At 39.4% G+C, this 72,089-nt stretch overlaps 3 protein-coding genes across 7 annotated transcripts in view; all 3 read right to left on the bottom strand.

The window, feature by feature from the left end:
• The window catches only part of SERGEF (secretion regulating guanine nucleotide exchange factor), a 227,839-nt gene extending 220,648 nt beyond the window's left edge, over positions 1 to 7,191 (bottom strand). For 4 of the 5 annotated variants that reach the window (XM_029914558.1, XM_029914560.1, XM_029914559.1 and 1 more), the window contains exons 1-4: positions 7,098 to 7,191; positions 3,574 to 3,709; positions 2,260 to 2,415; positions 267 to 361 (exon numbers count right to left, since the gene is read on the bottom strand). In XM_029914558.1, coding sequence (XP_029770418.1) covers positions 267 to 361; positions 2,260 to 2,415; positions 3,574 to 3,709; positions 7,098 to 7,157 — 447 coding nt within the window. In that variant the 5' untranslated portion in view covers positions 7,158 to 7,191. The remainder of the gene's footprint in view (positions 1 to 266; positions 362 to 2,259; positions 2,416 to 3,573; positions 3,710 to 7,097) is intronic. The other variant, XM_029914561.1, reaches the window with a different exon arrangement.
• A 6,626-nt stretch (positions 7,192 to 13,817) lies between these two features.
• TPH1 (tryptophan hydroxylase 1) lies at positions 13,818 to 32,625 on the bottom strand. The gene is made up of 10 exons (XM_029914899.1): positions 32,494 to 32,625; positions 26,864 to 27,047; positions 24,644 to 24,744; positions 22,658 to 22,725; positions 22,336 to 22,532; positions 19,483 to 19,618; positions 18,656 to 18,782; positions 16,923 to 17,018; positions 15,720 to 15,853; positions 13,818 to 13,992 (listed from the first exon to the last, which is right to left on the bottom strand). The coding sequence occupies exons 1-10, from the start codon at positions 32,608 to 32,610 to the stop codon at positions 13,818 to 13,820; spliced, it is 1,335 nt and encodes a 444-aa protein (XP_029770759.1). The 5' UTR covers positions 32,611 to 32,625.
• Positions 32,626 to 65,790: 33,165 nt separating this feature from the next.
• The window catches only part of SAAL1 (serum amyloid A like 1), a 24,695-nt gene continuing 18,396 nt past the window's right edge, over positions 65,791 to 72,089 (bottom strand). Inside the window, exons 10-12 of the mRNA XM_029915148.1 lie at positions 70,379 to 70,572; positions 68,212 to 68,304; positions 65,791 to 67,537 (exon numbers count right to left, since the gene is read on the bottom strand). Coding sequence (XP_029771008.1) covers positions 67,445 to 67,537; positions 68,212 to 68,304; positions 70,379 to 70,572 — 380 coding nt within the window. The 3' untranslated portion in view covers positions 65,791 to 67,444. The remainder of the gene's footprint in view (positions 67,538 to 68,211; positions 68,305 to 70,378; positions 70,573 to 72,089) is intronic.

Genomic DNA, 72,089 nt, shown 5'->3' with positions numbered 1-72,089 from the left:
TTGTAAACTGTCATTAATGTCTCTGGGACATATATTGCCTTCACTGTTTTATTTTGCAAAAATTTACAATGTGTATGAGGACTAATAGAGGTTTTTCACACACAGCCTCTGTGCCCCCCAACCTAATTCTTCCCAGAAGAACCTAAGTTTTTCAACTTAAATTTTAAGTGGCCCATGGGTTTTCGAGGGCCCAACCTCTTCATCTGGGGCCGGGGGGAATGCCTTAACAGGACGTGGGTCAGCTACATATTAGGTGCCATCCTTACCTCAATGGCCTGGGGAACCACACATCTTCGAGGGCCATGAGGAACTCCTAACTGGCCAAAGGAGTTGGATCCACAAGACAGAACTTGACCATTTTCTGCAAAATTCAAATATTTACATCATAACCTCAGAAGTAAGACATCTGTGGCCACTGGGTAAATGTTGAAGGATGGGAGGAGCAAAGGGAATGAGAGGAGGGCGAGGGGCTTGTGCTTCAGCACATTCAAACCACAGACTCTGCTTTCATTGGTCCTCTAGGAACACAAACGCTAGGCACTGACTGGGCTAAGCACTGTACAGCTTCTCCATCATATTACCTAATTAATGGCAGCTTATCTGTATAAAACATTAGCCTGGTGCTGGGATGGAAGGATACTTACACCCCACTTGTCATGTTTCCATGTGACATAATTTACATTATTGTAACATTCCAGGCCTCTCTGCCTGACCCTTTGCATGCTCACTGCTTTCCAGGGGCAAAGGGGTAACCTAACCAACTGACGAGTTTGGGAGAAGGACCAGCACGTGTGTGGCTTGCCACCCTCTCAGGTACTCTGGACTGACGCATAGTAAGTGTTTCTCCTACTGTTTGCAGAATAAGCCTGGATCAGAGGAGCATTAGCAGAACCACTTGGCCTGACTATTAACCCTGTCCTCCAACTTAGCCTTTGTCATTGAAAAGCCAAGAGTGTGATCTCCAGCTATCTGAATGCTCTCCACCTTCTCACAATAGGTTCCAAAAGTGAGCGGGAAATAAGAGTGTTAGTCACAGACTCCCTACAACCCCAACACGGTCCACAAAAAGCGCTTCAGAAATGATGCCTATTACTCAGAGTTATTGCTACCAAACTCAGCACCTATTACAGAACCCCTCCGCAGAAGAGAGGCTGATGCCTGAGCAGGGTTTTAAAGAAGGGCTACAAGTCACCAGATAGACAAAAGGGGCTGTTCCAGAGAGAGAATAATGTTCTGCTTGGTATTTCTAGAAAGAAAAGTTTGGGGAGTGTGGAGTATAAAAGACAAAGCAACAAGAGGAATAGGTAGGGAACCGTAATGGAAGCTGTGTGTGAAGCCTGGGATCTGAGCTGTGCACATAAGACTCCACAAGGGTGGGGTGGGGGATTTAGTCAGAAGACACCCCCGCCAGAGGACTGTGTCAAAGAGGGAATCCAGTCAGAAACCGCTGGTGGTCTTTTCCATCCAAAATGGCCCTCTAGGGGCGCACGGGTGGCTCAGTCGGTTAAGCCTCCGACTTCAGCTCAGGTCATGATCTCATGTTTATGGGCTCGAGCCCCGTGTCAGGCTCTGCGCTGACAGCTCAGAGCCTGGAGCCTGCTTCCGATTCTGTGCCTCCCTCTCTCGTCCCCTCCCCGCTCATGCTACGTCTCTCTTGGTCTCAAAAATAAATTTAAAAAAATTTTTTAAATGGCACTCTAGACAGGGCTAAACTACTCCTGGGGAGAAGTCAGCTGACAAAGAGTAACTATTGCTAGCTGATTCCAAGAGCATTATCCTCTTAACCCTTTGGCCATATCCTCCTACACCCCTTTCTGCTATCTGGCTTTGCAGAGAGCAAAGAGTTGTGCCCAACCATATATTTTTTTTAACCCTTCAGTGGGGAAAAGCTGCCCTCACTGTTGTGCAACTGCTGATTTCCTCAGGCTTCCCCACCACCTTCCCCCACGAGTAACCCTTCACCAGTACTAACGGCCAGCTAGCTCAGGCACACGGCTACCATGAACTTCTGGGACAGGAAGTAGCCACCAAAGGTGATCTAGTCCCTTCCCTAGTCTCTGGCAAAAGTTTTCCAGTCCAAAATTTTGCTATTCAAACTCTCCTTGCAAAAGGCACCCACAACTTTCCTCAGCAACCAAAGAGAAATTTGTATATGTTTTTACACGTAAAGAGACTTTCACTTAATCAATATCACCACCATTGAGCTCTTCTCACCCAGTGCCTTTGCAGTGATAAAGATCTACCCATGAGTGAACTCACCTGTGAGAATAATGGTAAAATCCCAGCCACAGGCCACCTGTTGGACAGGACAGCCAAGGAGGGATCTGCAGGTGGTAAAATACAGAACGTCTTCTGTGTGACCAAGCCCCAGTTGCCCATCTTTGTTCAGGCCACAAACAAAAAGGCCTCCTTCACCTGCAGAAAGCAAAAGCTTTGGGTGATGGTGTGGAATTACAACTGTCAAAGCGAGCAAAAGGATTTTACCAGTTAGGTGCAGTCACAAACCCAAGAACTTCCTGCCCACCCACATTAATAAGCCATGTATGTTAATGTGCACTGGCCCAAATAGCATAGGGTGAAGGGGCTTAAGTCTAGTATCTACATGGTAACTCCAAGCCCCAGAGCAGTGGCCAATCACCAAATAGAGCATCTACTGTAACAAGAAAAGTCAACATTTATTTAGAACTTAGAATGTGCCAGAACTTAGAATTCTTATAAGAGCTTTATCTGTGGGGCCAATTTATCCTTTAGGCAGAGTGCCTAGGGCCCATAATACTTTCAGAGGCCCACAAAAATGTTTTAATTTTATACTCTTATAAAATGAGGAAAAAAAATAAATGCAATAATAATGAATTATACTAATCTTTATATCAATGCTCTCATAAGATATAATTCTTAATATTTCTTTATGGAAGAAGGGGTCCACAAAGGCAAGAGTGCCAAGGACCCCTGAAAGTCATAATGCAGCCCTGTAACTCACTGATTCTCTTCATCCACCATTATTATCCCCATCTAACAGAGGGGAAAGTGGCACAGAGAAATTAAGTTGCCCAAGGCCACACAGCTAATAATAGAACCAGGATTTGAACCCAGACAATTGATTCCAGAACTCGTGTTCTCCATCAGGATGCAATATGCCCTCCTTTCCAATATCCTGGCACCTATAGTACTTGTTAAGTACTATCATAGGTACGAGGAAGGAAATTAAGGAAAACACAAAGTTCTTGCTCTCAAGGAATATTCAGTGCAAGTGCAAAGACTTCTAACTCACATGTGAAAGTTAACCAGCAATATATCGTATGAAACGTGGTATATGTTGCAACTCTGTCATTAATTTGTCTCGTAACCTTAAGCAACTGGTTTTCCTCTCTGAGCCTCATTTGTATCAATGGGGGTGGAGAGCCTAGATCTCTGAAGGCCTTTCAGCTCTGACCATCTAGAATTCTTTGATGGTAACTTGGCTTTTTCACAAAAATGTTTTCCTCTGCAAAATACAAAAGGATGAAAGATGGCAATAAAATACGCGAGGGGTAAATGTCTAAATAAGAAATGTCTTCTCCAGAAGGATGTTACCTGTGACAATAGCAGAGTGGCCCCCTCCTCCCGTGATCCTCCTGACACATTCAGGTTTCCAGAAGTCATTCAGTTGCTGGGGCAAAAGCACATCTTCCTTGTGACCAAGGCCAAGTTGCCCGTAGCTATTTGCACCCTAGGGGTAAAATAAGGCAAAGATGAAAGAATACAGGAAACACAACTGTCAATGTGCATTTACCTGTCCCTATCTTTCTCATCCTGGCATACCTCCCAGAGCCTCTGACAGATGAGATTTCATAAGCCCATTCTTAAGAGGTTATTATATGCAACTCATACTGAGATAGTGGCCCCATCCCCAGAACAGGGCAATTTCCATGTGAGAGGAGCCCTTAGCATCCACTATGTATCCAAAGATACTCCTCGCCTCTCCTCCCAATGCCCCAGCCAACATGGGTTGCCTGTGAGGGATGGCAGGGGAGTTCCTTCTGACAAAAGCTAATTCTCTAGGGAGGCTAAGAAAAGAAATAAGGAAGCAAAGTGGGTGGGAAATGCACCCGGTGCCCTCACTGAGAAAACTGGCAATGACTTCTCTAATCAAAGTTAGCTTAGGGCTTTGTGTCCTCAAGCAGCTCACCTCATTGTTATTTCATTGTACAGTGAAAGACGTGGCAATGATCTCTAAAGGCCTTTCCAAGTACAATGTTTTGTGACTGGTGAGATTCCTGTAAGGAAACAGACTTCCCCTTTGTGAGCAATATGTCTACTTTTGTGATTATGAAATAAAGGTCCAGAATCCCTAATCCAAAACTCTTGCTGCCAGATGTATTTCCAATTCAGGATTTTATAGACTTAAAAAAAAATAATACTGTATATAAGTCCAGGAGCAGTGCCCCATAAGCAAAATAGTATTATTTCTACAGTAAAAGGTACAAATACTCACATTAACTGGCAAAGAGTATAAGTAGCATTATGTCAGGTCAGTTTGGGTTTTTAGAGTTTTTTTTATATTCAAAACTGAAAATAAAGAATTGTATATCGGCAGGAAAACCTTTTTTTTTTTTTAGGAAAATCTTTAGATTTCAGAAATCCTCATAATTCCTTATAATTACTCCTGGCTGGTTCTTTCTAGAGATAAGTAGTAAAACCTTCCGAATGTGTGTGTTTTTTAAGACATTTGACTGAGGGAAAATAATTTAAAATAACTACCCAAAATAGATACATACATACAAACTCCTGCACCTTATGGTCTATTTCACAGCCACCCTGAGCTGCAAGGACTCCAAGTGGAAAGAGCAAGCCTTGGCAAGGTCCCAGAGGCCTTCAGGGCCAGTATTAGCTGCCAATTACGACTGCTTCTTCAATACTCGGTAGTCACCCTTAATTTCCACAATAACAGAGGAGATGGACATTACCGCTCTCACAAGAAACTAAGGCTCAGAGAGGTTAAGTAACTTTCCACAGTTGGACAGCTGGAAAGGCAAGAAGTCAGATATGCCCTGCTCCTTCCATTAAGCTATACAGTGTCCGTAAGGATAGATGGTGGAATTCAGCCCAGGGCTTCCCTGGAAAGATGCTAACTGTACCGCTGTATCTATAATAGCACCCCATCACTTTATCCCCTTTTTATGCTTGCTTTCTCTTCATTGCACTCCCTGACATTACATTTGCTGGGTTGTTTACCGTCTACCTCCCCTACTACAAAGTAAACTCAATGAGGGCAGGAACTTTGTTTTGTTCACTACCATTTCCCCTCTACCTGAAACTATGCTGACCCAAAGAAAGTGTATATATATTTTAGAATGAATTAGTGAATGAATATAAGATCTGAGGAGGCCCTACCTAGGAAAGATCAAATGAAAGATGTGCACACTGTGGAGTACATATGCGCAGGATGTCTCCATCAGCCCAGGGATCTCTGTGACCACCCCATTACCAGGACTACAAGCTGCTGAACAGAAAGTGAGAGAGACACGGGCACTTGGGGCTCAAATTATGGCACTCAATGTATGGAACACAGCAAGAGGCCCCAAATCCAGCAAAACAAAAGAAAATTAATACAGCATGTTAGCTCTACTTGCCTCCTTTCCTTACAAACACTCCAGACATACTACACACAACACATACACACACAATGCCAAGGAGGTAAATTTCCTTGTTGTGGGCTGAACTGTGTTCCCCTGAAATTAATTTGTTGAAGCCCTAACCTCCAGTACTTCCGAAGGTGACTGTGTTTGGGGACAGGGCCTTTTAAAAGATAATTAAGGTTAAACGAGGTCATAAAGGTATGGCTCTAATCCAACATAGGAAGGAGGAGACACAGGGATGCTCTCAAACACAAAAAAAGCCACATGAGGGCACAGTGGGAAGGGGGCCATCTGCAAGCCAAAGAAGGAGGCCTCAGAAGAAAGTAAACCTGCAGACACCTTGCTCTTGGACTTGTGGCCTCCAGAACTACAAGAAAATAAAATTCCATTTTTTAAGACCGCTGAGTCTGGTATTTCTCTATGGCAGCCCTAGCAAACTAACACACCCCTCCACCCATATAATGCAGCAGGAAGACCACCAGGCCTCCAAGCAGTAGACAAGGCCCTATCTGACACGCAGACCCCAGTCTGCCCCCTGGGAAAGGCCAGCACCAGCACCCACTGCAGGCACACATTGAATCCCCAACTCCGCCCCCAGCACAAGTGCCACCGCAAAGCTAGTACTCAGCCAGCTAGACTACCTTGGACCACACAACGATCTCCCTTCCGCCAGTTTACAGCCTTACACTCAACAAGTGCTGCCTGGTGCTGATCATTACCTTTTTCTGACTAGTCAATAAATGCTGGTTTTAACAGTAAGACAGGTGTTATCCCGCTCCCTCGACGCGAGAGCTGGGTCTTTCAGTTTTGTGTTTTTCCCAAAAGACCAGAACATAGGCATACAAAAGGGTCTCATTCATTCATTAGTCCACAAATATCTGCTAGGCACCATGAACAAGACAGGCACAACACCCACCCTTGTGACGCTTACATTCTAGCCCGAGAGAGTGACATTAAGCAGACACCCACGGCCCCAACACAGGCAAGATCCAGTCACAGACGAAGATCAGCAAATGTGCACGGTCAAATACCGCAGGCCTCGCATCAAAAGGTGCTTCCGCCAGGCTGGGGTGGGGCTAGGAAGGGGCCGGCATCCTCCGGGCAACGAGAGGGTGAGGAGTACAGGTGGCCCTACATGGCTCTGGGACGGGGCGCTACCTCCTCGCCGTCTCTCCGGGCGCTAGCCCGGCCTGAGGGCTCTCACGGAACCACACGATCTGCCCAGGAGGCAGATGCTTCCCGCGGCGCCGCAGCCCCTCGCGTCCGGGCCCCAACAGCCAGCAGGCCCCTATGTCACCCGTGAGGACCTCTGCGTCCCGACCCTCTCCTCCTCAGGCCCCAGCCTAGGGTTCTCCAACCCAGAGCCCGGCCAGGACGTCCGCCACCAAGCCCATGACCGCCCACGCAAAGACCTCCAGCCTCCTCAGCCTCAGCGCCCCTCAGTCCCAGCGGCCCCGGCCCGGGGGCGGAGTCACGTACCCAAGCGAAGAGCGCGGCCTCCGCAGGGGCGGCCTCGGAGGCTCCGGATTCCCGCTCCATGTGGGAACGCTCCGCAGGCGCTTCCGGGAGGGGTCGGGGGTGGAGCCCGCCAGGGGAGGGATTAGTAACTGGGGTGTGGGGCCGACGGGGGAGGGGTCTGTGGTTGGGAGAGGCCGGGGGGAGGAGTCTGCGGTGAGGGCGGGGCCATAGCTGGGAAGGGGTAAACGGTGGGGTTGGGGCAGACCCGCGGAAAGGGCCAGCAGTGGAAGTGCAGCCCGCATCTGGGAGGCGTTCTATAGTGGGCGCGTGGCCGGCCCTGGAAAGGGGGTCTGTAGAGGGGGAGGTGCAATACCTGGGCGTGGTCTGCGGTGGGGGCGGGGCTGGAGCGGAGAGGGCCCCGCGGGAACCTCCAATGCCTATGGAGCCACCTCCCAGTCGCCCCGCCCCGGCGCGCTCTGAGCGACTCCACCTCCCGCTTCCATCCTTGCAGTGCCTCTCTACTCTCTCCATTCCCATGCACTCTATTTTTAGTAATATACGAGGGCACTCCGTTCTTTCACGTTTTTATTAAGTTGGAGTCCCAAGACAGCCTGGAGGGGCCGACAGGGCAGGGATTGTATCACCATTTGACAGGGAAGAAATTGAGCCTGGGAGGGTGGAAAGGGTCCCGTGCAGTCTTAGCGGAGCTGTCTTTGGATCTGCTTTGGTGTGCGTTTGCAAAATCTGAGAAAGCTTTTTGGTAAACGACTGTGCAGGAACTCACACCTCGGGACACTGAACTGAGGAGGCTGGTTCTCATGGATTCCTACCATGGGCAGCCTCTTAACCCTCAGCGCGCAGAGCACCGTCCTGCCCTGATTCCGATCATCAATACTGGATAATTATCACCCAACAAAGGTTTTCATGTAAAATGGATTTTAAGACACCCTTATACACTACTAGTGGGAACTAAGTTAAGTACATTTTCCTGAAGGAAACTGGGGTAATGCAATTTTCCTGAAGGAAAATGGGAATATGAATTTGAAGTAGATAATTACCCAGTAAATTCCACATCTATTAATTTATCAGAAGAAAATATCAGAGCTTTGCACTAAAGCTTAGAATGCAAGTTATTCATTATGGAGTTGTACGTAATAGGAAAGAACTTATTACCTGAAAGTCCAAAGTTAAATTGATTAAATTATTGCATAGCCATACAGTGAGTGGAATACGCGGCTGCCATTTTAAAACTATGTTTTGGAAGATATTAAGTAAAGGAAGCATTCATGATATGTCATAAAAGTATTATAGCAATATAATACCGCAATTCTACACACACACACAAACACATAGACTCAGGGTGGGTGGATTACAGCTGAATTTTATTTTCTTTTTTGTACTTTTTTTGTACATAACCTCCATTTTCCAAGACATACATAATCTTGTGAGTACAAATGGGGTCACACTAAAGATGATAATCCATATTCACTAGTTCTTGACCCCCCTCTGCTGACATAAGCCTCCAGTCCTCATTACCCTTTATTCCTGGACACCCTGGAGTGTATCTCCAGGGAGCTCTGAACACACCTTTCCTGTTCTTTCACTTCAACTGCTCTCTTAGCGTTTCCGCTTGTAAGTCCACTTGAGGGCAGCACCTCACTGTTCCCTCTCCCAGACAGGGGCATCTTGAGAATATCCATGACCATGCTAAGAAAAATACAAATTTCTGAGAGAGGTATCCAGAAACCAGCATATGACTTGCAGTCTGTTAAGAGGTTGGAGAGGCTTAGAGAATTCTGATAGGATATAGGGGGACTGTTGTGAGCCCACTCACTGCTGTGAGTCCCATCCATCTCATGTCTCAGGAAAGGGTGCTTCTGCAGAACCACTTAGAGAGCTTGGTATGTATCCCTCCAGACTGAAGGCGGGGCAAGCTGTAGATTTGTGCTGAGAAATCCAGTGACTTGTGGCCAGATAACTATTCTGATAGTTGAGCAAAGAGAGATTGATGCTTTGGGGATGTCTCTCATGCCCAGAGTATCTCTGAGGGAATGGTCTTAGACCCTGTCTAGGGGAACTTCTGGAGGGGTGAAATAGAGTTAACCACTAGATTCCTAGAGAGTGAGGGAGATGAATTCAACAGCCCAGCCAGAGAGGTAGATTTACCCACATCAAGAGATTCCCAAGAAATAAAAAGATGGGAAGGTCTTCCAAAACACCCACAGAGGATGAGTCAGCTTTAAATACTTACCAAGTACAGAAAGCACTGATGCCAAGTCACGACAGTATCAGACCAAACAGAACTTTCTACTCATTGCCTCTCCTCCCCACCACCATTTCAAACCCTGGAGGAGCCAGAGGCATCCTAGTGAGTGGGCATGAAGGAACAAGAAAGGGAGAAATCAGAAGCTAAGAATTGAAAATGAGCAGAATATTCAAGGCTAGGACCTGAGATTTCACCTGAAGGGGCAAGTAGAACTATCAACAGAGTCAGTTTTAATAGAGGATCGGGAAGGATACAGTTGTCTTCCAATTTAATCCTTGAATGTACATGCATCATACTTCAGTTAACTTACGGTTATATTATTATATCTTTTAATACAATTTCTTGGAAGTGTTGAGATGTTGCCACTATTTCAACGACATACATGATACTTTTCATTAGCTCTTCCCATACAACCTCTTCCCATTAGCAACCTGGTTGAGTTGCAGTTCTTGGATGGGGCTAAATTCTTTGATGATATCACTTTCAAATGCCTTTTTCCCCATAAGAAGAAAGTATACTTTGGGGCCATCCAGACTATATCTATGTACCATGCAAGTTAAGAAATGAATTTAGACTATCTTATTTTGTAGATGAGAAAAAAAACCAAGGCTCAAAGAAGTTAGATGATTTACTCCCAGGTCATATTTCCACTTCTGATACAACGAATTAGCTAGCTGCACATCAAGCCTCTCCCAAAAAGAACTAGAAAAGCTGGGGGATAATATTTTTAAAAATCTATTTCAAGTCATTGGAGAATTAGCAATGCAGTCAGAACTTGAAGGGCCACAATCTGGAAGCTGAGAGATTATATTTGGCACTGCTTTTCCACTTGAAGTGTTTGCTAATTAGAAACTGGGCTGAAAGCTGCAGCTGAGAAGCTGAACTGTACCTTTCGCAAACTTACAGGGGTGAGAATGACAGGAGAAGGGGACAAAAGGAGGAGTCCAGGGCCTCCAAGGAGAAGTCCTTGTACACACCCATAGCTTTCCTTTGGGATCCCTAAAGCACTGCACCGTGAGAGTAGAGATGAACCAGAAATAAACCAGCCCTCACAAAGACTGAAGCTCAGCTTCAAATTAGCTGAATCCCTAACTGGACTAAGAAGATCTTCCCAGGGCATTATATACTGGCTGCTAGAAGCCAAAGTGAATTCCTTCTGGAGGAAGATAAAGTCATCCAGAAGCTATGGGAGATGCTGGATCAGGACAGTGAGTGTATTAATGATTCTTTACATCTGGATAACACATTTCTTTTACAATGTCCTTTTACAACATAATTCCTCCAACTAACTCAATGAAGTAGATTTAGCTAATGATACAGTTAAGAACATGAGATTGAGACTTTATCAACCATTCCAAAAGTAGTTCCTAAGTTCCAAGTGTGTCAGGTTTCCCTTATATCTCATAGTCACAAGCTTTTCAAGAAGTATAAGGATGTTACAGATTTCTTAAGCTTATAAAATTGCTAATATATATTTAAATCTGTTTTTAACATATTTGACAAAAAATAAATGCTTATTAAGAACATGAATTTTGTGTACATTTATATTATCCCATTGAATAACAGACTTGCAAATCATAAATGTATATTACATAGTACAATAAGAACTATACTGAAATGGACCACAGCATCTTTACACATTTCCTAGAAATTAATATATGGACTCTACTATGTGTGCCTTTAAAGAACTTCAGGAATTTTTACTTTTTCAATTTGGAAGCCAACTTACAAATTAAGTATAACTGTGTACATTCTGGTGCACAATTACAATTCTAGAACTCCAAATTACAACATAGGCAGATTAAGAAATATAGGCATTCTGACAACCAGCTTTTAGAGCTTTCTTCAAAAAGTCAGGAAGATACCACCTATGTCTTTAAGTATTAAGTCACTGATTAAGAATTATAAACCAAACTTTCAGTTCAATTCTATTCTCATATTGGAGTAAATATTAACATATTCTTAGATACCATAAAGATACATATTTAAGATATATATTTAAAATTCTAAGACTCTCAGGGCTCCTAATTTACCAAATAAATATCACAAATCTAGAGATTCGAAGAACTAAAATCAATCAATCAATCAAATATTTCCATTATTCTGAAATTATAAGTAATATTGATTGTGCCCTAACACTGATTTTAGAGTACTTTAGTCATAGGGTGATTTTAAATACCATAATCTTAAAATCCAAAAATTGTGATTCTTTACCATGACCAAAGTTATATGAAATACCCAAATGCAATATGTATAATTTGCTATTAATTGTTATCTATCATGGTTTTCTTACAATAGATTCCCTTGCAATCAAAACCACTAGCTATAAACTAGCTAACTAATATTTTAAATGATTTTAGATTAGCTGGTGTAGAACTATTATTATCAAAGTATATTAAGTTATACTTAACTAAAATTATAAGCAATGTAAAAATTTGAAATAGCATAAATTACTCTTCCCATTCTATTTCCCTGTATGACATAAAATAAAAGAAAATTTTAAACATTTTTTATAATTTCTTTTGTGGCCTAAAATGAATTAAAAGATCTAGTGGTCTGTTGAGATAAAATGTGTTAAATAGTATACAATTTGACTATTAATGTGAAAAAAAGTAAAGACAGTTTTTTTTAAGTAGCTGATTTAAGAATGAATAATTGGCTAAAAATATGACCCATACTATATCATTAGCAGAAATGACATCAGTGGGAGAAGAAGCTGATGGGGTGTAATATTCAGGTGATCCTGAGGTTTTTATTTATGGGTTCTTTTTTCTTTCCAGCCTGCTGAGCTTGAGATACCTGGCAGGGTTAGTGTGTTGTACAAACCCGTTTCATTCCATGTGAATGGTGCCACAGGAAGTGGACAACATTGGCCTGATTTATGGGACATCTAGATGGAAAATATCTAGCAGGCAGATGGACTTAAGAGGCAAAAATTCAAGAAAGATCCCAAAGTTAGAATTGCAAATATGGGAGCCATATAAAATAATAATTGAAGTCATGGATGTGGATGACATTTTCCATAAAGAGATGGAAGAGAGAGAAGAAGACCAAAGACATAGGAAACTTGAGGCAGGAAGGATGAGGAAAAAGGAGCAAATTAAACAGACACGGTACATACTCAGGAGTCCAGCTTCACCTGCTTCTATCTGGCCCACCTCCTGTACTATATAGTCAACACGACATAAAAACCAGTCCTTACAACTCTTGCATTATTAGTGTCAGACTTAAATGGTCTTCTTGACCTTCTTACATCCCATTTCCTCACCCTTATACACTCTACCCTTATGCTTCGACTATTTACAGTCTCACCTTAACCCTTGGAAATGAAGTGCCCAGCATCAATTTTCCAACATTAACTTCGTGCCTCTCTCACCTGTCTCAGTTTGAACTCTCCATTGGACAATACCATCTCCTGCTAATCTAAAGACAAATCCCATCGTGATACCCTGCAGGTCTGAGGATAGGGCCTTTGCAAGTCCCCAGCCTCCAAGTTTCTCCTGGGTCCCATGAGTAGAACAGATAATCTAAAACAAAACTGGTAGAGGGCACCTGGGTGGCTCAGTCAGCGTCCAATTTTGGCTCAGGTCATGCTATCACGGTTTGTGGGTTCAAGCCCCCCACTGGGCTCTGTGCTGACAGCTCAGAGCCTGGAGCCTGCTTCAGATTCTGTGCTTCCCTCTCTGCCCCTCCCCTGCTCACATTCTGTCTCTCTGTCTCAAAAATAAAATAGATGTTTAAAAAAAATTTTTTAAACAAAACCAGCGTCATGTAGTACCTTAGAAAACAAAGGGTCTCACTCAAGAAGGATGGTCACTTGGGAAGGGGCTCCCTAGTGCCCACCAAATAAAGTCCCAAATTCATAGGCTGGTCTTGAGGACTATACCCCAATCAACCTATCCAGATTTAGCTACTTCTATTTCCATACAAGATACCACACTTGAAACTAGACTACTTGTTCTTTATGAGGTGTGCTTCATGTGGAAAGGCCTCTATATTTCTGCCCCTGTTAGCAGTGGAGACAGTGGGTCTCCTATTAAATTTAGAGCTGTGAACATGATCAAGCTTGGCAGAAATCCAATGATAAGTAAGATACTTTCGGAATAAAAGGATCTTAGGTAACAATATGGGTCAGCTCCATAATACCCACTAAGGCATTTTAAGTGATCATAAAGGTCATTTTACTCAAGAAAGACTGGGGAAAAGAGAATCAAGCTGGTATTAGGTCTATCTACACTCATCTCTAAAAAATGAGTGGTCAGTGAATTGTATGCTTTGTGAATCATATTTCACTAAAGCTGTTACAAAAAAAAATAGGTATTGGTATAGAGTATCCAGGTACAAATTTCCAAAGAACTAATTAAGGAATAGGAGTAGAGAATATTGTTTGGCTGCTGTCCCTCCGTGACCAGGTCTTCGAGAAAAGCAGGAGCTGGCCCACAGGCCTCTGAAGTGACCCTCAGATGCTCTCAGGATTAGATGCTCAGCTGCTTGCTAACCTTCGCAAGGGCATCGCTGACAACATCGAGATCATGCTGCAGTTCGTTCATGGCACTGGTTATGCTCTTGGTGTCTTTCAGGATCTGGATACTCCGTGTATATGGATTATACTTCACTCCAAATGGGCGCTTAATTGTTTTGGTAAATTCTCTATTTAAGAAAACAAGTAAGAGGCAATCAATTTCTAGGAGGCAGAATGATGAAAACTGAGCAAAAGCAAACCTATTTCACACACTTTTTCAGACAAAAGACAGCCAATTTGACCTACTTCCCCACACCGCCTGTGCAGAGATTCTCTGGAATCCTACACAGGTAGGAAACCTAAAATTGTCAGCCTCAGACACATCCACCCCTGCATTGCTAAGGAAAGATCCTGTGGATGACTGTATTCATGATTTATTCCTTTATATATCTCTTCGCTATGCTAAGGAGACCAACTACAGTAGCTTTATCAGTAGACACTGGTTAGCCCTTGACCGCCTAGTAACAGACCCCCTCAGCTGTGATTTACATAACTATGCATACAGGCACACAAACACACCCGCACATGCACACATGGAAACAGGCCAGGAAGAGTCCTGTCTCCTGCACATGGTCATTCTTTCTGTTTAGAATGTCTTCCTCTAGCCTTCTCTCAAATGACCTAACTTCTACCCTTTCTTCACGTTCAAGTTCTGCCTTCTTTATCAAGCCAACATTTGAGCCTCTCATTTGGCATCCACAACAATTGTGGCAGGACCCCTAGGAATACACCTGAGGACAAGGGCACAAGAGTTAGGGCTGAAATGCAGTTTGCAATCCAACTGGTCTACCCAGAAGGGACCTCTTTTTCTAGTCTGCACTAGGGGTCATATGTGCTAGAGGAAGCCCTGCTAGTATTGTTGTTTGGTTCTGCACGTGGCCCAACTTCTCGAGTAACAGAAAATCCCTGGAAGACAAGGAACATGTCTTAAACCCCCATCTATCCCACAAAGATCTCACAATGTGACCTCATCACCCCTTCCAACACATGTTTTGTTTTCTGCTTCTATGGTCCTACAGTCTTGGCCCAGGCCCTTATTTTCACCTCAAGTGTTACAAAAATCTCCTAAGCAGTTTCTCTGCCCTCAACATCCTCCTTTCTTAACAATGCACTTAGCTGATTAATAAAGCATAGATTGATTGTATCACACTCCTATATGCTTCCACCTCCTTACCTTTTTTTATGCTGTTCCTTAGCCTAAAATTTAACATATCTAAATCCTATTTATCCTTCAACTGCTTTTTTAGATGTCATTAAGCTTTCACTGTTCCCCCATCTGGAACAAATTGCTCCTGAATAAAATGGAGAACAAAGTTTCATCTGTACCTCTCTAAGCTTTCTATGTTGTTACATAGTAATTTGTATATAGTTTATTTTTCCTAATAGATTATAAATGCTGATGGGAAGAACCCACCTTCTCAATGTATCTGATTCATATATGCGATCACCAAACATCACCATAAACAACATACTCTAAATATTTGTTGTGAAAGAGAGATATGTTACAGGTGGAAGGTACCTAGTAGGCTTCTAATTATCCAGATACTTACTTCTGTGATTCGTTACCATTATTGGACCTATATTTTTATTTAATCTTTAATATTATTATTATTATTATTTGAGAGAGAGAGAGAACATGCGAGTGGGGGAGAGAGGCAGAGGGAGGGAGTGAGGGAGTGAGAGAGAGAGAGGTGCTCAGTATGGAGCCTGACACGGGGCTTGATCCCATGACCCTGGGATCATGACCTGAACGAAAATCAAAAGTTGGATGCTCAACCAGTCGACTGAGTCACCCAGGCACCCCTGGACTTATCTTTTGCAGAAGAAAGTTAGGTATGAGGAAGATACACTTTACCTCATCTTCTCTTTTGCATCTTCAAAGCTTTCAGATACAAAGTAGACATCCTGAAAAGTTGTGATGAGACACTCCTGTTTGCAGGTAATCTTGGGATCAAAGGGCTTTACTTTGGCATGTCCAGAAAGTGAATGCTAGAAGATAAAGAGTCAGTGAATCAAAAAATACTGTCTGATTTTATGGATCACATCCTAAACACAACCACCAGAATCAGCACACCTCTGAATGTACTAATGCAATGGCCCCAGCCTCCAATCCCAAACTTATTTCCTACAGCATTATTTAACCCACAATATACTCCAGCAAAACAAATTGCTCTTCCCCATAAATGTCCCAAGATCACCCCATAGCCTCATTCTAACACTGTTTCCATGTAAGAGGCACCCAGTGATCTTTATTTATGTGTTCCTGCATTAGGACAACTACTCTCCATCCTGTACTAGTCATTCCTATACATGACGTGTACCCACCATCAGCTCATAGGCTCTTTGAGATTAAGACAGTACCATGGACAGTATTTCATGCGCGCTCACACACATTACTCAGCAAACATAATTAGTTCATTCCTTTCTTGTATTAACAATAATTCTCAAAGAATTCTCTAGAATTTAGGAGAAATTATTGCTATCACACTAAAAATGATGAGGGAACAGTAAGAGTTTGCAAGCAAAAGCTCTAAAATATTTTTTATTTAAAATATATATCTATAGGGGCGCCTGGATGGCTCAGTCGGTTAAGCATCTGACTTCAGCTCAGGTCATGATCTCACGGTTCGTGGGTTCGAGCCCCGTGTTGAGCTCTGTGCTGACAGCTAGCTCAGAGCCTGGAGCCTGTCTTATCCCTTCTGTATCTCCCTCTCTCTCTCTCTGACCCTCCCCTGTTCATGCTGTCTCTCTCTCTCTCAAAAATAAATAAAAACAGTAAAAAAATTTTTAATAAATAAATAAAATATGTATCTATAGTATGTCAACTATATGCAAAAAAAGAGAAAGAAACTAAGTAATTAAAGTCCACATATAAGCAAAAAAAATTTTAAGATATCTCTATAAACCTGGGAAATAGAGAAAATTGTCTCATAAAGAACATTTATTGCCACCCCAAGTATTTTCCATAGTACACACTTGTTCAAATCCAAAAACTCTGTCTGGTCATATCAATCATATTAAGTGAACGTGACTACGTGGAGAGGTTTACAGCTCTTACTTTAAGTTCGCTGATGGAAGAGAGTAACCCAGCACCAAAGACTCGCAACTGCCCATCTTGTTTACAGAGACCAAACTCCACAGTGAAAAAGTAGCACTGCAAAAGGACATTGATATATTACTTCCACATCCTGAATAACTCAATTTAAAACAAACTGCAACTCTGGGGCACCTGGGTGGCTCAGTTGGTTGGGCGTCTGACTCTGGCTCAGGTCATGATCTCATGTCTCGTGGGTTTGACTGTGCTGACAGCTCAGAGCCTGAACCCTGCTTCAGATTCTGTGTCTCCCTCTCTCTGCCCCTTCCCCACCCCCTCTCAAAAATTAATAAACATTAAAAAAATTTGTTAAAAACAAACTACAACTCTTAGTCATTGACCCAAAGTGCCCTGCAATAAAGTTCAAGACCCCCTGACCAGTTCACAAGTATTTCTATAATCTGGCCTAGTTCTAAGCTAGCCCCTCTCAAACTGCTATTCCTAGGACTCTTACACACTTAAAAATTACTCAGGACCTGAAAGACCTTTTGTTTATGTGGGTTATAGCTCACTATATTTACTACAGTAAAAGTTAAAATGGAAAACATTTACATGTTTACTAATTAATTTTAAAATGTAATAAATCATATATGGTAACATAACAACTTAATACAAAGTGACTTATATTGTACAAAACAAAAAAGAGTCAGTAAAGAGGAATTGTTTTATGCTGTTTCAAATCTTTTTTAATGTCTGGCTAGATATTATTTAATGTCTGGCTGGAAAACAAATGACTTCTCATATCTCCTACTGTATTTAACCTGTTGCTGTATGTTGTTTTGGTTAAAGTATATGAAGAGAATTCAGCCTCACACAGCAAAGTAGTTGGAAGAAGGCTTAATACTGTAATAGCCTTTTCAGATAATTGTGGATATTCTTCTTTGACACAACATCAGAACTCAACAAGTAGTAATTTCTTAGAGTTCAGCTGTCGTGCGGAATGTGAAACTTTATCAGTGATCTCTAGCTCTTTCTTATATTGAAATCCACTTTGGACTCCGAATGGGTCTTTGTCATCTTATGCAAGGGCTTCAGGGACTCTGGGGGTCCCCAAACCACAGTTGGAGAAGCACTGTTCTAATCATCTAGCCTGTGCCACACTACCTCCCCAACCCTAACCCACTCTGCTCCAGCTTCGTGTCATTTCCCCAAACACACCAAGCACCTTTCTTGGCAGGTGAAAACATGACTCATCTTCCCTGGGCTAGTCTCAATGTTCCTCTTCCATGAAACCTTCCCCAAGCAGTGCTCTGCCTTCCCAGAGTGCTCTGCCTGAACTCCGCTGTACAGCTCTTCCCATCCTAACACAATAGCCTCAAGTTGTGTATCAGTTCCTTGAAGGCAGGAGCCAGGCCTTCCTCATCTTTGTATTTCCAGCATGACGTCCTGTACCCAGTGCTCAAAAATATTGTTAGCATTGTCTTTAGAGGACCTATAACTTTTACCTAAGAAAGATCTACAGACTTTTGTTGTTGCACTCTAGTGTTTCTCCGCCATTTTTAAGGCCCCTGTCTCCTTTGATGAACCTTAAAATTTCTACATACTCCTTCAATGTTATTGAAATCATTTAAATTAAATTAAATATGAGCAAAGACAAATCTTCCAATGGTCATTTTGAATCTGCACTTTTAGACCGACACTCACATCCCACCCCAGATAAGAATTACTGATCTACACAGCTATTTTCAGATGTATACCGTTGCCAGTTTTTGAACAGCCTCTTCTGAAGCTCCAAGGGAAGCCAGGCCAATTTCTTGGGAGAATTGAGCAAAACTTGGTTCAGCCAAAAGGGGGACATGACCTAAGAGTTCATGGCAGGTATCTCTGAAAAAGAGGTACAAGTTTGTCACACTGTGATGCTTATGTCACACATAAATGCAAAATCAACAATTCAATCAAACCAAAATCTGACCTTACTTCTATTCAGGTGGTATTACTTTGGAAATAGACCACAAAGGACACTAACAATTTAATAAAGAAGTTATTTTGGTTTAAAACCTGGGCCACTCAGCAACATACACGCATAGGATACCCATAGAATGAGCCCCCCACATCCTCACCAAATCAAGTATCTGCTCAAATTTCACCTTCTCAGTGAGTCCTTGTCTGATCAGCCTTTTCAAGACAGAAGCACTCCACGCATAACACTTTTTTCCTCTTGCTCTGCTTTACTTTTCCCCATGGTACTTAACACCATCAAATGTAATATGTATATTTACTTGTTTATTATCCCTATCCCCCACTGGAACATAAATTCTATGAAGTTAGAAATTTTTGTCTAAGTTTTTTCAATGCTACACTCCCTATGCTTAGAATAGCACTCGGCACCTAACAGGTTGTCAGTTAGGAATAGTAAAGCTGACAACTAACATATACAGAGCACAGAGCATGTATTATGTGCCAGGCATTATTTGAAATGCTTTACATGTGGTCGTTCATTTAATCTTCACACAAAATTCATGAAGTGAGTACCACTATGACAAATAACAATTTGACGAATGAAAGCTGAAGTAGAAGTACTCACGGCTCTGGGGTATAGAGAGGGTCTGAACTGTGTCTCACGTACTGTGTGCAGTGAAAAACTCGAAAGGCTAAACCTGATAAGAAATCTCTCGGTGATAAGTAACCAGCCACAGGACGGACGGAAAAACCTGTGCGCTCTGCAAAGCAAAGGAGAAAATGAAGAAAATCTTCACCCAAACAGACCAGTTACTGCAACACTTTATTACTGCCAGTGCTACCAAGTAACACTTTGAGGGAGAACATGGAAACTAAAATGTGTCACGTGTACACAAAGGTGTGATCACGTGTGTACACGTGTGATCATTATTAAGCACTTACCATGGCCAAGCAAGGAGTTAGACCTTATATATCATACCTCCTTTCATGTTTACAATTTGAGTTAAAGTTTATTCTCCTCATTGTGATGACTGTAAAACTGATGCTCAGAGACTCAATAATGTGTCAGAAGTCCCACAGTAGATAATAAAGGTAGAGAGGGAGCCCAGGTCTCCTTATATAACATCTTACAGTCTCCCTAAAGGGTTTAGAACATCTCTTAGACAATCTTACTTCCTTGTGCAAAAACAAAACAAACAAACAAAGAAGATCTATTAATTGAAATCAGAACCAGTTTTTAATCTATGCCATCTTTAGCCAGTATTACCTCTTGCAAAGTAGTTTCTATATTTTATCTAAACTGGATGGTGCTCTCTATTCTCCAACAGCTATGACGGTATGCCCTCGGTAAAAAGACACCAGCCAGCAGGCCACAGTGGCTCAAGGGACCCCTATAAGCAGTATTTTTGCCGTTCATTTCAAACCCTCACCCTCTCATCTTCCAGTTCCACCCAGTTGCTCTGTACTTGGATTCTCCCACTCTGATGGGTAGACTTCATGGTCCAATGGAGCTCTCCATGATAATGGAAAGGTTCTATATCTATATACCTATTAGGTAGCCACTAACCACATATGGCTATGAAGCACTTGAAATGTGGCTAATGTGAATAGAAAACTAACATTTTGTTACATTAATTTGAATTATTTAAGCAACCACACGTGTCTAGGGACCACCATATTTGACAGTGAAGAGAGCTCCTTTCAACTCACATTTTGTTTGACTCTCATTTAAGTTTGGTTTCCCTCTTTGAGAGTTTTTCTCGAAACACCTTTATCCACATGCTTTGCAGACAGTTCAAGCTCCAGACCCCAAGTGAATAGCTTTCAGTTTTGTACGCATAACAGAATATTTCCTCCAAATCTCAAGCAAATTTAATTTGGTAACTTCTGTAGCATATACTGGTCCGGTTTTTGTAAGACCCACAAGGTCATGTGCATTGGTTCTCTGTCATACTTCATCACTATTTTTAATCTAATTTTATGGGAACCATGTATATAAATTCTTCCCTTATAAAACTATCATGCCTTTTCCTGTTTAGTTCTTAGTTTTGTGCACAGTGGTTGACTAATAAGGATTATGGAGTTGAATAGATACGTAGACTTTTATGACAATCTATGTAAGAAATTCAATGATAGGAATTTCAGACTATGGTGGAAATAAACTAAACCCTTTGAGTGAAAAGCGTAACTTCTACCTGTTCCCTAAGGTTCTAGTCTGCTGAGATCAAAAAGGATATTTATTTTTCTTTCATATTATAGACACTGGAGATTACTGATCATGTTACATCCTACATGAGCTAGAAAAAATAAGGAAACCTGAACCAAATAAGCATGAAGAACTAAAAGGGAAAAAATTAACCTACTCTTTGTTGATGCGTCTACTAGCATGCCTTCTTCCTTGGGAAACTGATAGAGTCTTAATATGGAAAGGAGCTTCAGAGATCATTTACACCAATCCTCCCTAAGGAGCTTGAATCTTTTCTACCATCTCCTGGACAAGCGTGTATAGGCTTCTGCATGAAAACCTCCAGGGATGCAAAAATAACCATCTCATAAGCCTGTTCCATTTCCCAATGGCTCTTTCAACAGGTCTCCATTTTGAGCCAAAAGCTTGTAGTTTCAATCCATCTGTCATTTACTTTAGGGCCACAGAGTAATTCCTCTATTACATAAGATTATCATCTGGTATCTAAGAAAAGCTATAATGTCCCCTAGTTTCCAGGCTAAATATCCTAAGACTCCTTCAGATTTTATTTACATAATATGTTTTCCAACCCCTTATAATTTTACTCACTTCCCTCTATACTTGCTCCAGTTCCCTCTTCAAACTGGGTGTCCAATACTAGATCCAATACTCCAGGGCAGAGTAAGAAAAATTCTGACCTCTCACGTGCTTGACTTTCTTCTACTTCTTCTTTTTAAAATAATTTTTAAAGTTTATTTATTTATTTTAAGAGAGAGCATGTGTGCATGTGGGAGAGGGACAGAGAGAGAGAGAGGGAGAGAAATCCCAAGCTGGCTTTGCACTGTTGGTGCAGAGCCTGATGTGGGCTCAAACCCACAAACCATGAGATCATGACCTGAGCCAAAGTCAGACACTTAACCAACTAAGCCACCCAGGTGCCCTTTGACTTTATTCTTCTATTAAAAATTCTGTCATGGATGAAGAGCCTGGGTGGCTCAGGACGTTTAACTAAACGTCCAACTTTGGCTCAGGTCATGATCTTGCAGTTCATGAGTTTGAGCCCCACATTGGGCTCTGTGCTGACAGCTCAGAGCCTGGAGGCTGCTTCAGATTCTGTGTCTCCCTCGCTCTCTGCTCCTCCCCTGCTCACTCTCTGTCTCTCTCTGTCTCTCTCTCTCTCTCTCTCTCTCTCTCTCTCTCTCTCTCAAAAATAAACATTAATTTTTTTTAAATTCTGTCTTTATCACAACAGAGTTCAATATACCCCTTACAAAAAATTAATTCACTTATTACCTTTTAAGAAGTTTGAGACATCTTCCAGTTGTGGGATATTATCTTCCCGGTATCCACAATATTTAGAAAGCAGAGGTAGGTTTTTGAGATACTCTCTGCAGGCATGGGTTGGGTAAAGTTTGTTGAGCTCTCGGAACACGGTTCCCCAGGTCTTAATCTCCTCTTCCGTGAATTCAACCTTGGGAATGGGGTCTCCACTAATGAGACAGAGATGTTATTTTGAATTAGCATTCAATAAATATAGCACTTACTTTCTATTTACTAAATGAGCATAATTTATTCTATTCATTTATTTTATATATATTATTTATAATATACTTACTATTTATAGTTCATAGCCAAGTCTGCAAAATACTTTCGTCTTTTACGGTAGACATTGTCTTTGAAGCCCTGACAATTAAAGAAAAGTTTAAAAATATCCATCCTAAAAAATACTTGACAAATGATATTTAGGAAACATTTCATTATTACTCGAGCTATGATATTAAGGGGCTTACATAATTGTTATTTTGAGTAAGCATTGTTTACAAATTTATGATCATTTTTATTTTAAAGTCAATGTTACATGAAAGCTTTATGTGATACTGCCTACAAAGATGAAAGATACTCTAGATACAAGATACAAAAATCCTATAGTGGCTACAAAAAAGAAAACAGTCTGAGGAGCAAGAAAAGCTGCATTCTAGTTAAATACACAACTCTTTTCCAAGAGCGAGTATATACAGGGTAGTGATTTTTTAGGACATTCACAGTGTTGTGCAAGTACCTCCACTACAATTTCAAAAAATGTTCATCCCATAAAGAAACACCACACTCATTCACAAACTCTCCCCATTTCCTTCACCTCCAGACCCTGGCAATCACTAATCTACTTTCTGTTTCTATGAATTTGCATATTCTGTACCTTTCATATAAAAGGAATCATATAACATATGGTCTTTTGTGACCAGTTTCTTTTACTATCAGTTTTCAAGGTTCATCCATATTGTAGCATATATTAGTATTTCATACTTTTTTATGGCCAACAATATTACATTTTAGGGACACACCAAATTTTATTTATCTAATCAGAGGATGGACATTTGGATTATTCCTGATTTTTTTTTTCTATGAACATTTGTGTACAGGTTTTTGTGTGGACATCTTTTCAATTTTCTTAGATGGGTACCTACATATCAATGATGATCTTTACTCAGAAAAGGGATAATGATCATACTGAGGTTTTAGATAGTTCTAGTGATGATGAGGAATATGGGTTGAAGGTGGCAAGCTGGAGGCTGGGAGCTGAGTTAAAAGTGTAGTAATGGGAATAAATAAGGAACAAACTTAAGAAATATTTAGATCAAAATCAGCAGTACCTGGTAGTAGATCAATAAAACTGATTTAGTCACCACTCCATCAATATGTCCCAGATTTTCATGCCTCTGACCCTTTTACTCATGTTGCATTGAATTATCTTTCCTCTCCATCTCTTTCCTGTCAAAATCCTTTAAGGCCTAGTTAAAAGGTTGCCCTTCTCTGATCTCCTCAAGCAGCCATGTTTGTCCTCTGTGTACATCTCAAAGCAATTTGTTTGTGCCACTTAGCACTTTCCACAATTTAATCCCATGTTTATTTACATATGGGTGCTTTATCTTTCCAACTAGCCTGCAAGCACCTTGAGAGCAAGTACAGCAATGTATTAATCCCAATTAATAAGTTGCCTAATAAGGTATTATAGGAAAAAATAGGCAGATCAGCTGAGGACTGTCTAAGGCAATACACAGTCAAAGAACACAGCTGGTAAGTGGCAGATCGAAGCCTTGGGATTGACTCCAGAATTGTGATCTTTTTTCTCCACTCTCCCAAAACCATTGAGCCCCATAAACAAGCCTAATCCTCTGGGCTTCCTAATTATCCAACTTATGCCTGTACTGTAGCCCATGTAATGTTCCAAAGAAACAACTTCTAGTTCATCAACTGCCTAATAAACCAATCCTGCTGGACAGTCTTTCTTGCTCCTATCTTTACATGCCTATACATGCCCCACTTTAATAAAAACTGCTGCAGATTCTGTCTTCATTTTAGCATAACTCTTGGAATAGCTTTTAGTAATAGGAATGCCAGGCATGCAACAGATGTTTCAAAGCCCATGAAGTTAGTCTGTATTCTACCAACGTGGAGGACTACTGGAGCTTCCCAAAATCCAGAGTAAAACGACATCCTATTTAGTCTAGAATAACCATGATTTCCAAAAAAGAAAATAATTTCCCTTAACTTTATATTGCTTTAAATTATTTTCATGAAAAGATTTATTAAAGGTATTTACAGGATGGTCCGCATCCAGTTCAGATCCATACATCAGAACTCTGTTGGCACAATGGTCCAGGTCAGAAATCTTCTTTGGAAACCAAGGAACAGTTTCCATACCTAAGAAAAACAAAACCACCGACAGTTGAAGAGATCTTAAATAAGGCAAGAAGGAAGAAGAAATTAAGAAAGTCATGGATACATTTGGAGGAGATTTTTAATTTGTACGTTGAGGCAAAATCTATACAAATATATTTATATTTCTTTTTTTTACTTTTTTTTAATTTATTTTTGAGAGACAGAGAGAGACAGCGCAAGCAGGGGAGGGTCAGAGAGAGAGGGAGATACAGAATCTGAAGCAGGCTCCAGGCTCTGAGCTACCTGTCAGCACAGAGCCCGACACGGGGCTCAAACCCACAAACTGTGAGATCATGACCTGAGCCAAAGCCGGACACTTAACTGACTGAGCCACTCAGGTGCCCCTCTATTTCTTAATAAGTAAAGTTTATCTAAAATTTTTTAGCTTAAAACTTTTGTCTCTCTCTCTCAAAAATAAATTTAAAAAAAAACTTTTTTCGAGCCCTGATTTCCTAAGTGTTGGAGAAATGTTGTACTTTAGAAATAGACCTAAAGTACAAAAAAAAAAGTTTAAAACTCAGTTATCCTTTCAAAAGCAGAGTACGGATGTACAACTTTGCAGACCAAAGGTGCAAATTTAATAAGAATGAACATTTATTTTTCTTCATGCAAAGGATCTTGGAGATCATGTAGTCTTTGCCACTCTGATCTCGCACCCTCCCTCAGACATACACACCCTCTGAGAACTCTGGGGTTTTGCATATGCTGTTCTCCTCCCTGGAATACTTATATCCCACCCCCACTTCCTGCCTCACGCCACCCTTCTGTTTTCCTAAAAATATCCTTTTCCTCCTTCAAGACCCAGATCCAAGGAACCTCCCCTGTCCTTGTAGGTTGAGCTATTTCTCTGTCCTCTGAGCTCCTGTGACCCTGCTTCTGATTCTTTAAAACATCTGTTTATATCTAGGTCTTACAGGAAAGACAGAGAAGTACTCTAGGGGAGGGACTATATATATTTGTATCCCTGTTTCTTAGTAGAGACATCTGACACAACTTGGTGTTCCCCAAATACCAACTGAACCATTCACCCCCTAGAAAACTCATCATTTTATAGATGAGGCAACCAAAGCTCAGAGAGGTGAAGTAACTTATCCAAGGTAACTCATCTCTATTGGAAGAGAGGGGACTAACATTCAGTCCTTCTTGTTCGAGCCTAATGCTCTTTGGAACATATCCAGAAGTGATAGTCAAGAGATTTAACCACAAATACCACAGGGGCACCAATCATTGAAAATAGACATGAACAGAGTCCTAGGCTCTTGCTCTGCCAGATGTTAGCCCTTTGTTTGTGGGGGGTCTGGGACTCCTAGGACAGCATCTGGAGCACACCAGCTTCGGATATTGTGGAGATACTAAAGGGACGTGAGGAAGCAGCTATCTGCCCCTCAGAAATGGAAGGATGTTACTATTTTAATAACTTACACAGCCATGTAAATACATAACAGATCAGCATCAGCCCTGATTACACCCTAATATCGTGCATATTCTAAAGGGACTATTTTAAATTGAGTAACATAGATAAATGTGGTTAGATTATCCTTTTGTCTTTTGTCCCAAATAAACTACGAGGATTTTTTCCACAACAGAAGATCTTAGCCATCTGAAACCTTGAGAGGCTATGTTGCTTTCCACGTGCTTTTGGTGGGAGTGGGGACAGGGAGAACTATGTAAAGAGTGTATTCATACCATAGTCAGTGACTGTCAACAAATTTGAACATTCACTTAATATCTGCCAGATGGTAGGCCCTGTGGGAGTCTCTAAGTGCCCAGAAATTGTAAATTGAAGGTTCGGGAAATCAATAAATGTTTGATGATTTGGAAACTGAGAAAATTTAATCAATTTCTGATTAATTCAGCTCTGAATTCTTTCTTATACCCAACATTTCCTTTCACGTTCCCTCACACTTGATAAAAATGTTGCTTTGTAATTGTTCTGCAGTATTTTAAGCAATTACATTTTGGGTTTCTTTCACTACTGGACTGTAAGCAATTTGAAGAGACAGTGTTTTATCTTTATTTTCATGCCTCCAAGGTAAATATAAGATTGGACATACATGATGTGCTTAATCTTCTCAGTGGGATTTTCACTTTCCAAACTTACCATCTTCTTTCACAGTAAAAATATCTGGTGGGCTCACAGAAAGAACATTAGTATAGGACTTCAACAGATGAAAAATATCATTCAATTGTTCTCTGTTGATATCACAGTCAATAAAAATCTCAAATTCTGAGTTTCTTCTCTTTGATTTTCGGGACTCAATATGTAACAGATTCACATGTTTCTCCTGTGTAAAACAGAGAGTGAAGATACAGATGATAGCCTCAAATGGTATTAGTCGCTGAGCTCATCACTTTCATTACTGCTAAAAATCAATTTCACACTCACTGTAATATCAGAGAAGAAAGAGGCTGTTTTTAGTGCAACAGCAAAGTAATTCCCCTAACTATTAGGTACTGTTCAAAAAAGTTTGAAAAATTAACCACCCACTAGAAAGTCCCTTGAATTGCCAGAAATGAATGGCCTTCAAATAAAAATATCAAACCTATGAGCACTGGTAGTTCAGTGGTAGAATTCTCAAACCTCCTACATAAAAAGAACTTTTCAAAAATTCTCACGAATAAAAGCTAGTTTTCAGAAAGGGATATTAATGTTAGTCCTTTAGAAAGAAAAGTTTCTGGGACACCTGGGTGGCTCAATCAATTGAGTGTCCAGCTTTGGCTCAGGTCATGATCCTGTGGTTCCTGGGTTCAAGCCCTGCGTCAGGCTCTATGCTGGCAGCTGGTTCGGAGCCCATCTTCTGATTCTGTGTGTGTGTCTCTCTCTGGCCCTCCCCTGCTCATGCTGTCTCACTCTCTCTCTCTCAAAAATAAATAAAATATTACAAAAAAGTTTTTAAAGAAAGAAAAGTTTTCTTTGTGAATATCCACTTAATAAAATTAGATGAACATCTTGAACAGGTTATTCAATACCTCAAACCTCTTGAGCTACAAACTTAGTAACCAGCTGAAGCAGATTGCTTCTTCTGCTCTCTTCCTACGCCAGCCGGGGCTGGGTGCCATGTGTGCAGGCATGGGGGAGGAGGACATCTTCTCTTACCAATTGGATAGCTGAGGACCAGCACCAATGACATAATAATGAAACATAAGAACCAATTACCCTACAGTTTTTCTATAAAAAAATTAGAAAGTTAGACTAGCTGATCTCCAACACTAACTAGTTCAATTTGAATTAACTTGTTGAATACCTATGTAGCCAGGTAAGGGCTGTGAAGCATACAAAGAAACGTAAGATATACAAGGAGTTTATAATCTTGTTAGCTAACAGATGAAAGACTAAGAGAAAATACAAGGAATAAGTATCTGGGTGCATTGATTTTTAGAGAAAGCAGAAGTTTCCGTGGAGCAGACAGGAAACTGAAATGAATCTTAAGGAATAGAAAGAGTGGGAAACAGAGGGAAGAAGAGGGAGTCAAAACAGGAGCAACTGCATATACGAAGGTAGGGATGAAGTAATAATTATTAGGAATATGAACTAACAGGAAAAAAAGAGTGAGTATCAGGGATACTGGAAAACTGGAATAGGCAAGGTTTATCCTGAAACACAGACTTCATCATGGAATCAATGGAAGAAAGTCAGTTACAAAATATACTGGAGTTGATCAGACATAAAGGAGAGTTTCTGACATTGGCTGTAGCAACATTTTTCTAGATATGTCTCCTGAGGCAAGGGAAATAAAAGCAAAAATAAACTATTAGGATTACACCAAAATAAAGGTTTCTGCACAGTGAAGGAAACAATCAACAAAACTAAGAGGCAACCTACTGAATGGAAAAAATATTTGCAAATGACATATCTGATATAGGGTTAGTATCTAAAATGTGTAATAAAGAACTTATACAACTCAACATCCAGAAAACAAATAATCCATTTGAAAAATGGGCAGAACACATGAACAGATATTTCTCCAAAGAGGACATCCAGATGGCCAAACACAAACATGAAAAGATGCTCAACATCATTCATCACCAGGGAAATGCAAATCAAAATCACAGTGAGGGGTGCCTGGGAGGCTCAGTTGGTTAAGCAACCAACTTCAGCTCAGGTCATGATCTCAGTTTGAGGGTTCAATCCCACATCGGGCTCTGACAGCTCAGAACCTGGAGTCTACTTTGGTTTCTGTGTCTCTCTCCCTCTCTCTCTGCCCCTCCCTTGCTTGTGCTTTCAAAAATAAATGTAAAAATAAATAAATAAAATTTATTTTAAAAAACCACAATGAGATATCACTTCACACCTATCAGAATGGCTAAATATATGTAATGGAATATTATTCTGCCATAAAAAAGAATGAAATCTTGCCATTTGCAATGACATGGAAGGAGCTACAGAATATAATGCTAAGTGAAATAAGTCAGTCAGAGAAAGACAAATACAATATGATTTCATTCATATGTGGAATTTAAGAAACAAAATAAAAGAGCAAAGAAAAAAAAGAGAGAGAAAAAAACAAACCAAGAAATAGACTCTTAACTATAGAGAACAAACTGACAGGTATCAGAGGGGAGGTGGCTGGGAGGAATGGGTGAAATAGTGCACTCGTCCTGTTGAGCACTAGTTTATGTATGGAAGTGCTGAATCACTACATTGTATACCTGATACTAATATAACACTGTATGTTAATTATATTGGAATTAAACTTAAAACTTCTTTAGAAAGAAGTAAAGAAGGGTCTAATCTAGTTCTTATTAATTTTTACAATAAGAATGAATTCATAAATATTTTCTTTTTTTAAAGCAGGGGGTCCACTCCCAGTGTGGGGTCCAGCATGAGGCTTGAGCCCACAATTCTAAGATTACGACTTGAGCTGAAATCAAGAGTCAGATGCTCAACTGATTGAGCCACCCAGGTACCCTGATAAATATTTTCTGGGTGATGACTTGAATAAATAGAAAGCTAAATTATGTTTTTGGAAACAAATAAGCAATAAGTCAATTCTTCCTAAATTACTCTATAAATTGAACACTATCAACATCAAATTTTTGATGGAATTTAGTGAGGAAATATAACTAAATAATTTAAAATTATTATTTTCCATCTGCAAGAAAAATTTAGGAAGATCCAGGGAACTTTATATAAAGTAGAAGTAATACTTCCCTATTATATATTTCAATTACAAAAACAGAGGCCCAAAGAAGTTAAGCAGGTTGCCCAAGACATACAGCTAATAAGTGTCAGAACTGGAATTCAAACTCAAACTTTCCATGCTTTTAAACACTAAGTTGTAATCCTGTTTACCAAAAAGGAAGTTAGAATAATGGATAATATGGCTCTTCTTTGAGCAGGATTTATATAATTTTAATAATGAAAATACTAAAGACTGGCATAGCCAAAAACTGGGACATAACTGCATTGGGAAGATGCAGGGGGAAAAGAAGTTGAGGGCACCACTGGGAAGGGAGCTGTGTCAAAAAGCTAAGCCTTTACTTCCATTGCAGGACATTTGTAGGTAATATCTACACGTTAAAAAAAATCAAGGAAGAGCAAAATGAGCATATTGTTTGTAAACATGGTAGTAGGGGTGCCTGGCTGCTCTGTCATTGAGCTTAGGGTTGTAAGATTGAGCCACATCTTGGGTATAGAGATTACTTAAAAAGGAAATCTTTCAAAAAATAAAAAACAAAAGAAGCAAAAAAAAAAAAAAAACAACCCATAGAAGTAAATACTAGAAAAGACAGTTAAAAGAACTGAAAATGGTTGCCTCCTGCAGACTGAAGATAAGTAAAATGAGTGCACCTGGGAGACGATGCCACAGTTAGAAGAACGAAGGAAATGAGTACGTGGGTAGCGCTGACTGAAAGAAAAAGCGTATCGTACAGTTACAATTACCTAAATTACTAACACATACACATGTAAGAACTCCACATATTCTAAGGTGCACATGAAAATAACTCAATGTAAAAATCGAACATATTGGAGCAGTTGTGTATCAGGAGGGAGAAAGGGAGACTGAATGGAACAATGAAAAAAAGTGGGTGGAGGCTGTATACATGATGATGATTGTTTACATGTGAGTTAATATGTATGATTAAGTCAGCTCTTTGCCCTCAGATTAACAAAAGAAATTAAATTTGTCTTAAAAATGAAAAGAGATGAAGCTCTGTGGTGTGGGTTCATTTTTAAACCATGCACACACATTCATTGATTAAAAATAAAACAAAAAAAGAAAGTGGACAGAAGAAGAAATATAAGGCATGCTATTTAAAAATTCAAAGGTATTCAATAAAGAAGTTAGCATAATCATGTGATTATCAAATTTAGGGAGAAGGAAGAGGAAGAAGGGAAGGAGACGGTGTCAGTAGTATCCACAAGAGAAAGTAAACGAGTATCACGTAAAGTTGATAACTCCAAGAGAGGTATCAGGACAATAGTTAGATATTGTTTTTCATTGCAAACTCTTCTAGACTACTGGTCTTTACTTAAAATTAATTCTTTGAAGTATTATTTTTAAACTTGATTTTTAAAGTAGCTAACATCTGCTCTTTACATATGTTAACTCTATTATTTCTCACAATGACCCTATGTGAGGTGGGGGGCTCTCACTTTATAGATGCAAAGATTGAAGCACAGAGAGACCAATTGATTCTTCCGTGATCACCCAGCCGACAAGAGACAGAGCAAGGAGTGAGGGAGAGGCAGAGGGAGAGAGAGAATCCCAAGCAGGCTCCATATCCAGTGCACAGCCCAACCCCACAGGGCTTGATCTCAAGACGGTGAGATCATGACCTGAGTCCAAATCAAGAGCCGGACACTTAGCTACCCAGGTACCTCAAAATACATGAACTCTACGTATTGTTTCCCTACACATTATACCAAGTTACCTCCACACCAAAGGTGTATTTAAGTCCCAAAGGCATTGAAGTTTTGACAGTAGGGAACAGTATAACTCTAGAATCTTTGTTATTTTGTTATTAATATATCATTAAATAGTATTAAATTTTTAATATTCTTTTTAACTAAAATAAAATTAAAATTTGCTTCTCTGAAATCCATAAGTAAATCTTTCCTCCCTGCTCCTTTATTAGCTCTTGGTATCTTCTCTTCGTAAATGGTTTGTATCCTTTGCCCATTGTTAGAACTGAGAAGTTTTTATTATTTTTTTAATGTTTTTTATTTATTTTTGAGAGACAGAGAGAGACTGCATGAGTAGGGGAGGGCCAGAGAGAGAGGGAGATGCAGAATCCGAAGCAGGCTCCAGGCTCTGAGCTAGCTGTCAGCACAGAGCCTGATGTGGGGCTCAAACCCACAAACCATAGATCATGACCTGAGCTGAAGCTGGACGCTTAGCCGACTGAGATACCCAGTTGTCCCAGAAGATTTTTTTTTAATTTTTTGTTTTTTATTTATTTTTGAGAGACAGAGAGAGACAGCATGATCAGGGGAGGGCCAGAGAGAGAGGGAAACACAGAATCCGAAGCAGGATCCAGGCTCCGAGCTAGCTGTCAGCACAGAGCCACAAACCGTGAGATCATGACCTGAGCCGAAGTCAGATGCTTAACTGACTGAGCCATGCAGACTCCCCTAGAACTGAGAAGTATTTTAGAAATTTAAGTGCTTAAGACATTTCTGCAATCCATCTCTGAGGAATTTACAATAATTTACACTTTAAATGTAATTTTAGAGCCTCATTTTATGAGAATTTTATGCAAAAATATAAAAATATGGCGAGTGCTTACCTGGAAGATTTTTAGTGCTTTTATTAGTCCACCAACTTCATTCTTCAAGGAAAAAATGAGAGTTGCTCTTCCTCTCTCTAGGGAATGATCTTTATTTTCTTTATTGTCTTCAATCATGATGAATTTAGTGTACTTTTCTAAAAACAAAGTATGAAAATATAGAAAGAGGTCTAAAAAAGTTGTGCAATAGAGTCCGTATTTGATAATATTTGAAACCAATGACAATACTTGATAACATTAACCGAGTTTTAGTTTCCTCACTTGTGAAACATGGATTTGTAGATATGCTTTGCAAGACTGTAATGAGACCAACATAAGATAAAACATTGCGTAACAGGGCCTGGAATATAATATGCATAAAATGCATGTTAGTAGTTTCTTTTTCTCTTTTCTAAGTCAATCCTTTCAGGGCATGATTCATACCTACTAGCTTCTTGCAGTCTTCCTATTATTCCTGAACTGGTCACTCTTTCTCTATGAAAGCCTACCTTCTCTCCCCCAACAATTTCAGCACTTTTTAAATTTATACTGGATCTTGAATTCGAGTTTTATTCACATTCATCTTGTCATTTAACAAGGCAGAAAGCCCCTCAAGACAGAGACAAAGCCTTCTATTTTTTTCATAGATTCAAGAGCCTGGGTAGTCTGGACACATGAGGGCTCACGAATAACAGCTAGCTGAGAGAATTTGGGTTCTATATTAAGTGTCTTCTTTCTTCTTTAACTTGGAATCTCTCAGGCTGTGGGCTCTGAAAGGCCATTTAGCCTTTTCAATGTTAGCCCACAAGAGCTATGTGATTATAAATTCAACTCTGTGTATGTGTGTTGGGGGAGGTAAGGATATTGTAGGGGATGAAAGTGGAGTATTAGAAATAACTTTCACCTGAAAAATATACACTTGATAAAAAAAGATCTGGATTAATCAATAGAAACAGCATGTTGAGGGTTTATTCTTATTAGTTTTTCTTTGGCTATTCATTCTTCCTAATTGCCCAGTTTTGTGTGGGAGTTATAGTGGAATTAGCTTTTAATAACCTAGATGGATATGACCAATTACACTGTCCTTTACCTGCTCACACTCATGGATCCAAGCCTGTAGCAATACCACCCAGAACAAGTATAGTATGATGCTGTGGCTTGAAGCCACATAGACTGTGTCCAATCCCCCACAACTCAAACTTCACTGACTTGTGGAAGCCTCTGACCTCCCCAAGTCCATTCCCTCAGAGTTCAAGATCACCACACCATATGCCTCCTGTTGATAGCAGTGGTCACAGTTGCAGTTGTAACTCTGTTTCAGTGAGTATTTGGTTATCTTCAGAAACACAGAAGGTAGTATAAAATTCCTGGCATCTATTTGAGAGCTGTCTTCTCAGAAGATGAGCTAGAGATCTACCTTGGCATCTTCTCAAGCACCTATTTACACTGCTAAACAGTGTACAGAAATATTTGGAATGTGAAGTCAGATATATCTGTTCACTTGTCTGGTATTTATTAGTATATGACCTTGGACATGTTATTTTAACCTTTCTTTTATTATTTTTTAATGTTTATTTATTTTTGAAAGAGATATAGTGCGAGCAGAGGAGAGGCAGAGAGAGAGAGAGACACAAAATCTAAAGTGGGCTTCAGGCTCTGAGCTGTCAGCACAGAGCCTGACACAGGGCACAAGCTGTGAGATCATGACCTGAGCCAAAGTTGGACGCTTAACCTACCAGGCACCCCTTAACCTTTCTAATATAGCAAATTTACCAAACAGTTCACTGGAACTCACAAGACCCAAAACTCTCTCACCCATTTAAAAACTACAAAATGTGACTTGGCACTCTGTCTTCCCCATAGAATAAAGACACTATTCTATTTAGGGGAGCAAGAAAAGACTGAGATACATAATTCAACATTTAAAAAATATTTATTGATTCATTGAGTTTAAAATCAAAACTGCTTAAATATTTTAATTGTGTAAATTTATTCTCTGTAACTAAAACAATCCATATGTCAAATACTTTAAAACCAAACTCTCCAGTTAAATTTAATAATAATCTGGATTGTTCTGTAACTCTACTATTTACCAATGGTAAAATAAATGAAATTTCAACCCAGGTACATTCAAGTGTATGAAGTATCATAGTCAGTGTTAAGACAGTAAAGATTAAAAAATAAGACAATTTGCCTCCAAAGAATTCACAGACTTATGTATGAGGGAGGAGGAGAAGGAGAGGCAGACCTCCTAATAAGTACAAATAAGCAGAAGAGAATGGGACCCTGAGATCTAGCTATGATATCTGATGAGCACATCATCCCCTCATTTCCCCATGCCGTGACCAATATCCTAAAGATAATTGGAGGTGATTAACTAGTTGTTACTTAACCTTCTAATTTCTGTATAAGTCTAATTACATGAAACAGAAGTTGGTGTTTTGATTTTTTACTTTGCTTTTCTGTTTTGAGTGTCATTGCAACTACTGTATTGTAAAGGATGGAAAATAATTGCATATGTTAAAAAAATATGAAACTTTATAAAGTAAAAAAAATAAAAAAAATAAAAATAAAAAAAATAAATAAAGATAATTGGAGATGGCTTCTGGCTCATCCCTAAGTCTGATCAGAAAGGATTTATGGATGAGAAATAAGAGATCCTAAAAGAGACTTTCAGCTTCAAAGAAACTGACCCTTTGGTAAACTTAAAGTATACACAGGAAATTCTGAACTGGTGGCTCTGGGGCTAAAAATTCAGGGATGCATTCTCAAACTGCTTTCAAAGATCTGAACAACAGAAATTCTTATCTGTCACTCAAAGGCCATAGTCTTTTTTTTTCCCCACCCAGAGCAAGGGTGATTTTGTCCTATTATATGTAGATACAAACAATAAGAGAGACATAAAACCATATGGCAAATTGCTAGTAACAAATTCATTTACAAATCCATCTAGACAAGTTCTGATTTCTATGTGCATCAGTTTCCATATCTGCAAAATTGGAGGGACGATAATTGATACGAATCTCATGGTATAAGGAGGAGTAAATATATATAAAATGAATAAAACTGTCAGAACAGTTACTAACCTACACAAAATGTTCAATAAATATTAGCTCTACTAATAGGAAGAGGATCCCAAATTTCCCCATCTTCCAAAAAGATAAAATGTTAACTGTCATGAAATTGACATTCTAAACTATCCTAGGTCAGGATTTTTCTTTCCCTGGGAAATAAGCATTTTACAAGATGGTAAAGATTGTTTTATAATATAAAATGTAAATATTCTTTTGTCTTAAGGTGATTTTCAGTTTCATTAGTTTATTTATTATGAAACTCCTAAAATATTTTAAGTTCCAAATCTCAAGTGAGTAAGTTAGCAATTCTTTTGCAAACAAACAGATGAAGATCCCATCTATTTACTAAGTCCCCATCTTCCTTGATATTGTCACCATGACATGCTGAAGGAAGAGAATTCTGCAAATATAAGCTGCTTCCTAGACCATCACCATGTTCATAATGAAAGCAAATTTAACAAGTGGGAGCAAGGATCAGAGAACAGTAAAGAAAAGTGATTTTTGCCAGTCAGTGGGAAAACTGGCAGAATTTCAGATTGCCGGACAGTTCATCCCTCAGTGATCTCTCAGGGTTTAGAATAAAACTCTTCATATATAACTATATAAAGATTTCTTTTCACATTTCAAAACTGATCCTTAAGTTCCCCTGGGGCCACTGTAAAAAGGCACTAACAGTCATGGTTAGTCTCACTCCATCCTTTTGGGGTTCATAATTCTCTCTTCTTCCCCTGGTTTGGAATGGATTTAGTTTTGCCACCAATATCTCTTTAGTGGGCTGGGGCAGAGAAGGTTGAAGGATACATTAATTGAATATTTATTATGGATAAGGCACTTTATATTGAGATTTTGAAACATTCCTATCCCTCTTGCTTAAGTCAATATAAGAATGAAGTTTCTCAAAAGGAACTTTTGCTAAGAAACTAGAAGAAAACAATTCTTACTCACTCTCCTATTGCCACCCTCCCAACCGACTGCCAGGCCCCCCCAAAATAAGCTTACAGAACACAAGAGTTTGATCTTTACTAAAATTTGGCCATGATTTTTGCCTGGTTGAGCTTTTGAGGTATCAGTCCTTTTTTCCTTTATTCAATTACCCCCCCAAACCCTTTCAGGACCTCAAAATTTTCCCTTGTCACTTTTTTTTCCTTTCCCCCTTCAACATACCTATCCCTTCCTACTCTTTCAGAGGCAAAAACTACAGCACAGACTGGTAAGATAAAAGCTATAAATTGTCCAAGAGGCCACACTTGTTTAAACCCATATCTCATTAAGAGAAGTATATATTTAATTTTTAAAGCAACCCTCTAATGAACCAATGTCATTTGGTATTTTCCCTTTTCCTGTAAAAGTTAGGGAGTCATTCTCCTGCTGCATTTCCTGGCCTGACTGAAGATGCACTGGTGTGCAGGATATATCATTGGGAATACAGAGGACATCCCAAGAAGTTCAGAAGATCAACAGCCTCTTGCAAGAGTAGAGGTCAAAGTGTTTACATTGACTAACTCTTTTCTCCCCTCAGTTTTATCAGTAACAAGTGCAATTTAAATTTATCTGATCTGAGAATCATAAAAAACTATAAATTAAAATATTTGGAAGCACAGATGCTGTTTGAAGATAGAATTAAAAACTGTATGAGGGACTGGTGTGGAGGGAGAGAATCCTCCAGAGAATCTTGATTTTCTTTTCTGACTGGGAGAAGGGAATGAGAATGAAAGTGGAAATGAAATACAAAACAGTGCCCATGAAAAACATTTTTTTTTCTAGGAAATAAAGGCACTGGCAAAGAAAATGGGAATAGAAGACACATCTCTATCTGAAGATAAGCTAATATAATAACATACATACAAGTGAACTCCAGCACTGAAGTTTATAAACCACAGATTTTGGCTTTACAGAAATACTGGTTACTTTAAGCTGTGCTCGCATCTCCTTTTAAGGCAAATAAATGAATCCCATCCTTCTTCAACAATTAATTAACAGGCACAAACTTTTACTGGATCAGAAAGTTTAACTCTAGTTTCCCACCCACCCACCCTCCCCAGCCAACTAGACTAGAACATCTGTCAGGAATTAATTTTAAACTGTTGAAACCAAATGGTCAGAGGCAAGGTTAAGCTTACCTATTGGATCTGAACTACTAGCACTGTTTGTCAGTTGTAACCTTGTACCAAAGCCCTTAGTACTGTGTTAGGGTGCAGGTGATAAAGGTGGTTGTGAGGCTGAGAGGCTTTGCAGCTGAAATACCCTTTTCTTTGGAAATGTCTAAGGGATGTTCCCCCCCCCTTTTAATGTTTATTTATTTTTGAGAGAGTGCACAAGGAGGGAAGGGCAGAGAGAGAGGGAGAGGGAGAATCCCAAAGTGGGGTTCGAACCCACCAACCGTGAGATCATGACCTGAGCCGAAATCAAGAGCCAGATGCATAACCCACTAAGCCACCTAAGGGATGGTTCCCTTAATGAAAGAAAGAAGAAAGAGATGTTCCTATTTGAGAAGGAAAGGAAGAATGCATTTGTTTTTGCAAACATAAAGGAGTCATACATACAGACATCAGTTCAACTCTGAACGTGCAGGTAAGTGTAAACGCAAGAAATATCCACCTCACAGGATTTGTTGTGAAGGTGAAATAAGATGGTGTGTAAAGAGCCTGTTCTTGGCACACAGCAGACCCTCAAAACATGTGTCTTTTCTCCCCAAACAGGGTAGAAGGAAAGTAGAAAAGTCACTACAGGGATAAAACTTCTACTCCCCAGATCAAGATTCCCACGAGTAGTTACCTCCCGGAAGAGTGAGCCTGCCTCCGCCCTGTGCCGGCCCAGCGTCCCCAGATCCGTGACAGCGGTCCCAGGTCCCAGCCAGTAGGAGCCACTCCACTCACCTGTGGTGCTGCTGGCGGTAAGCTGATGCTGCCGGCGGACCAGCGTTGCCCGCCTCTTATAGTAAATCGGATTCGGAGCGGACCAATGGGCGCCCGAGGCAGCCGGACAGTGGCCAATGAGAAGGCCGTTCGCCTTCCCGGTTGGGGAGAGTAGCAGGAGCTGACCGCTGCTCGGTGCTGACCGTCCCTTCCAGCGTGAGCAGAAATTCGCGCGCCTTAGCCTTTAGGAACATCGGACTGGTGTTTTAATTAAGCTAATGCCAAGCCATCCTTAACTACATAAGTCTAACATTAAACAATCCGGAGTTGGAAATTCCCTCCAAAACAAGATGACATCTATTGTCGACATAATGACCTCCTATAGGCTTGCCTGCTTTTCCAGATTGGCACCAAAGCAGGGATTCCCCCACCTCCCACATGTCTCTGTGCTCCTGGGTTATTTTGTCACCATTCTTTTTGGTGCCTTCCCTTATTCCTTGAGGCAGAACAATTGTTGAACTTTTTAGAAGGGAAAGGCTTATTACTCCACCAGTTAAAATTTAAAGCTGCAGGCAGATGAGCTTGGTATATTAGTAGAAAAAATATGTGAGCAACATGGCACAGAAGCCAAAAATTTAGACGGTTGTTTACTGGTTGAGTTCTCTCTCAGTCCATTAGACCTGTCCCAAAGGAGTATAGTTGTAAGACATATTTTCTTCAATTTTTTAAAAGTCAAGTTTATGTCTTTAAGTTTATTAAATAGAGAGAGAGAAAGAGAGAGAGAGAGAGAGAGAGAGAGAGAGAGAGAGAGAGAGAGAGAGAGAGAGCGCAGGGGAAGGGCAGAGGGAGAGGAGAGAGTCTCAAGCAGGCTTCACTAACAGCACGGAACTCTGTTCCCCAAACCATGAGATCATGTAAAGTCAAGCTCATTGATGTATAATTTACACATAGTAAATTTGACCCTTTTAAGATGTTCAGTTCTGTGAGTCTTGACAAACATATACAGTTGTGTAACTACCAACCAAAATACAGAATATTTCTATCACCTCAAGAAGGTTCCTTTGTCTTAATCCTTCATCTATCTTCAAAGCAAGCAATGTAGCAACTTTAAGTCTCTGACTGGCCTGTCTCCCTCTATCACTTGTAGGGATCTTCTGATTACTTTGTGCCTACTCAGATAATCCAGGATAATCTTTCCATCTCAAAATCATTAATTTAATCACACTTGCAAAGTCCCTTTTGCCATGTAAAATAACATATTCACAGATTCCAAAGATTAGACATCTCTGTACCAAAATTAGAAGATGGGAAATGGTTTTTCTCCTCATGTTTGTACTCTCTTCTAGTTCTGTGTTATAGCAAAGAGATTTCTGATCCTGAGATGTGCCTTTTGAGATATTAAAAGTACTGATGCCATGGGTGGTAATGAAGAAACACCTCATTGCACTTCCCAGATCTTTAGCAGAACATATTTGAGATGGGAGACATCCCAGCTTCCACTTCTCATTTGCTAAGCTGGCTTGGTGGTGTTTGGATTGGCCATCCTTGATCTTTGCCAGTTTCTTCTCCTCTTCCCTCAAGATACCCATGGTTCTTTTGAGCAAGGATCTAGGCTCTCTTCTCTTAGTCTATACACTTTCCTTGCCAATGTCATCTTCTCTTGTGTCTTTAAGTGCCCTTGGTAAGCTAACAATTCCAAAATATATATTCAAAGCCCAAACCTTCCTTCTGAACTCCAGACCTTTTATGTCCAATAGCTTATTTTATATCTCTATTCTGTAACACATTGGCATCTTAACCTAGGAAAGTAACGAGTGTTGATGAAGATGTGGAGAGATTTGAACCACTGCACACTGCTGGTGGGAGTATAAAATGACTTGGCCATTGTGGAAAACAGAGTGTAACAAAGAATTAACATGACCTGGTAATTCCACACTGAGGTATACACCCAAAAGAACTGAAAAAAGGATTCTTAGACAAATCCTTATACATATGTTCACAGCAGCATTTATCACAATAGCCGAAAGGTTGAAACAAAGGTCCATCCAAATGCCCATCAGCGGATAAATAGGTAAACAAACTGGTATATACATACAATGAAATACTATTCAGTGATTATTTAAAAAGTGAAGTACTTATACATGCTACAACCTGGTTGAACCTGGAAAATGTTACACTACCTGAAAGAAGCCAGACACAAAGTGTCACATATCATATGATGCAATTTATAGTAAATATCCAGAATAGACAAATCCATAGAAACAGAATACAGCGTGGTGGCTGCCAAGACTGGGGAAGAGGAGCTAAGGAGTAACTTTTTAACAGGTTCAGGGTTTTATTTTGAAATGATATAAATGTTTTAGAAACAGACAGAGGTAGTGGTTATACAAGATTGTAAATTTATTAAATGCCATTGGATTGTCCAGTTTAAAATGGTTAATTTTACATTATGTGAACTTCACCTCAATAAAAAAGGTAAATGATCTTCCTCCCCTCCTCAAGGCTCCATCCTTCCTGCATAGGCTTCTTTCTCATCTCCTTCATCCCACAGATGAAGAAATTTGGTCTCTTCTATCTCTCATATGGACTTGAACTCATGTATTCCTCCCCATTTCCTCTGCCACTCTGCCAGTCCAATCCACCATCTTGTCTCTGAAGTACTGCAGTTGTCTCCTCAGTTGTTTTCCTTTCTCTTCCTCTATTCTCATTTTTATTTTATTTTTTTAATGTTTATCTATTTCTGAGAGAGACAGAGCATGAGCACAGGAGGGACAGAGAGAGAGGAAGACACAGGATCTGAAGCAGGCTGTGCTGATAGCTCAGAGCCTGATACAGGGCTCAAACCCATGAACCGCGAGATTATGATCTGAGCCAAAGTTGGACGCTTAACCGACTAAGCCACCCAGGCGCCCCTCTCCATTCTCATTTTTTAAATATGCCAAAAACTATTGTCGAGCCTACACAATAATTTTTGACACACTTTGCAAATGCAAACACAATCATGTCACTACATTGATCATAACTGAGTAAGTCTCCCCATTATTCATACGATGAAGTTTAAACTCTTTCATCATCTGCCAAGGCCTCTAAGCTGGCCTTGATGCACCTCTCTGACTTGTTGCTTTTTCACTCTCCCTCTCTTCACCACATTCCTTCCGCTATTGTGTTCTAGTCCTCTCTGCAAAGCTCCTTCCCATTTCAGGACCTTCCCACACCCTTACCCTGAAGATCTCCACCCTCACCCTCCAACACTGACTCTTCACCTGATTAACTTTTCTCATTCCTTATTTAGGTTTTCACTTAAGGATCAATTCCCTTCCTGAAGTAAACTGTCCCCCAGTCTGAATTAGGCCCCCCATTTGCCCCTTTCTTCATACCCTGTCCTTTTACTTCAGAGCACTTGTAACAATAGCTATCAGTTATTTTCATGACCCTGTTTACTTATATCTCCCACAAGGAAAAAAATGGTGTGTTTTTTTGTTTTTGTTGTTGTCTTTGTTTGTTTTGTAAAGTCTCCATTGGCTATTCCAGTGCCTGGCACACGGGAGTTTCTTGATACGTTTGTTCAACTAATGACAACTGAATGATAGAACCTATGTTCAAATATGTGTGCATAATATACATTCAGTCTAGCATTTCTGTAGAACTCATTCCCCAAGGGGCAATACTGCCAAATTGCCTTCCAAAAAAATTATACCAACTAACATCCTTACTCCCAAGAATATAAAATAACATCCTCATCCCAACTAATAGAGAATTAATCTCAATTTTGATAATCTGAGTAGCGAAGACAAGTATCTACTTTTTAATTAGCTCTTTCCTAATTGTTAGCAGAGTTGAGCATCTTTTGAGACATTTATTCACATGTGAATTTCCTGTCACTGCTCATTCTTTAATAAGGCTATTTTTTTTCCTTGACAGGGAGGAGCTGTCTAGATATTATGGAGAGAAACTATTATATGCATCACCATCATCTAAGCCTTTCATTCATCTTTAACTTCATTTCACATGTCTTATACCTTGCAACTGCTTTTGTTTTTATAAAGTCAAATCAATCTTTTATGCTGGAGTTTAAAGGGGCCCCCACATCACCCCGTCTCCCTCCTTCCAGTTCTAAGGTGGACAAGGGGAGATTAGTTGTGGGTGCAGGGTGTAACGAGTAAGAGTGGAAGAAGGGAGACTGGCTGAAACGCTACTGAAGGGTCCAGCTGAGAGATACGATGGTGGATATGGGTAAAGTAGAGATAAAGAGAATGAAGTACGTACCAACGTCAGAGGTGGGGTCCAAAGGATCACCTGATGACAGGGATGGCAAACCTGGTAAGGGAGCTGGAGTTTCTAGGATGATTTATAGGCTCTTTACTCGGCAATTGGGTAGATTATGGTGCACTTTCTGAGATGCAGATGGGTGGATGGGGAACAGATTTGGTAAGGGGGAGAAAAAGAAGTATTGTTTTGAACTTGTTAGGTCTGATATGCCTCCTTGCTATCCAAATGAAAATGCCAAGAAGGCATCAAGCAGTGGAAGATCACAAGCAGAGATACAAATTTACAAGTCACTGGTATAATGGTCATATATAAAGACAGTATGTAAAATCACAGGACTGGATGGAACTTCCTATGTCAAGAGACAAGGAGGCCCAGTACTGGGCCCTGAGGCATGCAAATATTCAGAGGCCAGAATGAGGAGGAAAAAGAGGCTGAAGAAATGGACACCAGGGAGAAAACTCAGGGGAATGTGGTATCCAGAAGCCAAGAGGAGAAAATGTTTTAAGAAGAGGGAAAGAATTGTCAATTCTCTTTAATGTTACTTCAATTTGAGTAATGTGATGTAAATGACAGAAATGTAACCACTGGATTCAGAAACAGGGAAGTCTGGGATTACCAACAAGAGCAATAGTGGTGTGGGACAGACGGAATCCAGATTATATGAGCAGAGGTGATATTAGGCCACAGAGCCAACTCTTTCAGCGGAACTTTGTTGTAGAGGAGCAGAAAAATGTGGTAGCAGCTGGAGGAGGATATGGGGTAAAGGGAGGGATTTGTTGTTGTTGTTGTTAAGATAGGAAATACTAAAGAACGAAAGATCCAGTAGGGGAGAGGAAATGGATGATTTAGAAAGTCAGAGAATAACTGTGGGAGCAAAGTCCATCCTACTGATCTCATTAGTTCTAACAGGTCAGTCAGGTGAGTCTCTGGACTTCATAGGTACACAGTCATATCCTCTGAAAAGACACATGAAAAAAAAATAACAGCACTTTTCACACAAGTGATCATCATAAAAGTCAGCATAGTGGTTTGCTTTGGGGGAAGGCAGGAGTTCCAACTGACAGGGGGCATATAGATGGGTTTCCTGTTGACTGACAAAGTTCTCTAGTTTTTAAGCTGGCTGATGGATACCGCAGTATTTGCTTTTTAATAATTCAATAAGATGCACACTGGTTTCAGGCAGTTTTCTGTTTCTGTGTTTCATTTGACAAGAAAAATAATGAAAAATAAACTGTAAAAATAATAGCATTTTTAATATTTATACCTTATACCTATTTGTTTTTCTTCCAATGTATTAGGTAGGGCTGTCAGAACAACATTTAATATAATAATATCCTGTTTTATTCTGGATGTTTGTTATTGTTGCTGTTGTTGTTTATTTTTGAGAGAGAGAGAGCATGAGCAGGGGAGAGCAGAGAGAGACACAGAATCCAAAGCAGGCTCCAGGCTCTGGGCTGTCTGCACAGAGCCCGATGTGGGGCTCAAACCCACAAACTGCAAGACCATGACCTGAGCCGAAGTCAGATGCTTAACCAACTGAGCTACCCAGGTGCCCCTTGTTCCAGGTTTTAAGGGGAATGTTCCTAATGTTTTAATTAAGAATATTTGCTATAGGTATCACATTAATGAAGTCTTCTTATTTCAGATTATAAAGGGTTTTTTCTCAGAAATAGATATTAAATTTTATCAAATGAATTGTTGGCACTTACTGAGATGATCACATAGCTCTTCTTTTTTTTAATGTATTAATGTAATGAATTACATTAAAAGATTTCCTAACATTAAACCATCTGTACACCTGTAAGATAAACTCACTTTGGTCACTTTGGTTTTTTTTAATGTCTATTTTTATGTATCTTTAATATGGTGCTAAATTTTATTTGCTGGCATTTTGTGTAGAATTTTTGTATCCATATCAATAGAAAAACTGGCCTATAGTTTTTTATATGTGCCTGTTCTTACCGAGTTTTGTAAACAGCGTTTTGTTATCTCTGTAGAATTCAGAAAACTGCCAGCATTTTCTGTTGCCTTCAGATAGAAACAAGGGTAGTTCTTTTACTATCTTTCCCATGTAAATATTATTAGCCTTTCAAGGTTTTCTGTCCCGAGTATTTTAGTATTGACTATTTTCCTAGAAAGTTATCCACAATTTAAAGGTTTCCATGTGGTTATGTTCTTTTGGTTTCTTTAAAAATGTTTTTATTTATTATACTGGAGTCAGAGAATGTGCCTATCTTATTTCTACTTTTGGAAATTTATGAGGATGTTCTCTGTGTCTCATCACATGATCTACTGTTATGGATATTCCATTTAATTAGAAAAGAATGTGAATTCTTCATGTGGCAGTATGTAATAGTCAGGATAACGGCAATAACAAGTTACCTTTTATTCCATTGGCATAACAAGGGTTCATTTGTCTCCCACTCTAAGTCCAACACGCACTGCAAGATTCTGCAGGGCAGCTCCTCTCTGTGTGCTTCTCTGGGCGGATGCTTATTCAGGAACTCTGGTAACTTCCATCTTGTGCCTCTAGCATCTCAATCTATGGCCGTCACCACAGAGAAAAGAGAGCTGTGAGGTGGCATGCCAGCTCTTAAGGGCTTTGGCTCTCCTTTCATTGGCTACAACTAATCACAATACCCCTCCTTAGTGCAAGACAGCTGCCATCTTCCTAGAAGTCCAGGAAGAAGATGGGAATGAACTATGAAGGACTCACATATTTTTTTCACTGTAGGGTACAAAGAAGTACATGTGTGCATTTACAGCAGAGGAGTTAAGAGCAAGGACTGTTGAGGCCAATGCAGTTCTGCCATTTACTTAGCTGGGTGGCCTCAGGAAAGTTACTTAACTCTTCCATGCCTTGGCTTTTCTATCTGTAAAATGAAGATAAAGTAGCATGCCTGTTTCAAAAAATTGTAATCCGCATAACAAGCCTTTGAGAGAAGCATACTATTATATTAGTTGTATCACTCATAAGACAGACCAAATGTCCCTTTAAATTTGCCTTGAATTCTATGTTTTTCTATTCCTGCCTTCTTTTTCATCACTTACCTGGTTTCTCTTTATCCATTCCTTTATTGTGTGTTGTCACATTTGTCTCCTTTAAACAACATAAAACTTGATTTTGTCTCAACAGAAAAATCTTTACCTTTTGATAATGGGACTTAACACATTCATATCATGGGTATATTTAGTTTTAAAATGGACTATTTCTTTTAGAACCAGATTTTTGCTGGATTGACCAAATTTTCTTTGCCCCCCACCCCCCGTTTTGTAATCTAGTGGTTTAGAAATTCTACATCTTTTTCCTACTTCAATAGTGATTATCTTTGAATGCTTAATAAACACACTTCAATGTATATAATCCTGTCAACACCAAGATTAATCAGTATCTACAACTCTCTCCGTAACAAGATAAGGAATTTACAATATGCTTGCTTTTCTATTTCCCTGCCTACTCTATCCCAAACTTCCTAGTGCCTCACACATTCAATTCAACAAATCTTTACTGAGCCTCACCTCTGCATTGAAATCATCTGGAATTTCATTTTCAAATTGTTAGTACATTACATTTAATGATTGCATCAAATGCCACATTATCAGTGATTATTTGATCCTAACTACAATTCTCCTGGCTTATAGAGGATAGTGCTTAGACGTTACATCTATTCCCTCTTCCTCTGTTAACAGAAGCTGTTTCCTCTGGACTCAACTACTGACTCCCTCTCTCAGTCCACTTGGTTTTGGTGAACACAATTCTATCCCACCCACCTAGCCACACTGACCTATCAGAGGGCCACTAGCCTTTAGCCAGATTAATCGGGGAGGGGGAGAGTCCATGATGCTCATACGGCTCAATTTGGACAAATGAGAATCAGGGCCAAGAACGTTTATAATCTAGAAGAAAGATTATTCTTTTATCTTTACCCTTGAATGATAAAAGCCTGTAGCTAATGGAGGTCATCCAATGAAGAAGACTTACTGAGTGATACCAAGAAGAACACTACTGAAAAATAAAGTAGGACCTAATGACATTGTTTGAATATCTGGAACCAGCCACACCTGGAGGTTGATTCTTTCATTTTATTTTTTTATTATTAAACAAAAAGGTTCTGACCCATAAGCTACTGTTTCTTCTATGCTACAGATTTCTTATTTTCTTGAGGTAAATCCTTGAAAAGCAATCTTCAGGAAGACTGCATGGATATCATACCTTCAGAATACTCCTATGACCAAAAGTGTTCCAATTCTGAAAACTTGCTATCTTTGTCCCTTCGTGTCTTTTTGGGAAAATAAGTAAAACTAATAGAGCAGTTTGTGTGATCGCAGTTCAGAGTCCATGTAACATAGGTGTAGGAAATGAAGCATTTTTAGGGAAGAAAGTGGGTTTTACAGTAAAATTTCAATTCAAATTCCAACTACTCTATTTAATGTGTGACCAAATTTCTTAACCTCTCTGAACCTTTCTTCATCCAGAAAACAAATATTATTATCTCCCTCATGAGGCTGTTGTATTAATAAGATTATACCTGTAGCTACAGTGGCAATAAGACACGTAAATGTGCTGGCCTCAAAATCAATGGTCGACCGGGCAAATTTCTCTCTGTAAATAGTAGGCTGTAAACCAATGAAAGGCTGTGGTTAGTCTGAGATTTGGGGAAATTAGTTAGCAGATGAAGAATAAACTGGTGGAGAGGAAAGTTGCTTGTCAAGTTGGGCCATCCTGATAACCCTAAAGAAACATAATGACACCTTAAGGAAGGATTGCAGAAAGCAAAAGATGCCCAGGTGGTGGTGGGTTACATAGAATGTAACCCATAGACAGGGAGTATAGTATAAAATCTGCCAAGTAGATTTTATTGGAGATTTGGGTAGGGAGAAAGATTTTAAAAGATGGTTCTAAATTTTAAATTAAGCATATCAGCAGATAGAAGTCGGTTAATTAAGAGGTGAAAACAAGAGCAAAAGTTTGTTAGAGGAAGATGAATTCAGTATGAACATGCTGGGGGTTTTTTTGTTTGTTTTTTGAGCTGTATGTAGATCATTCTGGGGAAGTGTTTGGCACGCAGTTGAGATTAGCCTGTAGCATCACTTTATTTTCATCCCACAAATATTTTCACCCCTGGAACTATGCTATATGCATGGCAGTTCAGGAGAAAGGACAATGTTGAAATGCATAGTTTTAATGCTGTGCTAATGCACAGTTTTGTCCACAATTATGTTTCTAGACATAACTGTTGACCCACATGTGGGCAACTCCTGCTTTCCCCCCTGTCCTATTTTAAAGTAGTGCACATGAAAACTGCTGTAAAATGTTTAACCCTATATACATCTTAATCCTTATTTTTCTTTTTTTAAAAAAAACATTTATTTATTACTGAAAAACAGAGAGAGAGAAAGCATGAGTGGAGGAGGAGCAGAGAGAAGGGGAGACACAGAATCTGAAGCAGGCTCCAGGCCCCAAGCTGTCAGCACAGCCTGACATGGGGCTCGAACCCACAAACTGCAAGATCATGACCTGAGTGGAAGTCGGACGCTTAACAGACTGAGCCACCCAGATGCCCCTCCTTATTATTCTTGTATGTGGTTTAGCCAGGCTCTTTCATTAAACACACACACACACACACACACAGAGGTAAAATTATGTACATAAATTCCCTAGATCAGGTCAATAACATTTATTTTAATACATGTTTTAGCCCTTGCTCCTAATACCTCATCAAAGTTTGAAAAGCCACACTAACATCCATGTAACCAGATGACTACCATTATCTTTTAAAAGTTATATTCCCAAGATGTTATACTTCTAAGATGGCAAAAGGCATGTTGAATTTTTAGTGCTGAGTTACTGAATAATATATTAAATGTGGGTATATACTGTACAGAATGTATAGAGAACTTTGTGTGTGTTCAGTAAAACCTAAAGTGTAGCCCAGCTATATCGTAAACATCCCTTAAGGAAAATCATTCTCTGCAGTTATTCTAAGGCTCATCTGTGGGAATTTTATTTTAATACCATATTATACACAGATTGAGGATATAAAAGGCATATGTCCTAATTCCCTTGTGACTGGAGACTTAGGCAAAAGGAAGAATTGGTTTGGGTATCACAGTGTGATTTATATGTATGACTAAAAGATCCTTTCAGACATAAAAAGAATGTCTTTTCAGGTAAAAAAAAAAATTGGCCCAAAGTAAAAGTTGTGCTTACTAGTGTTAAATTTGTGTGCATAAGGCAAACTGCTTTTTTCCCCCCTAAAAATTCTTAAATTTATGTAGCATTTCCCATTTCACAAAATGCTTTTATTTTATTGTTAATTTATTCATTTATTATTTACTTACTTACTTTTTAGAGAGAGCACAAGTGGGGAGGGAGAGTTAGAAGGAGAGAGAGAGAATCCCAAGCAGGCTCCACACCGTCCAGGCAGAGGCCAATGGAGGGCTCAAGCTCACAAACCATGAGCTCATGGCCCGAGCAGAAGTCGAACCCTTAACAGACTGAGCCACCAGGCACCTGTATGTTGTTTACTTGTCCTTAGAGTAAGAGAGACTCAGAAATGTTCAGTTCTCCAAAGTTACACAGCTTGTAAATGGCATAAAAAGAACCTGCAACCAGCAGTTCTCTCGCTCAGCTCTGTGCTGTTTTATTCACCATGCTACCACTTCTAAGAGGAAACTAGGTTCCAGCTCCCATGAATGAATATGTGTTTAGAGTTTGCCGTTGGATTAAAGGTGAATCTCCGAACCAAACTGCGACCATCCTCCATAGCAGTGGGAATGCTCCCTGAGCTTACTCTTGTCTATGGATTATAATTGTTTCCTTGTTTCTCTTTTACCATAAACTCTTTGAGACCAAGGAGTGTGCTTTTCAGGTCTATAGCTCAGGATCCAGCACAGCGCCTGTTACAGAGAAGGTGCTCAATAAATAATTATTCAATATATATGTATTGAGAATGAATGAATACAAAAAAGAGCAACTGGATGTGAGAGAATTGGAAAATGTGATGATAAAACAAAATGCTCTCTGTAATCCTTAATCAGAAAGGTCAAAGCCTCATGTGTGTTAACTGAGTATGAATCAGAGGCTGTTTCTACAAGACCTCAGATGTTACAGGCTATATGGGATTCCACCCATGCTCAAATGGAAAGTAATTTGATGAGGAAAAGGGATGAAGGAGAGAGATCAGGCCAGCACGTAATCACCTGAGTCCCTGAGATCCAAATCTACTAAATCTTTCTCCAAAAAGCACAGTAATCTTCACAACATGACACCTTCAGTAAGCACTCATCTCTGATAACACTTAAATGGCTTTACAGGAAGGGCTGCTTGGTACAAATCTGTTTACACACAGCTTTGCGCAAGCTTCATTCCAAATCTACTTCAATTCTCAATTCCACTTTTAAAAATTGCAATTGGAAACCCTATTTTTTATTTGAACAACTTTGCTTCACCATATTACTCCAAGAAATCCAAGAAACGTTGGCTTGTGGTCATTTCAAATATATGGAGCAAAGCAGCCCAATGATTATTGGTCACGACAAAGCCTTCTACTTGCTATATTTTATAGCTCACCTAAATTCACACAGCGACAGAGGGGGACCAGAATCCAAGGCCTCACTTATCCCAGCATACCACCTCGGCATGCACCACAAAATTTTAAAAAACGGACTATGGAACCCAAAGGATTTTCTACTTTAGGTTTTTAGTCTTCTTTGACTTTGGGTTCTAAGTCACATGGAAGCTTCCTCATCTGTTATTAAGAGATAATTATGAAGCACCCAATACCACCCAAAAGGGCCATGACATTCTAAGTCCAGAAGGCATGATTTTCATACAAGACAGTGCGAATGCTGCCCCCTGGAGTTGTGCAATACAGCATTGCTGCTCACATTAACAAAGCAAACTGTAAGAAAATGCCACTAACAATGGGAATATGGGGCATTCTGAATCATTAGGAAGTGCTGGCTATTCAGATTTTCAAGGAGAAGGAAGGAGACTAGCTTACAGCACGAGGAAACAATGGTGCTTGGAGAAATGGGCCCTGTTGCTCAGGCGCACTTGCTTTCCCCAGTATCTGCTGTCTTAATGTTTGCTGTGCACTGTTCAAAGAAGCATCTTCACCCTCCTTTCAGTGCAACTAGTCATTTCTCCTACAAGTCAAACAGCATTTGTTGGGGCTGCAAAAAGCAAAGCCAGTACCATTTGTCTAATTAATGGTCTCGAAGCTTTTATGAAAGGGTATCACTGAGTCTACATCAGGGAAAATAAGCAAATTTGATTAACCTCTTTCTCCATTGTATTTCTAACCGAGCTCACGGTAGTGTGGCCACACTTTTACAATAATCAGGAAGATTCTGAAAGAATCTAAATGTGACCATCTGGAAGGGTCAAGGAAAAAAAAACACCATATGGAGAAAAAAAGGGATGCCACTCCTGGAGTTCAAAATGAACACAAAGGAGAGATCATCCTTTCATCTTTGGGGAAATCCTACCTACATGGCATTAATACCCCAGGACCCCACACTGGAAGAGGTTAGTTGGAGGTATCTTTTAAGTGTCAGATATTAGAAGACTTTACAGGCTCCGTTGTGACAGAAATTAATTTCTAAAAGCCCCAGTCTTTCCTTATAAAGAGAAGCAGCCAGGCCACTAATCTGCCTTTAGTCATCACTGGGGACTCTGGCTTATGTATTACGTAACATTTTCCTTGGAGGGTAACAAAGCCACTCATAATCAGATGTGTAAATAACCTGGAAATGACCTGCTAAGTAGGTGTTCAATACACTTAGGGGGCCAACAGAACTCACAACAAAACATGGCCAGGTAAAACAAACCTCAAAGAACTCAGGAGTAGCCTTTGTACTTTGTAGATAATATGGGTAAATCACCTCACATAGCCACTTAGCAAGTTCAAAGCCATTTCAAAATGCTCCTGCACAGTGAGCTGCTCCATTCTTTCCTCTTCAGGCTGTGTTCATGCTCATCCATTGATGGTCCAGGAAACAACACTCCCGGCTGTTCACCCGGCCAAAGGCAAAGAAGCGGAAATTCCACATGTGGCCATTCTGTTTACCAACTGGCCCACATATACAGCAGAAACAGTTATTGTTTTTGTCTCTGTAATAAAATCACGGACTGAATTTTGTAGAGCTGTAAATCAGCCTCATAAGCATCACCAGGCAACTCCCCCGGGAAAGATAGGGGGGATGGTGAGGTACAGAACTCCAGGGACACAGAAAAGGACCAGTGTATCTCCTGCAAATGACTGGTGCCAGAAATGCAATTAACCTTGTGCTAACCATGAAATCCAATCATAATGCAAAACCCAAAAACCCATGGGGCCCTGCCACTTATAGGAATCAGTTCTTCTGCTCCAAAGTGGAGTTCCTTCTGAAAGCACTGCAAAAATCACTGCCAAGGTCATGGACCAAAAACTCCAAGAGGGACAAGCCCACCAAAAGTGGCATCTGTTGCTTACAATAGTTTAGCTTTCACATGATGACAGCTATAAGAAGACTATTAGTCTGCACCTTTCAGGCAACTTATACTTCTGAAAAGTTCATGCTGGCTAAGTAACCCACTAAGTAACCCACTGACTGGACTGAGATCACCTCAAGGCTAAAGAATGTCAGATCCAGGTTTTGTGCCACCTGAAGCTTATTCAATTTGGAAAACCTATTCAAGAAAAAGAATACAAAATTCCAGGGTGCTTGGGTGGCTCACTTGGTTAAGTGACTAACTCTTAATAGTTTCAGCTCAGGTCATGATCTCATGGTTTTGAGTTCTCTCTCCCCCTCTTCCTCAAAATAAATAAACTTAAAAAAAATTAAAAATAGCCACCTGGGTGGCTCAGTCAGTTAAGCATTCAACTTCAGCTCAGATCATGATCTCACAGTCTGTAAGTTTGAGCCCTGCGTCAGGCTCTGTGCTGACAGCTCAGAGCCGGGAGCCTGCTTCAGATTCTGTGTCTCCCTCTCTCTCTCTGCCCCTCCCCATTGCTCCACACTCTGTCTCTGAAAAATGAATAAACCTTAAAAAATAATTTTAAAAAATAATTTTTTAATATCAAAGGTAAGAAAAAAAGAATACAAAATTTCACATTTGAAGTTGTTAGCACCTCCCAGGAGCTTTGGAAGGGGCTTGAGCAAGTGAGAGGCCTTGAACGTAGTAGTTCCCAAACTTTGTTGAGCATTAAAACCTCACAGGGAGGTTTAAAAATCCTGATGCCCAGTTTGTGCCCCATACCAATTAAATCAGAATGCCTGGGGGCTGAGAGCCAGTTATCAGAATTTTTTTTTTAATCTTAGGTGATTCCTATGTGCATCAAACTTTCGGAACCACTACTTGAAGGCTAAGCTTTATTGGCTTCAGTTATTTCTGTCTCTGGATAGGGAATAGAATAGCTTTCATTCACTTAGGTAACTAACATTTGTGAAACAACTGCCATATTCCAAGCACTGTATCTCCAATGCTTTGCCCTGTGTCTGACGTGTATCTGGAAATCAGTATCAACTTGTTGAATATATAAATGAATACTAGTTTCTCCTGTTTTACATTGGAGACTGGTTATAAACTAGATTTAGACTTCTCCAGTTTCTTTTCCTTTAAATGTGTCAGCTTTTGTAGTAGAAATAACACTCTGGGTTTACTCCAAGACAAAGATGCTTCATTGCATATATATTAGGTGGTCCCTGTGGATTCTGGATGCAAAGACAGAAATCCTTCCGAAATGCAATGGAAAAAAAATTTTTTTCATCTATTGTCCTTCCCCCTGTCTTCTTGGAAGTAAATCTCAGTAGAGGAATATACTGTGTACATAACAAATACACTGTATAAATACCAAAAAAGAAGTCTGTAAAGTCTCACTCATCTGCTAAAACTCTGACAACTCCAACCCCTCTGACTCCCCATGTTACAGGGTCTCAAAATTCAACTCATACTCTTACTCAGATGTAAAAAGAAAAGGTACAGCTTCATTTTGCTTATAATAAATCTGATTATTTCTCTGGAATCCCCATCTGTTAGTAGCAGAAAAATTAATAAATGAAAGACCTAATTCAGTTTATATTTACTCTGGTCCAACAATTTACATAGACTCTTAAAGAGTTGCCCAGTGTTAAACATGAAATGATGCTCAATGTCACTAATCATCAGGGAAGTACAAACCAAAACCACACTGAGATACCACCTCACTCCAGTCAGAGTGGCTAAAATGAACAAATCAGGAGACTATAGATGCTGGCAAGGATATGGAGAAACGGGCACCCTCCTACACTGTTGGTGGGAATGTAAACCGGTGCAGCTGCTCTGGAAAACAGTGTAGCAGTTCCTCAAAAAATTAATGATAGAACTCCCCTATGACCCAGCAATAGCACTGCTGGGGATCTACCCAAAGGATACAGGAGTGCTGATGCATAGGGGCACATACACCCCAATGTTCATAGCAGCACTGTCAACAATAGCCAAATCATGGAAACAGCCTAAATGTCCAACAACTGACAAATGGACCAAGAAGATGTAGTTTATATTTATATATTTATATATATATATGTACATATATATATATATATATATATGTACATATATACACACACACATACACAATGGAATACTACATGGAAATGAGAAAGGATGAAATCTGGCCATTTGTAGCAACATGGATGGAACTCGAGGTGTTATGCTAAATGAAATAAGTCAGGCAGAGAAAGACAGATACTGTATGTTTTCACTCATAGGTAGAAAAGATGAAACTTAACAGAGGACCATGGGGGAGGGGAAAGGGGAAAAAATAGTTAAAGAGAGGAAGGGAGATAAACCATAAGAGACTCTTAAATACTGGGAACAAACTGAGGGTTGATGGGGGTGGGGAAGAGGGGAAAATGGGTGATGGGCATGGAGGAGGGCACTTGTTGGGATGAGCACTGGTGTTATATGGAAGCCAACTTGAAAATAAACTTGAATGAATGAATGAACAGGAAGGAAGGAAGGGAGGGAGGGAGGGAGGGAGGAAGGAAGGAAGGAAAGAAAGAAGTGCCCAGTCTTTTAAAAAGGGGAGGGGGCCAGTCTTTTAAATAGGATGGTGTCCAGAGAGGTGTAGCTATGAGACTTCATGATGGATGTGAAAAGGTCTGTGTTTTTCCCAACCCTGACCTCTCAGCTTCCAGAGTGCAGGTTGCTTTACCCTTGTTTAAGGCTGTGTTCTACAGCTAACCTAAGGTCAGGATTTTGTCACTTTTAGCGTGGGTCAGGCTCCGCAATGCTCCCTGCATGATGGGACCTCATCCAGCTCCCACTAGGACCAAACCCTGGAGTCTCTTATAGAACATCCTTCCTCCAGCCTCCTGGACAGGGTCCCCCTCCTCTCCAGCCTCTGTTGTGGCATCACCATGCACTGCTATGGCAGGCCTGTTAGCATGTCCCTGTGCTCTCAGTGCAGCACTGCTGGGGAATTCAGGCAGGCTGGGAAAGCTAAAACTCAGAGCCTCCTTCTGCAGGTGGGATATGGCCAAGCCCTGGGCTGCAATGGGATCAGCCTGAGAGGTGATCTCCTTGTAAGACTGCACAAGAAGGGTAGGGGCAAACATTTATCTTCTGTCCTTAACTGTCATGAAGAGTGGCCAGTGGTAGAAGGGTGCTTGCTGTTGGGCCTGAATATATAAACTGCAGGGAGATATTCACCCACAAAAGGACCTACCTATCATTTTACAATTATGTAAGCCTCAGGAGAGCCCCAAATCTCCAAATGACAGATAACTTGCAGGAGGGAGAGTGTAGCAGCACTCCAATCAGTCTTTAGGGTTAATTTGCTTCAAGCGTGTGAACACCTTGCTTGCTAACATAAGTCTCCTGATCTGTAGCAGAACTAACCTAATTTCCCTGAGAATTGAAGGACCAAATTTTCCCAGAAAATAAGGCCTGACTACATTCAAAAACACCTGCTGCCGATGCCACCAAGTCTGTTCAGGCTCATGTCGACATAAGACTAACTGCCTGGGCACCTGCTCCTTCTGAACATAGCCCTCTCTCCTTTTCCCATGCCTTCCCCCTTTAAAACTCCCTGGATGGGGAAGATGGTCTTTGAGACCTTCATTCACCATCTTCCCAAGCTGCTGGCTTCTTGAATAAAGCAACCTTTCCTTTCCCACCATCACTTGTCTCTCAAGTGTTGATTTCTGAGCTGCAAGCAGCTGAACCTGAGTTTAGAACTGGTTCTTTGGCAACAAAAGTATATCACTTCAAGGGAAGTGACATGGACATCAACTCAGAAATTGATGGAATGAATACCTATTAACTAGCTCCCATTTTCTTTCTATTTTGAATTGTCACCTTTTAAGTTCCACAAACCAAACAGAGCTTACCACATATCAAGTTCAACAAACTGTAACATACTGCAGCATCTATAATTCAGTTTCTCTCTTACTGGTTAAATAAACTTCAACAGAGCACTTACTGAGCACCTATCAGAGGTCCATTTCAGATTAAAGATGTGACAAGAGACTTGTGTTCTATTAATGTCCCACTGCTCCCATGGGAGAACCAAATCCTCTGTCACTGAAACCCTCGGAGGCTCAACAGCAACATTACAGAAATCAGCACTGGTATGTAGGGTGAGAGAACCAGTCAAGGTGATGAAGGGGGCTAAAAAAGAACTGAGCTCAAACTTCAGAGCCAGAAAAAAATAGATGTTAACCGAAGAGAAGTATTTTTCAAGCTCCAGGATAAGGCAAATAAGCTCCTCTGGAGCAGAAGTAGACCAATCCAATTTGCCTGATACAATCACATGAGCTACGAAACCCATTTTCTGCTCCTTCTGCCCTTACTTCCGGCAGCAGATGCTCACAGCTTCATAGGACGACTCTCCATGTATATGGTGGGTCCACTACCAAATGTTTCTCTCCTGTTTGGAATTATTTACGCAGAGCTGTGCCTCAATTCCCATGCCTATCTCCTCCCCACTGTCCAATGCTTTCTTCTGGACCTTTACATCCAGAGTTCCAAAAGAGAATAAACATGTTGGCTCCTGCTGGCAACACACCCTTGAATCTCTTTCCCATCCCTTCTCCAGATGAGAGGCTCGGGAGGGGAGACCATGAGAGGAACAATTTTTTTTTCAATTAATTTCCATTTCTTTCAAGTCTGAGTAAACTCGGCACAGAGCAACCAGGATGATATGATTATGGAAACTATTAATTTCTCCATCAAAGGAGAGTCAACTCATGGTTACGGAGCAATCGGCACGTTCCTCCAAAGGGCTTCTGCAGCATGATCCTCCTGGTTTCCTTTAGGGCCACAAGAGTTCAGGGTACAACCTGGGACCACTTCCTAAAACAGAACCTAATGCTTGAATGCTTCATGAATTGTTATGAAAAACTGATTTCATACAGTTGTTCTAAAGAAATAGCAAACCCACATTAAAACATATCCAAACAGAATGAAAGAAAAAAAATTCTAAGATTTTCAGACACTCAAGGCTCATCTGAAAATGCGCAATCTGGACCTCTGAAGACCACTCAGGTATCACTTGCTGTGGGCAACAAGCAAAAAGTGGATCTGGTCCAAGAGGTCTCCAAATCACTTTAAATACTTAATACTAAAATCATAAAAACTGAAATAACTTCTAGAACTGATTTGGGACAAATGGGATATTACCTGGTTCATCCAAACCTAAAACTCACATTTAAAAATATTAGGGAATACAATTTAGGGACTTTGTCCAGGGTCCACAACATAAGCAGATTTTTTTTTCTCCCAATGGTGACAGAATACAAATTTCTCTGTGATGGAGGAGTTAAAAGATTTCAGTTTCTCCCAGAAGTACTTACTGACTGGCCAAGTGAATGCCTCCTCTAGGGTATAGGAAGAAAAAGTTCAAAGCCAGTTGCACTTTCAAGAAAACATACTCATGGATTTACAAATGCCACCAGCCTTCCATATACAGCCCCAAAGGAAGGGTGAATTTCCAGAATTCTCAAATGGCATGGGGTCAACAGATACCACTCAAAACTAGGTGATCGTACACTGACTGAATGACTTATAATAATGCCATGTACATGCATTTTCTTGAATTGTGGACTATGATAAATACACATTCCCCATCCACCCACCCACCATGATTTCAATGTACACCCCTTCCTGGAAGCAAGCCCATACTTCAGGAAATCAAACTCTCCAGGAGAATACAAAAAGTCTCTTCATCCTCTCTTCCCAATCTGCATGCACAATAGCCCCGATTGAGCAGGAAACTCAGTTTTACAAAGGGAGTGTTCCCAAAACATTTCAATTTCTCATGTAATCACATAAGCCCTGAACGGTAGGGAGGGAAACCCATAAAAGTCACTGTAAACAGATCCCATGATGTCAAAGGAAAACCAGCTGGAGAAAGAGTTTAATAAGCAGCCCTTTTTTATTACAATAGGCTTGACGTCATTATTTATTATTTCCAGCACTAAAACACAAAGCCATGTGCTACACCATAGAATAGGATGAAAAGGATCTGTGGACTTTTCTGAGTACTTTAATATCCTCTTATTGACAATAGATAGAAGATCTGAACAAGGACCAAGAACAGGAAATGATTTTAGTGATTTCATTACAGTAATAGGGAAAAAACATTTCCAATGGGCAGGGATAGGCAGATGGTCTGGGTAAGGCTTCAACTTCTAAACAGCCTGCAGGTAAACAAGCCCAATATTGATATAAGCTCAATATGTAATTAATGAGGTGTCCTAGTGAGCAGAAAAGTTTTTATAAATATATACTGTAGCTTAGCAGTAGAACACAGGAAGCTGGTATTTCCAAGGTAAATTTAAAATCATTTCACAAGGAAAGGTATTCAGAGGCAGCAAAAGGTCTAATAGCAGGCAGCAGCCAAAGAGCTCTTGATGTTCTAGTATAAATCATATCTGCAGTGAAGTATCAAGTATGGTATATCTTCACTTAATTTATCTCTAGTGAAAAATAAATGTAGTTGTAGAATTTTCAAATGCTTGAGACTTTTCGAATCTTACTCATGAAACCCTAAAAAGCTTTGTAACATTGTAATATATTTTGAAATCATGAAGTATGGTACCTCCAGTTTTGTTCCTTTACCTCAAAATTGCTTTGGCTACTTGGAATCTTCTATAGCTCCATCTGAATTACAGAATTTTTTTTTCCTATTTCTGTAAAAAATGCCATTAGGATTTTGATAGGGATTGCACTGAATCTACAGATTACTTGGGAAGTATGAACACCTTTACCAATATTAACTCTTCCAATTCATGATCATGGAATGTCTTTCCACTTATTTATGACTGCCTAATTTTTTCGGTCAGAGTTTTACAGTTTGCAATGTATAAGTCTTTAACCTCCTTGATTAAGCTTATTTTTAAGTGTTTTGGTTTTTTGATGCTATTACAAATAGGACTGTTTTAAAACAGACACATAGACCAATGGAACCAAATAAAGAGCCCAGAAATAAACCCACACATACACAATCAACTGATATTCAACAACGGGGCCAAGAATACACCACGGGAAAAGGATAGTCTGTCCAATAAATGGTGTCTGAAAAAACGGGATATCCATAAAAAGGAGAGAAATTGGATCTTTATCTTACACGATGCATAAAAATTAACTCAAAATGGGTAATAACGTGAATGTAAGACCCCAAATGGTAAAACTCAAGAAGAAAAGAGGGGAAAAGCTTCTTGGCATTAGCCATTACTTCTTGAAAAGACACCAAGAGCACAGGCAACAGAAGCAAAACTAGGTAAGTGGGACTACAGCAAACTACAAACTTCTGCACAACAAAGGGAACAAAAAAATGAGAAGCAACGTATGGGATAGGAGAAAACATTCCTTGTATTTCTTGTATAAGAAACCTTGTAGCTGATAAAGAGTTAATATCCAAATATATGGGGAACTCCTTCAACTCAATAGCAAAAAATCCAAATAACCTGGAGCAAAAACTTAGACAAGGAACTGAATAGACATTTCTCCAAAGACATACAAATGGCCAACAGGTATATGAAAAGATCATTATCACTAATCATCAGGGAAATCCAAATCAAAACCAAAATGAGATATCACCTTACACCAGTTATAGGATGGCTATTATTAAAACAAATAAACAAAGATAACAAGTATTGGTGAAGATGTGTAGAAAAAGGAACACTTGTTTACTGTCATTGTGAATGTAAACTGGCCACTATGGAAATATTATGGAGGTTCCTTAATAAAATGGAAGATAAAACTACCATTGATCCAGCAATCTTACTTCTGAGTATATAACCAAAGGAATAAGAAAAAAAGAGATACCTGCACTCTCATGTTCATGGCAGCATTATTCACAAAGCCAAGCACAGGTCAAACCTAAATGTCCACTGACAAACAAAAAAATAAGAAAATGAGGTATATGCATATAAAGGAATAGTATTAAGCCTTAAAAAGGAATGGTATGTGAAGTACTCTGCTTACATCAGCTTCATTAACATTCTGCCAAAGCAGAGTGACTTGGCCAAGCTCAAAGTCAAGGAACAGGGAAGTATACACTCTCCACTAAGAAGCCATGGCAGGAGAACAGGTGCACAAAGTGAAGAACTGAGATCAAATCTGCTGCAGGTTGCATGACTTCCATCTGTCCCTCTGTGAAGACCAGTTTCTTCCTCTATACACCTCATACGTGACTCTCGAGAATGCAAGCGCTACTTAGCAAGACTTTTGTGTTTGTCCACTACAGTATTTCCAGTGTTCTGTTCACTGCTGTCTTTCTAATGTTTAGAATAATGCCTGGTACACAGTAGACAATATATGACTGGCTACCTTCAGTGTGCTCAGCCTTGCAAATTACATGATGTAAGTTTACTCATTTATTCTGAGAGAGAAAGAGAGAGAGAGAGAGAGAGAGAGAGAGAGACCGCATGTGCATGAGAGCGTGCACGAGCACATGCAGGAGGGGCAGAGAAAAAGGGAGAGAGACAGAACCCCAAGCAGACTCCATACTGTCAGCAAAGAGCCCAATGCGGGACTAGAACTCACAAACAGTAAGATATATGATCTAAACCAAAACTAAGAGTCGGATGCTTAACCAACTGAGCCACCCAGGCACCCCATAAGTTACATGATCTCTATAGCCTAGTACTCTTGAACCATTGAGATTTGCCCATCCCTTGTTTAACCATACACTGTAACCAGAGAAAGAATGCAGGTAGTGCAGGGACAATTCTCAGAGAGGGGGACAAAGATAAGCTAACATCCCAGGTGTCCGTTCTGTGTTCTTAGACAAATTTTGTATCACATTCATTTTAATTTCAACTTCAGTTGATCGCATTAGATGTGCACACTTAGCCTACAGTAGCCAATTCACAGGCTAGTCAGTGACCCACACTGCCTGAAGTACAGGTCCTCTCTCTTCCAAGTCTGGTTTCAGTGTGGCATGACCTTTCCCCAGATTTTTGTTCCTTGCCAGAGCCCTGTGACATGGAAAATTAGAGTAAAATGAGAGTGGTCTACTCCATGATGCTGCTAAATTATGTTAAGTCTTGGACCTCCAGGAATATACAGCTGTTAAAAAAGGGCAGTCACATGGGTATGATAATCACGAAATACAGAGTAGCCTAATATTCCAAACTCTCTGGCTTTGAAAACTAACTAGAAACCCATGGAGGCTCTTTAAACTTTATATTACAGAAGCTCCCTAAAATGCAAAAAACTGGATTTAAGCATATCTGACTTTATGTATATTAACTTAAGGTACATCATAATATTTTAGCAATGGAAACTTTGCATTCTATACAGCAATACAGAGTAGTCAAGCTGATTAGCAAACACCATAGGTGAGTGAAAAGCTAGAGGCATCCACCACAAGGTTTCCTCCTACTTCCAGTTTTATCTAGTTTCCTTTGGTTGCTGCTTTAGATCTAGCCCGGCCCTTTATTGTCCCAGACTATTGTAGGCTTGACTATCCCAATGAATTAGCACTGGATACTAATCTCTCTCCATTTCTAAACTTCTATGAATTTGTTTCTCTCCCACAGTCTCTTCTACCTACAAAATACACCACTGAAGATCACCAGTTAGAACTTGTGTTAGTAAACGTACCCCACTATGGTGGTAAAACATATATGACATCAGTTCCTAACATCTGATTAGTAGTCACTAACTGCATGACAAAAGTTTCCTTGCTGAGTTAGCTAAAACAATGAAGATAATAATGTTTACATAATTGGTTATATAATGATGATAATCTTATCAAGTATTTGTGTTGGTTTCAACTGTGTTGAATTAAAAAGTATTTAATGCTAATACAACAGTTCAAGTATTATGTAGACAAAAAAGGAACAATCATCATTCATAATTAAATTCAGGCTTAAAATTGTGTGTATGATTGAGTTGCTTTTGTGAAAATTAATAAAAGGAAACCTCACTAAAGTGGAGTAGGAGGCTAGAAGGAGGAGCCCCACCATTGTGTGTCAATTACAGACCCCAAGAGAATCATCAAAAGGAATGAATGACCAATTACAGGTCCCAGCAGGAAAAAATGCACATCAAATCTTCTACAAGAAATCAACTACAAATCAGCCAATGAGAAACCATGGCCACCCTGAATTTGTACTTTTCTCCAGTGGACTTTCATTCAAAACAACCCCTTCCAGAAAGCAGGCAAAAACCTCTTTGACCTTGGCCACAGGAACTTCTTACTCAACACATCTCTGGAGGCAAGAAAAATAAAAGCAAAAATGAACTATTCGTATCTCAAGATAAAAAGCTTCTGCACAGCGAAGGAAACAATCAACAAAACTAAAAGGCAACCTATGGAATGGGAGAGGATATTTGCAAATGACATATCAGATAAAGGGTTAGTATACAAAATCTATTAAGAACTTATCAAACTCAAACCCAAAACACATATAATCCAGTGAAGAAATGGGCAAAAGACACGAATAGACACTTCTTACAAGAAGACATCTAGATGGCCAACTGACACATGAAAAAATGCTCAACATCACTCATCATCAGAGAAATACAAACCAAAACCACAATGAGATACCACCTCATAGCTGTCAGAATGACTAAAATTAATAACTCAAGCAACAACAGATGTTGGCGAGGATATGGAAAAAGAGGATATCTTTTGCACTGCTGGTAGGAATGCCAACTGGTGTAGCCACTCTGGAAAACAGTATGGAGGTTCCTTAAAAAATTACAAATACAACTACCCTAAAACCCAGCAATTGCACTACTAGGTATTTTTCCAAGGGACACAGGTGTGCTGTTTCAAAGGGGCACATGCACCTCAATGTTTGTAGCAGCACTATCGACAATAGCCAAAGTATGGAAAGAGCCCAAATGTCCACTGATGGATGAATGGATAAAGAAGATGTGGTACATATATACAATGGAGTATTACTCAGCAATCAAAAAGAATGAAATATTGCCATTTGCAACTATGTGGATGGAACTAGAAGGTATTATGCTAAGCAAAATTAGAGAAAGACAACATATGACTTCACTCATAATAGGACTTTAACATACAAAATAGATGAACATAAGGGAAGGGAAGAAAAATAATATAAAAATATGGAGGGGGTCAAAACATAAGAGAGTTTTAAATATGGAGAACAAACAGAGGGCTACTGGAGGGACTGTGGGAGGGGGATGGGCTAAATGGGTAAGAGGCATTAAGGAATCTACTCCTGAAATCATTGTTGCACTACATGCTAACTAACTTGGATGTAAATTTTTAAAAATTAATTAAAAAAAAAAAGAAAATGTAAAAGAAAAAAAAAACCCTCTCAACTTCCTCCTTCTCTATAAAACAGCCTTCTGTTCCTCCCCTTTGTTTATTGGACTTGCCTATGACTTCACTATAGCTTGCATGTCCCAAACTTCAAGTCTCTGCTATTCCCAAAAAACCCAACCTTACTGGTAAAATGACTGTTTCAGTTTTTAAGTTAATACTTAAAAAAATTAATAGAAAATCCTCAACTATATACAAAAATAGAATAGAATAATCATCATCCAGGTTCAACAATTTGAAATCATGGTCAGTCTTGTTTCATCTACTCTCATAACCCATTTCCCTCCCCTCACCCCAAAATATTTTGAAGCAGATCCAAGACATCATATCATTTCACTATAAATATTACTCTTAATAATAGTTCTTAAATTAGATCTCATACCAGAAACAAAAATAAAACTATTAGTCTGGTCTAACACAGGATGGGTGGTTACCAATTTCTTTCTTAAACCTTCTACAAGGAGCAGAAAAAATGGAGTTGTAAAGTGTAAAAGAACATAAGCTCAAGTACAATACACAGTTCACTCCTTAATTGGGACCTATTTCATTAAAAAAAAGGGATTGATTTTAAACACTAATTAAAATGGGCAAATTAATCTATAACCTCAATATTCCTTTTCTTCAATTTATTCAAATAACTCAGACACAGCACCACTACAGCCCAGTCCTGCAGAATAGAAAATGGTATTCAACATTTAATGCATTTAATATTTTCTGAATCCCAAACAGAGGTTGTTTTTTAATGTCTTAATTAATATGTTGGTTTCCGCATGTGCTTCATAAAGAAATGTATATATGCTTACAGGTGCCTTTTAAACTTTCTTATACTTACATCCCAATTACTCAGGGTAACTAATTCAAAGCCAAAGCAATGAGAAATGTTAAAGACAGAGTGGAAAAAGTCTTTGATCTAGAAAGTTGGATCAGCTGTGAAAACAATTTAGCTACACTCCATTAACAGCAGAAGATAAAATATTTTTAAAAGGGGGGTGGGATAGAAGGCGAAGATACCTTATGTGTTCTGTCTTAAGTGGTTTAGTACTTCAAAAACCAAAGTCAAATTTAATTAGAACTAGAATAACACATTTAACATGCTAAGTCAAGTTCATTTTGTACTTTCTACCTCCTCTGCAATAAAGTATAGGAAAGTTTCAATTTCACTTATACATATAATTCCAAATTTCATAGTTAGGCTCCTGGAGGAAGCACCATTTCAAAGTATCACTGTAATTAATGCAAGTGCTAAATTTTTGGGGTGAATTTATCAGATTGCATATTATTAAAAAGGTTTTAACACTGCTTATGTTTTGTTTCTTTAAAAAATATTATAATTTATAGGAAGTTTCCAAACACATCAAAATATGAAAATATGCACTGCCTCATAATGTTACAATAGCAATTAGTAACAAGTAATAGGGCAGGTCCAAGGCAGAAATGGGAAACAGAAAATAACCTGGACACCCCTAGCCACTCAGGTACATCCTGCTTCTCCCTTGGTGACTTACCCACTTTGAGTGGCACTCTTTCCCTCAGACACCAAGAGGCCTTGTGTTCCCCTTTTAAAATGTGCTCTTTCTAAAACAAATGTGAAATTCATATGCACTGAAGTAAAAGATGACTAATAACTTGGAACTATTATTCTTGTGGGGTTATTTGTATTGTTAGCCTTAAACTTCAAGAGATAAAATGGAATTCCTAGCACTGGCTAGCAGGCGTCACTGCCAGATCCACTGTGCTCACCCTTCAGGAACTGTTCATTTTATCTTTTAGAAACTAACACAAGGAGAGAAATGAGCTCCAGCTAGCCGTGGCAAGTTTGGGCTCAACCACCAAGCCAACACCTGTGCAGATGGGTCATAAGGTGTCTGAGTTACCTCTGCCTCATTATAACGTTAAGATCTTTGCTCAAAAAGGGGCCCAAGCTTCATAACATAACACACAATGCACTACAGGCATATTTTCTAAGCACACACATGTGACCTTATACCCACCTCTATTTGCAATAAAGGTCCCCTTATGAATATTCATCCTAAACCTTAAATAAAAAGAACCCGCTCACCCCTGCTCGAGGATCACAGCTTTGGAAATTATTCCCTGTGATCTCCTTATCTGCTTATTACTTTGTGTGGTGACTGCGATCTCCTTATTACTTTGGGTGACAGCTCCACCTGGTGTAGTCTCTACCCATAACTTACCAAGGAGCAAACACATGTTAGTTCACTTGCACAGGCAGGAGTGATTCCATCAGTGCCTTTAAGGTCCCGTGTTAAATATAGTCACATTCAGTCTAGCATAAGGTCAGCATGGAAAACATGAGAACATACAGAGTAAACCTACCAGTTACAGTTTCAATAGTACATTTTAATTTTATAGTTCAATTCTTTTCAGCAGGGACATTTTCAACAATAAAACTACGTCCAAACCAAAAAGGGTGTAACTCTTCACAATAATGCTACATCCTGGGTTTTATCAGCAAAAGTCACTTATGTAAAAAATACAAAATGTGAGACAAGGCCAGTGTCTTAGAGCCAAAAAGATTCTGTAGTAAATTGAGGAAAAACTATACCAGAAAAGAGGTTTAAAGAGCTGACTCTGCAGAGGAGGCTGGGAAGATAGGGGAGTAAGAGGCTCCTAACTTCACTTCATCCCACAAATAGCACTAGATTAACTGTCACATCAGTGTAAATAACCCAGAAGACGACCTGAAGACTGGTAAAAAGCTGGCTTTGTTATTCCTAATATTTTCTTAAAACCTATTAAAAATTCTACTTTCAGCAATGAAAACAATGCAAACTAAATGCTTCCCTAAGTGTACTTGGCTGATTCTCTGAACATATTTCATTCAGAAGCACTATAAAGAATGATAAAAGTATGTCAGGGAAATCACGTATAGTAGTCTGTATCCAATCAGAAGTTCTTAAGCTCCCTGTATCTTAATTTCAAAAATTTGAATTCAAACAAATCATTTTCTGAAATTCAACCACGAGAATTATGCTGAAAATAGAGAATTCTGCTAATGCACTTTCATCAAAATGTTACATTTTTATCTTCATACTTACAACTTTGAAAAAAAAAAACTGAACTGTAACCAAGCTAAACTGTAACTAACAGTCTGGCATGTAAGTGACTCAACAGTCACAGAATGGCTAAGATGTGTCTGCATACTGTAGCAAACACCACAGACTATCAAAAAACCTTTCACATCTCCCTTCTCTTCCTGCCTTTCTCTCCTATATATCCTAGGGGGGAAAAGTATGTACTTGATTTTAAATACCTGCAGTTAGGGATGTCCCTGCAATACAGGGCCAGAGAGGGCTGTCCTAGAAAGGTAGGTACTTGCTAGGAAAAAGTACCTTTGCATCTTCCTCCTTTTTCCTCCCTGAATGTGGATGTAAAGTCCAGAGATGTTACAGCCCCCTTAACCACAGGACAATAAATATAAACACAAAGGCCTATACAGCAGAACACACGGAGACGAAAAAGGAATCAGGATCCCTGAGTCAAATATATCAGGTCTAGACTGCCCACCTCTAGATTTCTTATTGCATTAGATACATAAAAGATATATAACAGATTAAGCTGTTAGAACAGGGTTTTCTATAGTGCAGCTCAATGTACTTTAGTGGATACAAATACAAATTTCTCATGTAAAAAAATCAAATTAAGAGGTATGAAGAAAATCCTCACCAACTCCTCAATCTAAAAAGAACCTCAATGATAAGCTTGTATTTTTGTTTTCTTTACCTGAAGAGAGCAAATAAACACAAAACCATACTTTCGTAAAAGGGAAGTGGGGATTTGACAGCAGAGAAAACTCCAGATTCCAGTGCCAAATGAAAGTGAGGGAAGACTGGGGCAGGGAGAAGGGCATGAGTGTAATACCAGACAATTAGGATCCAACAGGCTTTACCTAAAATCGCCTATATGTCAATTTCAATTGTCAGCGAAGAAAATAAAGTTCATTTATTGGGCAGAGGAAACTCCAATTCAGTTATTAAGTCTGAACCTTCAAACTTGGGAAGGTTTCCTCCAGGTCATCAGCAAGAGTTTTATCAACTTCATGTAGAATTTTGAGAAAGTCTTCTATCTGTGAGTCAAACAAAAGAAACAAATAAATGTAAGTAGAAGAAAAGGTGGTCTAAGGTACTGATTGCCAACTATAAAAATGTTCTACCTGTGGTTTCTAAATAGTCCAAAGGAAAAGAAATGTTGATAGATCCCCAGATGACAAGAACATTCCCAGATAGCCCTCTGGAACTTCAAAGAAGTGACTAGCCCTTACCATTTTGTTTAATTCTTGAAATTAGTATTTATACTCCCAATGCTTCCCCTTTAGGGTCCATTACTGGAGTTTCATTATCATCTTCCTTGCTGACATAGCCTCTCCCTCCCACATTCCATACTTCATTTTTCTAAAAAAACAATTCCTATTTTGAAATTGCTTCTAATGGTAGCAAATGTGACGTAATTTGAAGAACGATAAAAACCTACTGATCATTCCCACCTAAGAATCTTATCTTTAATATATATGCTGACTTTGTAACACTAAGGGGTCCAATAAATTCAGTGCTGACTTCATTCTCTTAAAATTAGAATCGTTATTCAGGCTAATCCCAACAGTCATTTATCTGACAAGGGTACTACTTCAGGTGAATTGCATGCACGACCTTTTTTGACAACGGTCTCAGAGAGCAAGCACTGACATGGAAACATTTAGTAATCCTCTACAACTCAGCCACCTATACATTTACTCATACTCACCACAGGGCTGTAAAAAGGAAGAAGGTTCTGAAATGCACAGGAACACTTCTGCTTGTTTAACTGGCCCTCCTTCACTCCCTGAGCCACAGTCTCCTAAAGAAAACAGAAAAAGATTTGATGTTAAAAAAGGAAAACTTCTTTAAATTTTTTTAATGTTTATTTATTTTTGAGAGAAAGAGAGAGAGAATGTGGGGGGTTAGGGGGGTGCAGAGAGAGAGAGGGACACAGAGAACTCAAAGCAGGCTCCAGGCTCTGAGCTGTCAGCACAGTGCCAGACGTAGGGCTTGAACTCAGGAACTGTGAGATCATGACCTGAACCAAAGTCAGATGCTTAAACCAACTGAGCCACCCAGGTGCCTGAGAAGATGAAAACTTCTAAATCTTTATCTGATTGGTAAATATAAATCAGGGGCACCTGGGTGGCTCCGTCAGTTAGGCATATGGAGCCTGCTTTGGATTCTGTGTCTCCCTTTCTCTCTGCTCCTCCCCCACTCATGCTCTGTTTCAATAATAAACAGATATATATACACACATACATATATACACACATTTATATCAGTATATATAATTCCCTGCTGATCCTATGAGCATTTCAAATGTCCCAAACTGAGCCTAGCATCACACCCCCCCCTTATGTAAATCCAAACACTGCTTCGCTGTAATCCTATTTTAGGGAGGGAGACCACCACCCACCCACACTGCTGCACAAAGCAGTAACCTGGGATACAGCCAAGATTTTCCCCCTCCTCTGTTGCCGACCCACCCAACTAAGAGTTTAATTCTACTCTACCTAATCTCTCTCATCCCACCCTTTCTTCTGTATCCAGACTTCCACTCTTTACTTCAAATTCCTCTTGAAGATTACCACCCTCAAGAGCCTGTTGGGCTGTAGGCCTCCAGCCTCAGCTCTCTCTAACCCTCTCTCTTGCTTTTGGAGTAATCTTTCTAATAAGCAGGTCATACTGCCTGATCCTTAAAACAAAAATCTTCAGTAGCTCCTGTTTCCTCAAGATTAAATCCATACTCCATGAAGTATGGTATATACAAATTTTCATGACATCTCCCTGGTTTATTCTCAGTCCACCTTCCTTCTACATTGCTGCCACTAAAAAATTAACATCCCTCTAAAAAACAAAATCACACAAAAATTGACAGTAAACAATGGGAAAAATACTTGCAATGAATATGCAAAAGATATATTTTGCCAAAGGGGTTCATGTAAATAATCAAAATAGATAAATCTATAAGGTAGGAAAGACAAATAATACACAAATACATGGAAAGATGTTGACCTCACTAATAAAAAATCCAAATCAAAATAAGGCATAATTTCTCACCCACTGAACTTTACTTAATATAAAAATTGTAACACCCAATAATAAGAATCATGTAAACCCAGCATTTTCATATAAAAGCATTTGGCAGTATGTAGCCATTAAGCCTCAGTTATCTTCATTTTAATAATGCTGATCCCAATAATTGGACTTCTGAAAATCTATGCCAAACTAATAACCCACACCTGGAAAAGGAATCAGGCTAGTCGACCAAAAAAAACCAAATTACCAGAATAATAGAAATTTCTTTTAAGAAATATTCTTCCTAAAAAAACTCAATGAATATGAACATATTCTTCATGGTTATATTTATATTTTTTCTAAATACATGGATAGAAAGTAGGCCCAAAGGAAGAATATGCTAACAATCCAGAGCATATTCAGGAAGAATATTCCTTAAAACAAGTTTGCAGTAAACTTGGAAAACTGACTTTTTGGCAAACTGGATATTAAATAAATTGGCTCTTGGTGAAATGACTATCAGTAAATTTAGAGTCTGGAAAAGGCTCACAGTGCTCACTGCAGCAGCACATATACTAAAATTAGAAAAGGCTCATAAAATATGATCTGATATAAATAGCAGTTTATTAAAATTCTACATACTGGGTTAAAAGCATGTGAAAAACACATATATAAATATACCAAACTATATCAGTTCCTGGGTTATAATTATAACTTACACTGATAAGTTTTTTTTTCTCTATTTTCCCAAATTTATGTAATATAATTATACTACTTTTATATTAAAAAATAATACAGTAATAATAAAGTTTGGAGCATTAAGCAATCCATACTTTCTTCTGCTGATGAAACCACCAATATTTCTTTCCTACCTTTGTTAAAACCTGGAAAATATTAGAAAGAAATTCGCATGAAATATCCTTTAAGATTTTCAAGTGGAAATCATCTTGGGTTAAATCAGATTTTTTCGTTTCTTCTGTGTTCAAGTCTACCGAGTTCTCTGGCTTCTTCTGACAATGTTCCATGTTTTGTAAGACACGAATCAGGCTGTCAATTAGAGGAAGATCTAGTGTACAAAAGAGGCATGGAATTAGCCAGTTAAATTTGGTCTTCCTTGTGTTGATTGCTTGATTCATTCATCCAAAACTACTGACAGTATTGTAAGTACTGTAAAAGTACTGTAAGTACGTACAACTGACTAGTTACGAAAGATTTTATTTTAGGTACTACTGATATCATGGCAGACAAGATCTTGGACACCATAGCCTTCAAGAGGCTCTCAAATAAACTGATGAATAAAACTGATGATCATTTCAACTATGGGTGAGTCCTAGGAAGGAATTTATAAGGGAATATAGTAAAACAGCCAGCAGGGGAGGCTCTTTGAGGGGAGAACTAATAGAGAAGCATCAACACAAAGAGCCCAGGAAAACATTTCAGGCAGAGGGAACAATAAGTGCAAAAGCCCCAAAGAGGAAATGGTCTGAGGAGCAAAAAGGCCATTGTGCTCAAACCAAGTGAGCAAGGGGGTAGGAGGGCATAAGACAAGTTTTGACAGTTGTGCAAGCGTCCTATCAGGCAGGGCCTTTGGAGGCCACAGAGAGAAAGAATTTGATTTCGACTTTATCATCAAAATTTTAAAGTTTTTTTTAAAAAAAAGTATGATTTCTTCAAAGACTAAATAATAATTTTAATTAGGCTACAATAAAAACTGAATACAGGGGTGCCTACGTGGCTCAGTCAGTTAAGCGTCTGACTTTGGCTCAGGTCATGATCTTACAGTTCGTGAGTCTAAGTCCCACCTTGGGCTCTGTGCTGACAGCTCAGAGCCTAGAGCCTGCTTCAGATTCTGTGTCTCCCTCTCTCTGCCCCACCATCACTCACATTCTTTCTTTCTCTTTCCCTCAAAAATGAATAAACTTCAAAAAAAACATTTTTAATTGAATATAAAAAATAAAATTAGTGGTGCCAGGGTGGCTCAGGCTTAGAGACAGAGCATTCTCTCTCAAAAATAAATAAAAAACATTAAAAAAAATCAAAATTAAAAAAAGAGATTTCTGTTTTTGTAACTTGTCAGTCAAATTCAGTGTTAAATAAGAATAGTCAAAAACATTCTGAAAAAAATTAGGATGAAAGGAGATTAGCCCTACTCAGTATTAAAACATAACATTTTAATAATTTAAAAACTACAGCTACTGACACATGAATAAAGCAATAGAAGGGAATAAAATATATAGGGAAACTCAGAACACAGTAAATGATAAAATTTCAAATCAATGTTGATAAACTGACTTAGTCACTAAATGACGTTGAGATACATGAAGAGCCACCTGGAAAAAAGTTGAAACCATACCTCACATGTAACAACTAAATAGATTCTAGACGGATCATGGATTTCATTGTAGTCATAAAAAATATCTTTCTGTGAAAAAACATTCATTTACCCAGTAAAATATTCATATTATACTTCTAAATGAAAAAAGTTGCCTAAAAAGCAGGACTTAAAGATACACATGCATGTGAGTGGATAGCAGTTATCTCTGGATGGTGGGATTACAAGCACTATGCTTCCTTTTATAAATT

This window comes from Suricata suricatta, chromosome 11 (assembly GCF_006229205.1).
Source record: "Suricata suricatta isolate VVHF042 chromosome 11, meerkat_22Aug2017_6uvM2_HiC, whole genome shotgun sequence".
Taxonomy (NCBI): Eukaryota; Metazoa; Chordata; class Mammalia; order Carnivora; family Herpestidae; genus Suricata; species Suricata suricatta.
Note: the sequence above shows the minus strand (reverse complement) of the source record. Positions and strands in the feature narration are given on the sequence as shown.

What these genes read in the sequence shown, in the direction of transcription:
- TPH1 (XM_029914899.1), bottom strand. Translation starts at nt 32,610, where the DNA reads ATGATTGAAGACAATAAAGAAAATAAAGATCATTCCCTAGAGAGAGGA. An exon ending in TTTTACTGTGAAAGAAGATG is followed by an intron (nt 24,745 to 26,863) that starts GTAAGTTTGGAA and finishes TGTTTTTCTTAG; the next exon opens with GTATGGAAACTGTTCCTTGG. An exon ending in CCTCTCTATACCCCAGAGCC is followed by an intron (nt 18,783 to 19,482) that starts GTGAGTACTTCT and finishes CCTCTTTTTCAG; the next exon opens with AGATACCTGCCATGAACTCT.